Source organism: Dermacentor albipictus, chromosome 8 (genome assembly GCF_038994185.2).
Source record: "Dermacentor albipictus isolate Rhodes 1998 colony chromosome 8, USDA_Dalb.pri_finalv2, whole genome shotgun sequence".
NCBI classification, from domain to species: Eukaryota; Metazoa; Arthropoda; class Arachnida; order Ixodida; family Ixodidae; genus Dermacentor; species Dermacentor albipictus.
Window position 1 is genome coordinate 78,198,914 of NC_091828.1, and position 72,089 is coordinate 78,271,002.

Below are 72,089 nucleotides of genomic sequence, written 5' to 3' on the forward strand. Positions count from 1 at the left end.
GAAGGACCAAGCCGACTCTCTTAGTGAGCACTTTGAGTGAGCTTGCAGCTCTATGCACTATTCTTTGCCTTTCCTGAAATACAAAGAAGCGGAGGAATGGAAACCACTCAACCGTAAATGTAGCGCAAACGAACCTTTTAGCCAGCCTTTCTACATTGCTGAGCTGAAAGCTTTCTTAAACGCATATCAGAACTCTGCTCTGGTTGCCGAGAGAGTTTTGAACGAGACGATTAAACTCCTTCCCAAAGACACACAAATCACACTACTCGCACTCTGTAACACTCTCTGGGCAGCTAGGCATCTTCCATCCACATGGAAAGAAGCTACTGTCACCCCTGTGTTAAAACAGAGCAACGATCCCGCCCCAATAACGAGCTATCGTCCGCCAGTGCTAACAAGTTGCCTGCGCAACTTGTTTGAAAAAATGATTAGTCGCCGCCTTGTACATTAGCTTGAATCAAGCAAAATGCTGGATCGATACCAATGCGGATTTAGAGAAGGCCGGTCAACAACTGACCACCTCATGCATGTTGAGGCCAATATTCGTGATAAATTTGTCCATAAGCAGTTCTTATCTATGTTTCTTTACATCAAAAAGACCTACGACACCACGTGGCGCTATGGAATCCTCCGAGACCTGTCACGAGAGGAAATAAGGGTGAACATGCTAAACGTTATTGACAGTTATCTCATGAAAGCTAACTTCGACTTAATAATAGGCAACGAACTATCTCGTTCATTTAAACAGGAAACTGGAGTACCTCAGGGAGGCGTCCTCAGCTGCTCGCTTTCTTATGGTGAAGATGAACACCCTGCATTATTCACTACCTACAGTATTTTCTATTCTGTTTATGTGGATGACGTACAGACACGTTCTAAATCCGGTAGCCTTGCAGCCTGCGAGAGGCCAGTCCAGCTTGGGCTAATGAAAGTGTCCAAATGGGCAGGCGAAAATGGGTTAACGATCAACTTACATAAAAGCTCCGGCATAATTTTTTCAAGAAAAAAGATGGCTGCACCCTGACCCCCCTTTTAAACTGCAAGAACAGCACATTCCTTTGAACAAAGAACGTAAATTCTTGGTTGTCATACTCGATCCAAAACTATGTTTCATCCCCCACATCAGATACCTCAAGTCCAAGTGCTTGAAAACGATGAACATGCTGAAAATTCTCTCCTATACCAACTGGGGCAGTGGGAGAAGATGCTTATTGAATCTCTACAAGTGTCTTGCGCGATGGTGTCTAGACTACGGTGCTGTGGTGTAAAAATCTGCTATGTAGAGTCCAATGAGTGGTCAATCCATCGGCAAAGGTCGCTGTCCAGTTTCATGTATTTCCTGAAAGCACACTCTAAACCTGAGCATACTTGTACCAAAGCCGTAAACAGTACGACTTCTGCAACACTTTTCCACAATCGTCCAACATTGAGAAAGCCTTTCTCGATGCGTGTGAGGAGCCTCAGCGAAGCAATGACTGTCCCACTAATTGAAAACGCGGTAACGGCTCGGGCCAAGCCACAACTACCATTGCTGTGGCAGCTGATGGATGGCGACACGTCTTTTGCAGAGCTCACAAAGAATACCCTAGAAATGCACATAAAAACGCACTTTCTAAAACTTCAGTCAAAGTACTCGTGCCCAAAATTCTACACAGATGCTTCAAAGTCGCGTGCCGCCGTTTCCTATGCCGCAGTCGGCGCAACGTTCTCAGAATCAGGCTGTTTGCAACCGGAAAAGAGAATCTTTACGGCGGAGGCTCACGCACTCTTGTCCGCTGCACGGCACATCAAGGAAACAAAGCTAGAAAAAGGAATAATTTTGACAGATTCATTGAGCGTCGTCAAAGCCTTAATTTCTCCAAGAAAGAATAAAATCCCGTTTTTGCTAAACTTCATTAAATCCTCTGCCCTTTGTACACATCTCATCAACATATCCCATTATGCTGGGCACGTGGCCACAGAGGCATCGAAGGTAATATGCTTGCCAACCGCATAGCTACAACGGTGACTAGAAGGCCATGTAATTCTTCTTTAGCTGTACCTGATATAGATTTAAGGCCCTTCATACGTAAGAAACTGAGGGGCATCGGCAACGTACGTGGGACACTGAAATGCTTAATAAAGCTTCACGTACCAGCAACCACTTACAAAGTAACGACAGACTGAGGTAATTTTCTGTCGCCTTAGGATAAGTCATACTCATGAAATTCTCTTCTGCCGGTTAACCGCTGATGATCCTCCTGTCTGCGATAAATGCGGTTAGACGCTTACCGTCGTTTACGCCTTTTTACAGTGTCGATAAATAGAAGCTCCACGACAGAAGTAGTTTTCCTCAGCATACAGACAACACATTCCCCTCCACCTCGCAATGCTTTTCAGAATTGAACCACTATTTGATAAGAAGTTATCTTAGCGTTTTTGCGAGATGTTGGCACATTGAATGTTATCACACCAAGGTATATGTAGCACATGCTCTCACTAGAGGCTGCTGCTGCGGTAACAATTTTGTAAGAACATGCCTCCCAGTCATTGCGTTCAAGGGCTGACTAATGAGGTACGAGTGCTACTGTTATTCACTTGTTCAGTATATAATCCCTTGGTAATGGAACTTTTATGTTCATAGCATACACCATGGTCATTGTTATTATTTTATTACCTGTACATTTTACGCACGTTACAGTGACTAGTTTTAGGCTTCTCTACAGCCAAGTTACATGTACATCCTGATTCAAAACCCTGACTTTTTTCATGTTCTACCACTGGCACTTCATTTATTATCTTTGGCTTGACGCTCTTTAGCCATATCTGGTCCTTACGCCAATAAAATCCACCGCCACCACCATTACCACCATCATCATGGTTATCATCATAATCTGCTTTGAGGCATTCGTTTATATAACTAAAAGAGCAATACCACAAACTTCTATATTGGCGTACAGGCCAGCGCATCTCATATTGATGGCCTAGAAAGGACTTGTAAATCAAGCTGTGCTCACCCTGAACCACAGAAAAACTACAAGTAGCTCTGAACTGTAAGAAAGTCGCAGTTTTGCCTGAAAGGCGAAGAATCGATTGCGATAGCAAATTAGTGGACATCTAGCTATACGAAGTAAGGATAGTAGTTTCATCGGCGATATGCACTTGTACACATACGCATACTAACTAAATTAACAAGCACGGTGCCGCGCTAGCACAAGCAAACATGAGTACATCTCACTCGATGACCGCGGAAACTCGCCATAGAAACTCCGGAGTGAGGAGGCGCGGCAGCAGCAGCAGCGAGCGAATCGATGTTCGTGCTGCGTCTCGCATCAGCACGAAGTCGTGAAAACACCGCGCACGGCGGACTCTGTCCCCCTCGCAGACGGCTTTTAAGATGCAGTGGTCCGAGAAGGAGCGCGCAGCTGCCAGGTCACCCGGAGTAGAGCGCGCCGCCCCTGACTGCTTTCCCCCCGGAGCTTTGCGCGCAATGGAATACAGCGCGCTTACTTCCTGCTTTCTTCTTCTGCGTGCGCGAGTTTTAGCCGGCGATTGCAGCTCACCGTCGCACGCTTTGACTCGCACATACAGAATACGGCGCGCGGTGACGATTTGATCGCCCTTGGACTCTGTACGGTACCTCACGGCGATGGCGATAGCAGAAATGCGCCTGGAGTGTTTATATAATTGATATCGCAATAAAAACTGGCCACAATAGGCGAAATATCAAGAGGTGGTACCAGTCCAGTTGAAAATCTATTTAGGTCGTACATGACCTTCAAGTGACCAACCATTTGAGCATGCTAAAGTTTCGACAAAGCAATGGGTTCACCATGTCGGTCCAACATGCGTATCTCCATAAGCTATGTGATCGAATCAGTAAAAAAAATACATATCAAATGGCACGTCTTCGTGGTGTGTACTCAAGTGTCGGATGGCTTGCTGAGTCTTTCTTAAATGCCCTTTGAAGCACATCCCAAAACAATATTGCATCTTTGCAACTTCTCAAGCAAGCTCTATAGTTTTGGGCACCTCGTACATACGACAATTCACCAATGGCACAAAAATTACTTTTTCGAGCAACTAAGCTTTCGCTCGAGTAGCGTTTCACTTTGTAAATAAAAGAAAAATGTTTTTGTGCACAGGGATAAAGGCATCAGGGATTGCGCCGTGTAAGTTCAGGAAGTCCATGCAAAGAATGACGTCTCGTGAACACTATTGGAGGATAACGAAGGTGGCAGGGTAAGTCCTCCAGCAGTGCGAATTTGAGGGCCTTCCCAGGCAGTTTTTACTTTCTTTAACTGGGCGGCGATGTGTCCACTCATGGCAGAGTAATCAGCCCCTGTGTCGACTAAGGCGGTGACTGCGTGGCCGTCGAGAAGCATGTTGAGGTCGGTGGTTCTTTGTCTTGCATTGCAGTTCGGTCTTGGCGTGGTATCACGGCTGCGTCGCGTTGACCTGTGGCTGGTATGTGACGTCGTCAGGTCGTCTTTCATTGTCGTATTCTTTGGTTCCACACTTCGTCGGGACGGCGGCGTGTCGTTATGTCATCGAGGCAGTTTCTTCGGTGTCTTCGTCGGCGGTGGAGGGTCTTCGTCAGTTCAACGAACAGCAACCGCACCTCCACCGGTTGCTGCTTTTAGTTTTCCGGATATGAGCTCGCTGACCGGCCCCGGGCTGGGCCAGTGTATGGTCGGTGCTGCGGTGACAGGTAGCGGCCTGGTGATGGCGAACGAAACGGTCGTCGAGGGCTCCACTGAGTGGCGGCGAGATAGTCGGCGATATCGCGATGTCGTTCGCCAATCTGTTGTCGCGGCGCGTTAAAGGCGAACCCTCGCAGTCCCATCTCCCGGTATGGGCATCGGCGGTAGACGTGACCCAGCTTGTTCGCAGTGGTAGCAGAGTAGGTGGGAGTCAGGAGCGCGCCAAATGTCCGTCTTCCTCGCATAGCGGCGCTGGGCGACGGATGGGCGTGCTGGCGGTGGTGGACGACGGAATTGTGGCGTTAAAGGGCCCTGGCGCGGTCATGCAGGGGGTCCTTGACGGCGGGCGACGGCGGCGTAGGTCATCACTTCCGGCTGGGGCTGCGGTGATTCTGGTTGCACTTCAGGAACTCCAAGGGATCGCCCAAGCTTATCTTTGACGGTTTCGGCGATTGAGGCTACTGGAGGCTGCGACCTTGGGTACAACTTCTGCAGCTCTTCCCGTACGACCGCTCTGATAGTCTCGCGCAGATCGTCGGTGTCCAGTGATTGAATTTCTGTGTAGTTGGTAGAGTTCATGCGGTGGCTGAATTGCCGGTTCCAAATTTCGAGTGCCTTCTCGATGCTGGTTGCCTCGCGAAGGAACTCTTCTACGGTCTTCGGTGGGCTTCGTATCATTGCGCCGAAAAGTTCTTCCTTCACACCACGCATGAGAAGGCGGACTTTCTTCTCCTCGAGCATATCTGGGTCGGCGTGGCGGAACAGACGGTTCATTTCTTCCGTGAAGATGGCAAAGTTCTCCTTATGTAGCTGCACTCGGGCGTCCAGCATGGCTTCGGCCCTTTACTTGCGCACGACGCTCGTAAAGGTGCGCAGGAAGCCGCTACGGAAGAGGTCCCATGTTGTCAAGGTCGACTCCCGCTTCTCAAACCACGTTCTGGCGGCGTCTTCTAAGGCAAAGTATACATGCCACAGCTTGTCGTCGGAGTCCCAGTTAAATGTCACGATTCATTCGTAGGTCTCCAGTCAGGATTCCGGGTCTTCAGTCACTGCTCCATGTATGGTCGGTGGATCCCGAGGTTGTTGTAGGATTACGAGGGACGCTGAGGCGGCCATTGGGGTTGTCTTTACCACTATCTTCTTTGTCGAATCAGGTAGAAGTCCGTGCTCTGGGGGCCGTCCTTGCAGTCTGCGGCTAGCACGCTGGTCTTGGGCCATGTTGGTTTTGTCCTCGGGCGTCTGGCTTGGATCGCGGCTTTGCGGGGGCGTTCGGTACATGAACGCACTAGCACCTTCACCAGATGTCACGTTGTAGAGTGAGTGAGTGAGTGAATAAACTTTTATTTGGTCCAGCAAAGCGCGATAAAACGCGCACCTGGCTAATCCCACGATGGGACTGACAGATCTAGTCTGCCGGCCCGATCGCGGGCGCGCTGGACGGCCAGGATTTGATCCTCAAAGACGGGACTTCGCAGGAGGGCGTCCCACTCTTCCTTGGTGAACTTCGGGCCCAGCGACCCGCACTCCCAGAGCATATGAGGCAACGTAGCTACCTCACCACAGGCCACGCAAGAACAATTGGTTGTAGAGACAGTTAAAAAGGCAGGAAAACTGTGATGAACGAAACGAGCGTTTTATTGGGCAAACTTGTGCCCCCAAAAACAGGCTACACTCAAAGAAGAACGGTAGCGGCGAACACACTCGGCGATCGTCGAAAATCTCATCAACGGGTCAAGCGCGTCGGCTTTTATCATCAATCGTCGAATGTTCCAGACTAATCGCTGGGACCCACGCGCCTTTCACAAAGTTCTACATTATTCGCGTCGCGCACACATACAATCAGGTTACGCAAGGTTAGGTCACAGACAGAGGATGGAATCATCGATAGCATTCCAGAAACTTGCGACACATGCAATTGCGTCCTTCGCTGTGCGATGACATTTGTTAGGCGGTGAAACGCGTCGCCCGATGAAGACAAGTAGACGTGTCAATATATACATATATATATATATATATATATATATATATATATATATATATATATATATATATATATATATATATATATATATATATATATATATATATATATATATATATTGCCGCCAGCATTGCGAGAACACAAGACGACCGCCACACCACAACTGCGTTTAAAAGAGCCGCCACACCACAAGCGTCAAGAAAAGCACCGCAAGGCAACGCTGCGCCGGTGCTGACAGACCGGCGGCTCGTGCGCGAGAATCGGACTGGCACGCGACAGGAGGCGACAAAAAGAAGAGAACGACGTTCGAAGGAGCGTAGCTCGAGGAACGTTTGGTGGTTGCTGTTGAGTTTTCAGTCGGGTTCTTTTGACGGGCACAGGTTCGCCCAGAATAAATCAGTTTTCCTAGAAACGGCTGTTGTAACTGTTGGTTACATGTCTGGTGGAGGTGCGGGGTATGATTCCAAGCCCCACACACGCCAGGGAAGGTAGCCCGGATCCCCGAAGTTTGGAGCCAACGGAATTAACGCCTGTCCACCAACGCACGAGCCGCCGGTCTGTCAGCACCGGCGCAGCGTTGCCTTGCGGTGCTTTTCTTGACGCTTGTGGTGTGGCGGCTCTTTTAAACGCAGTTGTGGTGTGGCGGTCGTCTTGTGTTCTCGCAATGCTGGCGGCATTAGCAGTACCACTGCTAGCGGCACCACTGCAGTAGAACTGTTTCCGAAGCCGAGAGACAAAAAAGCTATTAGACGTTTCCTGGGACTGTGTGCCTACTACAGGCGTTTCGTAGAAAATTTTTCTAAAATTGCCGAACCACTCACGCGGCTGACAAAAGAAGATGTCCCTTTTGTGTGGGAGAAAGAACAAGAAGACGCCTTCTCTGAACTACGACGGCGTTTGCAGAGTCCTCCTATACTTGCCCATTTTGATGAAAATGCCGAAGCGGACATCCACACCGACGCGAGTAACGTTGGTCTCGGTGCCATACTTATTCAGTGGCAGAATGGAGAAGAAAAAGTCATTGCGTACGCAAGCCGTACCTTGTCGAAAGCCGAGACAAATTACTCAGCTACAGAAAAGGAATGCCTGGCGGTTATATGGGCCATCAGTAAGTTCTGGCCATACTTATATGGCAGACCGTTTCGAGCCATCAGCGACCATCACTCATTGTGCTGGCTGGCGAACCTCAAGGACCCTTCTGGAAGACTCGCTCGATGGAGTTTGCGTCTACAGGAGTATGACATCACGGTCATTTACAAGTCCGGTCGCAAGCACAATGATGCTGATTGCTTATCACGCGCACCAATCGAGGCTACGTCACCTGAATACGAGCAAGATTTCCCATTTCTTGGGGCTGTGAATACGACGGAAATGGCTCATCATCAGCGTACTGATCCGGAATTACTCCTGCTCATCGAGTACCTGGAGGGTCTACAAGTGAAAGTGCCTACAAGTGAAAGTGCCTCGAGTTTTCGTTCGCGGATTGGGTTCGTATGTCCTCCGGAACAACGTCCTCTACAAACGAAACTTCGAGCACAGTGGTGAGACGTTTCTACTTCTCGTACCATCATCGCTGCGAGCTGAGATCTTAGAAGCTTGCCATGATGATCCTGCAGCTGGCCACTTGGGCGTTAGTAGGACTCTGGCGAGAATCCGCCAGAAATATTACTGGCCGAAGTTGATGAATTCAGTGCAGCACTATGTCAAATCGTGCCGAGATTGTCAAAGACGAAAAACACCGCCACTCAAACCAGCAGGTTTTCTGCAGCCGATACAGCCACCAACAGCGCCATTTGAACAAATAGGAGTGGATTTACTTGGACCATTTCCCGTTTCAACCTCAGGGAAGCGGTGGATTGTGGTAGCAACCGATTATCTGACCCGGTATGCTGAGACCTCTTCTCTTACAAAAGGAACCGCCATTGAAGTGGCTCACTTTTTTGTCACACACATAGTGTTACGACATGGCGCACCTAAAGTACTCATAACAGACAAAGGAACAGCTTTTGTTGCCCGTTTGATGCAGTCTGTTATGAAACTAACACATACTGCTCATAGAAAAACCACAGCGTACCATCCGCAAACAAACGGCCTGACTGAACGGCTCAATAGAACGCTCGCTGACATGATCTCAATGTACGTGGACATCGAGCATCGGACATGGGACAGTATTCTACCATATGCTACCTTTGCGTATAATACTGCAGTACAAGAGACGACACATTTCACGCCATTTGAACTTGTTTACGGTCGGACAGTAACAACGACACTAGACGCGATGTTACCTGTAAACAACAGCAGTGAAGACGACCCTAACGCTAGTGAGTACGTAGAAAGGGCAGAAGAAGCACGGCAGTTGGCAAGGCACCGTATCATACAACAGCAAAACGTCGACGCAAACCGGTACAACCTAGGGCGAAGAGAGGTACAGTACAACCCTGGAGACAAAGTGTGGGTATGGACGCCAATACGTACGCCCGGTCTCTCGGAGAAGCTACTGCGCCGTTACTTTGGCCCCTACAGAGTACTTCGCCGGCTAAGTCCCGTAAATTACGAGGTAACTCCTGAAGGCCAAGTCTGCTCCACACGACGCAGGACTCGCTCAGAGGTCGTACACGTAGTACGAATGAAGCCTTACCATGAAAGGCATTGACAACCGGAATTTACACGTACTATCAAGCCTAGCACCAGCCATCCCCTGACCACTGCCCTTTTCAAGCAGTTGGCTTCTCTATAGGCCTTTTCTACGCAACGGGACGATGCTTCTTCGGAGGGGGCTAATGCCGCCAGCATTGCGAGAACACAAGACGACCGCCACACCACAACTGCGTTTAAAAGAGCCGCCACACCACAAGCGTCAAGAAAAGCACCGCAAGGCAACGCTGCGCCGGTGCTGACAGACCGGCGGCTCGTGCGCGAGAATCGGACTGGCACGCGACAGGAGGCGACAAAAAGAAGAGAACGACGTTCGAAGGAGCGTAGCTCGAGGAACGTTTGGTGGTTGCTGTTGAGTTTTCAGTCGGGTTCTTTTGACGGGCACAGGTTCGCCCAGAATAAATCAGTTTTCCTAGAAACGGCTGTTGTAACTGTTGGTTACAATATATATATATATATATATATATATATATATATATATATATATATATATATATATATATATATATATATATATATATATATATATACGAGGAAAAAGGGGGTTAACCGAGGGGCTCGATTTTTATTAGTCATATCATAAGAAGCCAACAAACACTGACACCAAGGACAACATAGGGGAAATTACTTGCGCTTAGTAAATGAAATAAAGAAACGATAAGTTACGGGTAATTAAAGTGGATGGAAAAACAACTTACCGCAGGTGGGAACCGAACCCACAACCTTCGCATTTCGCGTGCGATGCCCTACCAATTGAGCTACCACGGCGCCGTTTTCCCATCCACTTTCTTGGGTATTTATGTGTCCTAGTGGAACCCTAAGAGTGCTAGCCAGCGCCACCACTCACAGACCTTAGCGGTGGACATGGAACGTCTTTCTTGCCGCAGGCGTCACGAGAACGTGATCTTTTTGGGTGAAGGCAACTGGTCAATAAACCCGCATAAGCTACCTGAAAGCATCATTGTTGCCGGAGAGGTTGTGGGTTCGGTTCCCACCTGCGGCACGTTGCTTTTTTCATCCACTTTAATTACCCGTAACTTATCGTTTCTTTATTTCATTTATTAAGCACAAGTAATTTCCCCTATCTTGTCCATGGTGTGAGTGTTTGTTGGCTTCTTATGATATAACTATATATATATATATATATATATATATATATATATATATATATATATAAAGTGACGCAAGGTCACGTGGTCACGTGACCTTGCGTAGCTTTCGGAAGCCTACATGTGATTCACAAACACAGTAAGATGGATGCCAAAAGACAGGAAATAGCAAGAGCTATGCGATGGTACGTAGCGAACGTCAGATCACGTGGGAGACACTGCCCGTGACCTCACGTATATTTAGCTAGCCCATGCGTGACTGTTATGAGGTCTGCGATGGTACGTACATCACCTACTACAGACAACTTTTGCCAGAGCGTGGGTAAAGTACCAACAATACCGACATGAATATCAAGCGAATGGGAATAGCAAAAACTATGCGTTGGTACCCACGTAGCGAAAGTCAAATTTCAAGTGATCACACGTATCTTTCGCTAGCCCATGCACGAATCCAAACCATACTGACATGGATACCAAGCAATTGGGCTTCGAATAAGGTCTGCGTTTGTACGCACTTCGCGTTCTTCAGATCACGTGGAAAAGGGCCACGTGATATCACGTAATTATAGCCAGACCATGGGTATTTACCAACCATGCCGACATGGATATCAAACGAACGGAAAAATTAAAAGCTATGCGATAGGGTAAACGTAGTTAACGTCAACTCGCATGAGAAATGGTGTCACGTGACCTCACGCAGCTTTCGCTAGCGCATGCATGATTCCCAACAATACTGACATGGATATTAAACGGTCGGGCTTCAAACAAGGTCTGCTATGGTACGCACATCACCTACTTCAGATCAGGCGTAAAGAGTCACGTGACATCCCGTAACTTTATCTAGACCATGGGTAATTACCAACCATGCCCACATGGATATTAAACGAACGAGCAAATGAAAAGCTATGCGATGGCTTACACGTAGTTAACGTCAAATGACGTGAGAAAGGGTGTCACGGGAACTCACGTATCTTTCGCTAGCCCATGCAAGATTCCCAGAAGGAGTGACATGGATATCAAACGATCGGGCTTCGATGAACATCTGCGATGGTACGGACGTCGCGTACTTCAGACCACGTGGAAAAGAGCCATGTACCTTAAATGTCTCTTTAGACAGACCATGGGTGATTTACCACCACTTCGACATGGATATCAAACGATCTGGAATCGAAAAAGCTATGCGGAAGTCCCCAGGTAGCGAACCTGAGAGCAGGTGGTGTAGGGTATCACGTGACCTCACATAACTTTTGCAGGCCTATTGATGCTTCTCAATCGTATCGACATGGATAGCATACGAACTTGACCAAAAGGATCTGCGATAGTTCCCACGAAGGGAACGTCAAACTACGTGAGAAGCAGTGTTATGTGACCTCACGGGGCTTTCTCCAGTCATTGGGTTATTCACACACGTCCTGGTATGTATACTAAAGGAATGGGAATCGAACAGCCAGTGTGAATTTTGCCACGCAACACCACGAAAACGGCGGTGAAACGCGCGTCACGTGACTTCACGTAAATCTGCGCTGAACGTGAATAACTGCTGAATCGATTGCCGTGGGCATCACTGCAAGCGGAATTTACCGTGAAAGTGATATGGTCCGTATAAAAGACGTGAATAGGTGATGCTTGACATAATTTTTCTCTTTCCTCGCACACGCACAGAACGACTGAAATACTTGCAAATTATGGTTTTGGTAATTGCTGTTCACACATTACGATGCTATCGAATTGTTGTAATGGCCTCGTTCATCCGGAGGGTGTGCTACATCGTGCGTAATTACTCAGGATCTTCGGGAATGCACTGAGTGCTAATAAAATTTATTAATTTTTTCTTTCACTTTCATTCGAAAATGTCACCCTCACCTCAGAACTAGGTTTTCGTTGTTGGGAAATGAAGCTGTTCAGAAGCTCAGGCAGTCGTGGTAAGCGATAATAATTTGATATAGACATGTTAGGTAAACATGTTTCCCAAAGCTCGGTGGTACCTGCCAGGTTGATCGTTGCATAAATGGTACTCTATCTTTTTTCTTTTTCGCACGCCTTGGTTAGCTGAGAGAGTTGTCCCAAATGAGCCGCATGTGCTGTGGAGAAATGTCGAAAAAGTGTTCTTGAGAAAGCGCACCGATTAGGAAAGATATTAGGAAAATTAGGAAAGAGATATGGAAAATTAGGAAAGATATACCACACCGCAACGCGTGTTCAAGCATTAAGTTTTTTCAAGTAGAGATATCAAACCCAGATAATTCTCGCCGATTTTATTCTGTTCACATATTCCGTTTCGTCGAGTGGCGAATTCCTGTGAAAGCTGGAACTCAGCTTGTTCGAGCCAAAGTCAAATGGCGAATATTTAAAAATACATATAGAAATCATCGTTATTATCTATTACGCCTAGTCGGGCTTCTGCTCACCCAGGGTTCCGAAAGGCGCCTACCTCTTTTAACATAGTAAGGAATTTTGTGCAGTGATAACGCACAAAGCAGCCTAGCGTTCCCAGCAACGAACCCATAACAATAATTCGATGGCATCGTTAAAGTGTGTAGAGCAACTAGCGAAGAAAGAATTTGCAAGTATTTCAGTCTTCCTGTGGGTGTGCGAGAGAGAGAGAGCGAGAGAAAGAAACGTTTATTATATGGAACAGTGTCCCGAGCGAGGACGGGTATCACGCTAAGGTGGGAAAGCTCCTTAGTCCTGGAACCCTCTGGCTTCGACTGGCCTCTTGGCCCTGGTGACGAGTTGTAGTTGGTCTTCCAGGTGCGTGAGTTGCGAAAGGGTGCGTTCTAGTCTCGGTAGGCTTGCAGCTCCCGATCCGTCTTTGTGGATGTGGAGTCCAAGTATTCGCATGGTGTCGACTTTCGGGATTGTTGTCCCGTTGAGTGTGATGGTGGGGTCGGGCTCTTCGTAGTTGGGTAGTTGGCCTCTCATTCTTGCTTTCAGGACGAGGTGTTCAGACTTCTCTGGGGCGCAGCGGAGACCGCAATTTCGGAGGTAGCTTTCGATGGTATCGACGGCTTCTTGTAAACTACTTTCTTGCCTTCCAACGTTCGTAGCTCTGGTCCAGAGCATGACGTCATCAGCATACATCGCGTGACGCAGATCTGGTATGGTCTCGAGGAGTGGGGGTAGCTTGATCATAACTACGTTAAATAGTAGCGGTGAAATGACCGACCCCTGAGGAGTGCGTCTGTTTGGAAGTAGGAAGCTTTCACTGCGGATGTTGCAGATTCCAACTGTTGCCGTGCGGTCCATCAGAAAGTTTCTGACGTATGCGTAGGTCCTAGTGCTGCAGCCGGTGCCTTCGAGATTGTTGAGGATCGTGCCATGGCTAACGTTATCAAAGGCTTTCTTGACGTCTACTGCCACTATGGAGTATTTGCTTCGATTGTTTAGGTGATCTAGAAGGCCTTCTTTTAGTTGTAAAAGCACGTCCTGCGTTGAGAGGTGCTGCCTGAAGCCGAACATGGTGTCTGGTTGGTGGCCGTTGTCTTCCAGGTACTCGGTAATTCGATCGTGTACCATATGTTCGAAAAGCTTTCCCGCGCACGAGGTGAGGGAAATTGGGCGTAGGTTCTCCAAGCTGAGAGGTTTGTTGGGCTTGGGGATCATGGTGATGTCCTGGTGTTTCCACACAGCAGGAAGTTCTCCTTTCTCCCAGCACTCATTGTAGTAATGGAGGAGAGCCTCGGTGGCCTGCGGCGGTTGTTTGCGCAGATGTTTGTTAACGATCCGGTCTTTACCAGGGCTAGTATTTCTAGTCAGCTTGGATAGGGTTACGTGGATTTCGGCCTGCGTGAAGGGTTGGTCGAGTTCTGGATTCGGTTTTCCAGAGTATTCTTTGCTGCGAGTTGACGCGGTGGAGGGTGCGTCTCCGCATAGTTTCTTTTGTAGTTCTCGCAGGAGGTATTCTTCTGATCCGGCGTGGTTGTGGATAAGACTGTGAACGTGTTGCTGCTGTTTCGTATTGGTGGGGTCAGTGGCTAGGAGTGCGCGTAGGAGGTGTCAGGTCCTCTTCGTGCTCAGAGTCCCCTGTAGCTTGTTACAGAAAGCGTGCCAGTTCTGCCTGGCGAGGTATTGAGGTATTGAAGTATTGAGGTTATTGAGGTATTTAATCAACCCGACCAGCAGCAAAACGGAATCCCACCACAATATGGCCCGAGTAATTCACCAATTTCCTGGAAATGAGGCGGACCTCCTTTTGGCTCTCAAAGCCCAGTACTTCCTCACACAGCCATCGGAGCCTCTGCCACCCTACACCGGCACCCCTAACGAGCTCCTAGATGAGGACATGAGGATGAGATCTACATGAGGTAACAGCGGCGATAATGGGCTTGAGACGCCACACAGCCCCGGGAATGGACCAAATTACCAATAAGGCACTCGTAAATCTTGACAGCCCCTCGCTACTAGAGCTTACCGCTCATCTTAATGAAGTATGGAGGAAAGGAAACCTTCCCGAGGACTGGAAAATAGCCGAGGTTCGTCTGATACCGAAGCCCGGCAAGCCACCAGCCATTGAGAACCTACGTCCGATCTCCCTCACTTCGTGTGTAGCAAAGCTCCTAGAGCACATCGTTCTCAATCGGTTACAACCATTCCTGGAGGACTCGGGGAAACTTCCAACAACGATGATAGGATTCCGTCCACACCTCTCAACTCAAGACATCCTACTTCAGCTGAAAGAGGAGGTGATTGTACCAGCGACACGCAACTCCCCCACGGCTATCCTCGCCTTAGATCTTAAAGGGGCGTTCGATAACGTCAAGCACACAGCAATCTTACAGAGGCTAAACGCGCTGGGCTGTGGGGCCAGGACGTACTCCTATATCAGAAATTTCCTCTCAGATAGAAAAGCCATCCTAAAGGTCGGGGACAAAGCCACAAACCCCTTCCTACTGGGCGGGCGCGGCACACCACAGGGCGCAGTGTTATCCCCTCTCCTTTTCAATATCGCCCTAATAGGCCTACCGCCGCTCCTCGATAACATCCCAGGGATCCGGCATGGCCTATATGCTGACGACATTACCATCTGGTTGTCCACAGGGTCCATCGGGGAAATGGAGAACCGCTTGCAGGAAGCTGCAGACGTGGTGAGCGACTATGCTAAGTCATGCGGGCTCAGCTGCGCCCCCCAAAAGTCGGAGCTACTCCTGGTCTCACCGCGAAAGAAGCACAGATGCGACTCGCCCACTATCAACATACAGCTGGAGGGACACACCATCGTTCCATCTCGGAGTGTAAAGATATTGGGAATGGTTTTCCAGTCGGATCGCCCCAATACAATATTAATTCAAAAGCTTAAGACTATAACAGCCCAAGTTACGCACATGATCCGGCGAATAACAACCAAGACAAGAGGCATGGGGGAGGCGGACACGCTTCGGCTTGTCCAAGCCTTCGTCGTGTCTCGAATAACCTACGCTATTCCGTACGCACTACTCAACGAGACGGAACTCAAGAAAATCAACACAATGATCAGAAAGGCATATAAGCAGGCGATGGGTCTGCCAATCAGTACGTCCACAGAACGCCTACTACGACTAGGTGTGCACAACACGGCCGAGGAGCTGATCGAGGCACATTTATCCAGTCATCGAACAAGGCTGGCGATTACGGAAGCAGGGAGGTCCATTCTCTTACGCCTGGGGCTCTCTGCCCCTATGAGCCATCCGACGCCTCAGACTGTGAGCTTACCCCATGCCATCCGGAGAAAAATCACCGTACGTCCTCTGCCTCGCAACATGCACCCAGTGCACCACGCAGAGCGAAGGGAGGCCCGCGCCCTGGCCATACACAAGCGATACGGAACTTTACCCTCTACAGCCTACACTGACGCGGCTTCTTACTCCAGACGCGCAGCCACAACAGCCACCGTAGTCGTCAACACAGAACATCGGAGCAGCATTTCGCTCACACGAAACAATCCCCTCCAAGCCGAGGAAGCGGCCATAGCCCTCGCTCTCTCCCAAACAGAGGTTGAAGTCATAGTGACCGACTCCCAACAGGCGTGCCGCAACTTTGCTAGCGGCAGAATTCATGCCACTACACTCCGGATCATCAATCAAAAGCCGCCAACGAGATCAGTCATGATCATCTGGGCGCCAGCTCATCAAGGCATTCCTGGCAACGAGGTCGCCAACCACGTGGCTCGAGATCTGACCCACCGAGCCGACGCCGAGGAATCTGAACCCGAGCGCATGCACCCTCTAGTCTCTTACCAAGACATCACACAACACTACAAGCTAACCCGCAGAACATATGCTCCCCCACACAAGTCACTACCTAGAGAGCAGGAGCGATTCCTCCGGGTCAATACATTCCCCCACCCAACCAGGAATCACCTCATAGACCCTACAAAATTCTCTCCGCAATGCCGCTTCTGCGCAGAGCCCGGGTCCCTCAGGCACATAGTAGGAGGTTGCAGAGCGGCACCATTAAATCATCCGAACCCTTACCCCACTAACGAGCTTTGGGAGAGAGCCTTGGCCAGCTCCGACCTCGAGGATCAGCAACGGCTGATTGCGAGGGCCCAGGACGCGGCCCGAGCTCAAGGCATTCTGGACTGAGGACGCCTCTCCCTAGCTGCTTCACCTAATAAAAATGTTTATTCTCTCTCTCTCTGCCTGGCGAGGTGGTCTGCATAGTCTTGAGCCTGCTTGGTAAGGAGAGCGATACATGTCTTTAGCTTTCTGTTAAGCTTTTGTTGCTTCCATCTCATCAGGAAGCCACGTCTTGCCTCCCAGAGATGGAGGAGGTGCGCGTCGACCGCAGGTGTATCGGCATCGAGTTCTATGATCTTGGTGTAACGTTCTGCTGTGTCTAATACATTTTTGAGCCACTCGTCAATGTCAGTTATGCTTGCTCCGGAATCTAGCTTGTCCCTAAATGATTTCCATTTGGTTAGCCGTGCTATTCCGGCCATGGTCTGTTTACGGGTGTGTGCTACATCTAATTGGAGGATATGGTGATCGCAACCTAAGGTTTCCTGGAGTCGACTCCACTCTGCCCAGGGGACGTCCGCAGTGAAGGTTAGATCGGGGTTTGTGTCCCTGGAGACGCTGTTTCCAATTCTCGTAGTCTGGAGAGGATCATTCCAGAGGGTGAGTCTGTGTTGCTGGGCAGCATCATGCACTCTAGCACCCTTCTTTGTGGTAGTATGATAGCTCCATGCCGTGTGCGAGGCGTTGAAGTCTCCCACTATGAAGAGTTGGTGTCCATTCGTGTATTTCCTGATTTTTCGCACAAAGTGATCGAAGTCCGGTAGCTGGTCTCGAGGCTGGCTGTGCACGCTGGCCACGAATAGACTTTTTTGCGTCTTTTGTTCCGGTAAAACCTCGATTAAGGTGTGTTCGGTCTGGGTGTTCTCTACGTCATGTTTTTGGGCTGTGAGAGTTTTCTTCACCAGTATGGCAGTTCGTCGGGTTTGTGCATATGTGGCGTATCCTCGCAGTCGGACGTTCTGAGTGTTCGTTTCCTATAGTGCTATGACGTCAGGTTAATTCAGCTTGACGAATTCTTGTAGATTGGCGTGTCGAGGGCGGTATGATCGGCAGTTCCATTGCCATATGCGTATAGTTGACTGCTGGTTCTTTGCCTTGTGGTTAGGGATCGCCATCGTCGTAGGATTCGAATTCGCGTCGGCGATCGCGAGTGGGCGAGACCGAGTGAGAGTCGCTGTGGCTGTTCGCCCGTGCCTTCTTCCGAGTCGTGGGGCGCGAATTGTCGAGCTGTGCTTTAGTGATGTAGTTGTTCTTTACATGCGCGATAAAATTACTGAGCTGTGGTGCGATCCCATCAATTTTGGCGTTTAACCTGGCGATCTTGTTTTCGAAGGTAGCGGCTGTTTTGCGACTGCTGATTGGACAACTTTTTCCATTGTGGCGTGAATGTTCTTCATAAAGGCTTCTTGAAATAACAGGCACCTTGCATCTACTATGGCTTCAACGTCGGCCTTGATCAACGTCGTCCCCGACTGTTTGTTTATGTTTTCGAGCTCCTGGCATTTTTGATGCAGCTTGTCTGTGAGTTCTGGTTGTTCTTTGCATTTTTGAAGCAGTTTGTCGGTGAGCTCTTGCTGTTTCTGTTGAATGCGGAGTAGCTTGTCTATGAGGTTTTGCTGGCTTTGCAATTGGCTGTGCTGATTCTGCAGTGTGCTGTGCTGGTTCTGCTGCTTGTTTTCTAGGACCCGTATGACTGCCGCTTCGGCCGATGCATCCAAGCTGCTCGTACCACCCGAGTCGCTCGAGCCGTTTACCGCATCGGCGTATAGCTCGCGCGTGTGACTAAGCGGAAGCGAGAGCGGGAACGTGAGCGCGAAGCACTTCGTAGTATTGGCTTGGAGCTGCTGCGCCTGGGGAAGCTGCCCGCACTGACACTGCTCGAGCTGGTGGCCGAGGTGCCCAGCTCTGGGAACTCTTCACTGCTGGAGCTCCAGCGGTTGTCTCTTTCTTGAAGTCTGTTTAGGGGCTGTTGCCGTATATTGTAGGGTGGAGGGCTTGGCTTCAGTCTCATCTTGCACTCTGTACTTGCAGTTTCGTGCGCTTCTCCGCAGCGCTTGCAGGTAGGTTTGCAGTCATGGTCTTGTGGTTGTCCAGTTTTGCCGCACTTGTAGCAAAAATCTGGGATGGGTTTCGGACAGACGTCTTGACGGTGTCCCGTGTTGCCACAGCTGCGGCAGTACTGCACTGACTTGCGATATGGTCTGCAGCGGAAGTCTACGCTCTGGAAGATGATGTAGTAATGAACGTGCGGTCCTTCGAAGGATACGACTGCCACAGTCGACTGACCCATCATTCGGCAGTGAAGGACGGTGTATCGTGCCGGTGCTCGGATTCCTGCCATAAGTTCTGCGGTGCTTGTTCCTGGTATGAGGCCATTGATGACGCCTCAGGAGACGTCGTCAGGGGTTCGTATGTTGCCTTTGACGTTGTGGTAAGTGCCTCCTAGCTGTATTCTGTTGATGCTGACCAGCATCTTGGCATCTTCCTTGTCGGCCGTGCTTGCGATGATTAAATTTTCGATTCTCTGTACTTGTACGCGTACTTTATCATTGAAATCCTGCTGCGATAGTCCACTCGCTCTACCGATGGCGTGCATGACTGCGACGGTATTCCATTTGGCGAGGTCGAGAACTGCTTGCGGGCGGTAGACAATCTTAAAGTCGTCAAGTGGCAGTGGCGGCATCCTGGGTCTGCGTTGTTGCTGTGAAGGTGCTGCGTTGGGCGTTTGCTCATCGGTTGGTTTTTTTGCCGGCGTCATTGAATTTGAGGTGTCCTTCTTGGCTTTCTTGTTGCTTGTGATCCAGTCACTTCCGCTTCGATTGTTCGGCCGCTTTCTGAATCATAGTTCCAGGTACCTTCCCCGGTGTTTTCTTCCGTCCGGTCTGTTTGCATTGCATTTGCTTCATCTTCTTTCTGGTTCTTTGACATTTCGCTTGCAGCAGCTGCCTCTCGGCTCATCGTAGGGGCTCTTCGCCGCGGCGTGGGCGAGCGCTCGTGTGCTCGTGCTCGCGCGGCGCGAGGGTGTTCCGGCCGATGAGATTGCGGGAGCTGGTTCTGTCGTTTGGCTTAACCGGACGCGCGGGTGGTCGTCGGGAATAACGCTTGATATCTTGAGATAAGGTGCACCCACCCGAAAGTGGCTAGTGTCCGCCGGTTACTCTCGTCATGCCGGTCGCACCGGTGCAAAACTTGGGTTCGTCACTGGCCTTGTTCCGGGATGAGAAGCACGAGAAGCGGGAGCCCATATGAGACACTACTGAACTCCGCGGCCCCCTGGCGGGTTTTTTTCTGGGTGTGCGAGAAAATAAAAAAATATGCCAAGCTTTACAAATTAGTTTCATCTATCAGTACCACATGACTTTCAAGGTAAATTACTATCGCCGTAAAATTGACGTCAATTGGTTCAGCAGTCAGTTCAACGCAGAGTTACGTGAAGTCACGCGACGCGTTTTTCACCTCTGTTTCCGTAGTGTTGGGCGGCAAAAGACGGACTGGCTGTTTAAGTTCCGTGCGTTTAGTACGCGTGCTGTTACGGTTCACTGTGTGCGGCTATGATTGGAACGGATGTCAAGCGCCTGAGACGACGTACCTGATCGTCAAGCTCCTCATCATGAAAACATTTGTCCATTGGGTGTGAGCGATGGGATTATGCAGCAGAGCAAATTCCACTCTCCTTTGTCCTACGTTCTCTCCCTCTACGCCAGGCAGTGGCAATGCTTGGAATTCCTCTGTGCGGGTTGCCAGTGAGTGATTTATCTCCGTATTCCTCTGTGTTCTCCATGTCCCTGTCACTCTTTATTTCCTATTTTATTTCCTATTTCTCCATCACTTTCTATCTCCTCCTCTTCTCTTTTCATTCCCTCCTCCCGAAAGAGTAGGCAGGCGTTGTGCCCCTCTCGGTCGCAATTGTCAGCTTGCTCCTTCTCTGTTTCTTTTGTGTGTTTGTATCTTTCGATACCTAATAAAACTAATAATAATAATAATGTGTCTGCTGACCAGTGTGCTGACAAGGCCCTCTACCAGGGAGCAAGAGAGAGTGAAGTTGCCGGGATGGTGTAGCGTACAAGACTGTAAGCGAAACGCTACGAAACATCTCTGTCCATGCCCGCATGAGCACTCACGCAGAACGATCGCTCACCCGTAAGGATGCATTAAACTTCTGATATTTACTTTTACATCATATCGTCTTCCCTGCCGGACCTTCTCCGATGCTCAGTCTGGTTCGAACTGCAAGCAGACGCTGTTGAAGGTCGCCGAAACCCTGTCCACGTGACGTATTGATGTCTGTGAATCACCGGACTCGTGAGGGCACGTGACACTGTTTATAACGTTGTCTGACGTGCTCTTCCTGGGTACCATTGCAGAGCGTCTTCGAAGCCATTTCGTATAATATCCATGTGCAAGGAAGTTAAAATAAATGAAAAATATTATTGGGAAGCACCCATGGGCCCGTGAAATTTATGTGGGGTCACACGATACCCTTCGCCTGCAGGTCTGAGGTTCGTTACGTGGGTACCACCGCATAGCTTTTGATTTTCGCGTTCGTTTGATATCCATGTGAGCATGGTTGTAAATTAACCATGACCTTGCGAAAGTTAGGTGATGTTATGTGACTATTTTTCACGTGGTCTGAAGTATACGGCGTGCGTATACCGTCGAACAGCTTCTTCGACGCCCCATCGTTTCGGATCCATCCCAGTATGGTGGGAATCATGCATGGGCTGGCGAAAGATACGTCAATTTACGTGACACCTTTTCCTACGTCATTTGACCTCAACTACGAGTACACCATCGCATAGCTTTTGATTTTCCCGCTCGTTTGATATCCATGTCAGCATGGTTGGTAATTACCCATGGTCTGGCTAAAGTTATATGATGTCACATGATTCTTCTCCGCGCGGTCTGAAGTACGCGAAGTGCGTACTGTCGCAGAACTTGTTCGAAGCACTATCGTTTGATATCCATGTCAGTATGGTTGGGGATCGTGCAGGGGCTAGCGAAAGATACGTGAGGTCACGTGATACACTTTCCCACGTTATTTGACGTTAACTAAGGGTACAGCATCGCATAGCTTTTGGTTTTCCCCTTCGTTTTATATTCATGTCGGCGTGGTTGGTAATTACGCATGGTCTGGCTAAAGTTACGTGATGTCACGATACTCTTTCTCACGTATTCTGAAGTACGCGAAGTGCGTGCCATCGCATACCTTGTTCGTAACCCCATCTTTTGATATCCATGTCAGTATGGTAGGGGATTGTGCGTGGGCTAGCGAAATATACGTGTGATCAGGTGACACCGTTTGCCACGTGATTTGACGTTAACTACGTATACGTGTGCACCATCCCATAGCTTTTGATTTTTCCGTTCGTTTGATATACATGTCGACATGGTTGGTATTTACCCATGGCCTGGTTAAAGTTACGTCATGTAATGTGACTCTTTTCCACGTGACCTGAAGTACGCGAAGTGCGTACCATCGCAGACCTTGTTCGAAGCGCGATCATTTCATATCCATGTCAGTATATAATGGGAATCATGCATGGGCTAGCGCATGATACGTAAAGTCACGTGACACCTTTTACCGCGTGGTTTGACGTTACCTACGTGTACACAACCGCGTGACTTGATTTTCCCGTTCATTTGATATCCATGTCGGCATGGTGTACGTACGGAGTGCGGCAGTTCTTCAACGAACCTCTTTCGCGTCGACATGGGTCATTGTAGATGCGGGGCTCGGTAGGCAACGCGGTTCGAAGAACGTCTTCGACATCGACTTGGTGCACTGGGCATGCGCAACTCAATCTTTGCTGGTCGCCAATGGTCTTGATGGACTTTGGTGCCAACTTTACCGTAGGATGGTAAGAACTCGAATTAGCCTAGACTTGAGGAGAGAACAAAAGAAACTGGTACATAAGAAGCCGATCAATGAGTTAGCGGTAAGAGGGAAAATAGGGAATTCCGGATAAAGCTACAGAAGAGATATTCGGCTGGAACTCAGGAAGAAGCCCTTAGTGTTGAAGCAGTGAACGACAATCTTATGGGCATCATTAAGGAATGTGCAATAAAAGTTGATGTTAACTTCGTTAGACAGGATACCAGTAAGCTACCGCAGGAGACGAAATATCTTATTAAGAAACGCCAATGTATGAAAGCCTCTAACCCTACAGCTAGAATAGAACTGGCAGAACTTTCGAAGTTAATCAACAAGCGTAAGACAGCTGACATTAGGAAGTATAATATGGATAGAATTGAACATGCTCTTAGGAATGGAGGAAGCCTAAAAGGAGTGAAGAAGAAACTAGAATTAGGCAAGAATCAGGTGTATGCGTTAAGAGACAAAGCCATCCAATATCATTACTAATATAGATGAGACAGTTCAAGTGGCTGAGGAGTTCTATAGAGATTTATACAGTACCAGTAACATCACGACGATAATGGAAAAGAGAATAGTCTAGAGGAATTTGACACCCCACAAGTAAAGCCGGAAGAAGTAAAGAAAGCCTCTAGAGCTATGCAAAGTGGGAAGGCAGCTGGGGAGGATTAGGTAACAGCAGATTTGCTGAAGGATGGTGGGCAGATTGTTCTAGAAAAATGGCCGCCCTGTATACGCAATGCCTCATGACCTGGCGCATACCGTAATCTGGGAACAACGCCAACATAATCCTAATCCATAAGAAAGAGGACGTCAAAGGCTTGAAAAATTATAGACCGATCAGCTTACTGTCCGTTGCCTACAAAGCATTTACTAAAGCAATCGCAAATATAATCACGAACACCTTAGACTTCTTTCAACCAAAGGACCAGGCAGGATTTCGTAAAGCCTACTCAACAATAGACCACATTCACACTATCAATCAGGTGATAGAGAAATGTACGGAATATAACCAACCCTTACATATGTAGCGTTCCTAACTAGAACGGCAACAGAAATGACATCATCTAAGTGAGACGGGTGTCGTCCGCCATTTTATTCCAACTTCTTCCTTCTCACTTCTCCCCTAGCATCTTCCTTCATCTTCTTTCATGCGTCCAGCGCAGACCGCTTCACTCTTCCGGATTTCTTTTAATTACACCTCCTGGGGTAATACTTGAATACGTTTCCAATAGCGGCGCACTCCGTTTGGCCCGAGGCTCCGGCGTACCAGACATTCTTCAATATTCCATGCTGGCATGCAGTCTTAATAACTTGAAATGGTCCGCAATATTTTGAATTTGAGGGCACAGCTCCTTTCCTTACAAGGACATAGTCTCCAGGCTGTATGTCCGGTATCTCGCTACTGTGCCTTTTATCAAAGTTTCGCTTCATGCGGCGCTTGTAGATCTCCTGTTCTTTGACAGTTTTCCTTACTTCCGCAAGTTCGAGGTTCTCTAGGAGACCTAGCTCACGATCTGCAGGAAGTATGGGCGCTGTACCTGAAGTTACAAAATGAGGGCTGCAGCCTAAACTCGTGGTGTATGATCTGTTGTGATGCTTCACAGCGGCCTCGAGACAGCACTTCCAGCCACCGGCAAAGTCTGGATACATCTTCAGATACTGTTTGATGTCTCGTATGGCACGTTCCGCTAGGCCGTTTGCTGCCGGGTGGTATGGAGAAGAATACTTTATCATGATGCCGTGCTCCTGGGCCCACTTTGATAATTTGGCACTCCGAAAAGCCGGCCCGTTGTCGCAGACGAGCGTCTTTGTGTGTTTAAAACACTCAGCTTTGAGGAGGTCTATTACGCTGTTTGCGTCTTCTTTGCCAGCTTTAGCCGCAATCGTCCGTGTGCACTCATATATGGAGAGCAAGAAAGCTTGCGTTCGCTTGACTCCTTCCCCCTTCTTTTTGAGCTCCGCGAAGTCCAAATGAATTACTTCGAACGGGATGCTTGAATATTCAGGGTTTGTCATAACGTCTGTCGATTGCTTGAATTTAACTTTGTTCACCTGGCAGAGGTGGCATGTGCGGATGTAATGGCTGATGTCGTTTTTCATGCCCGGCCATGTGAATCTCATGAGCAATTTCTTATAAGTGCGCCAGAAGCCATCATGTCCACCCGATTCAGGGGTGTCGTGGTATAGATGAAGAATCCTTGGAATCATAGTTGGTGGTACGTGATACTTTCCATTGATAAACTGGAGCTCTTCTGTACCTTCCCATAGCTTAATATGATTGATTGTATCTGGATTATTGCTTGATTCCTGTACAAGTAATCTTCATAGTGCGTCAGCGTCAGTGAGGAGTGGGCCAGGACGGTGCGAAATTACGAAATCAAATTGTTGCAGATAGTTCACCCATCTAGCAATGCGGCCTCTTGGCTGGGCCATGCTAAGAAGTTGAGTCAATGCTTGATGGTCCGTGAAAAGTATGAATTTGGCACCTTCCAGGTAAGTACGAAAGTACTGCACAGCTTTTAAGACGGCCAGAGCTTCCTTTTCTGTGGTACAGTAATTGATTTCGGCGGGTTTCAGGGTATAGCTGTAGTACCCCACGACGTAGTGTTTGGTTTGATCAGCTTGTTTGGATGGCTTCTGGTATAGAACTGCACCGGTAGCATAATGTGATGCGTCCGTGTTCAGCACGAAAGGCAAAGAAAAATCCGGTATTCGCAAGATGGGGTCCGACGATATTAGTTTTACAAGCTCACGATAGACAGCTTCGCACTTCTCGTCCCAATGAAAAGGCACGTCTTTCTGAGTTAAACGTGTGAGGCACCTTGTTCTCAGTGCGTAGTCTTTGATAAACGCCCGGAAGTGTCCTGCAAGGCCAAGAAAAACGCGCAGGGAGTGCACATCATAAGGCTTTACCAGCTTGGAGATTCTCTCTACCGATTCTTGCTTGGTGCTTTTAGTCTGTCCATCAAACACCCTGCCAAGAAATACTACGGTATCTTGAAAGAACGCACTTTTCTTGAAGTTGACTTTGAGTTGGGCAAGACTGAGGGCATGAAGAACTTTTGAAAGATGACTACGGTGTTCGTCCTTTGTCTTTGAGTAGATGATGATGTCGTCGATGTACACATTGCAAAATGTGCCCAGGTAAGGTTTCAGAATGTCCGTCATAATCTTCTGAAACCACGCAGGGGAGTTTTTCCAACCAAATGGTAGGCAATTGTACTCAAACAAGTCAAATGGGGTTATGAACGCGGTGTACTTCTTCGTTTCTTCACTTAGTGGAATCTGCCAAAAGCCCTTGCAGAGATCTATTCGTGAAAAGCAATGGCAACCACCGGTTTCGTCAATGATGTCGTCGATTCTCGGCATTGGATAAGGTATCAATTCAGTTTGACGATTGAGAGCCCGGTAGTCTGTGCAGAGGCGGAATGTCCCGTCTTCTTTAGGTGCAATAGTGATAGGAGAAGCAAATGGGGATACAGAAGGCCGGATGATACCTGCGTCTAACATTTCTTGCAACTCCTTTTTCAGCCACACCTTTTTATCTCTGGACATATTATAGGGGGTTCTACGAACCAGCGCTTGGACGAAAGTTCTCATTATTTCGATCTGTTGTATAATGTTCCTTTGCAGTTCCATAACACTCAAGTCTAGGCTCACCTTCCCGGCAGGCGTTTCCTCTTTGAGGGTGCCACGTCGTATGGGTTCCAGAACGAGTTCGCTCAGTGTCTGCAGTTGTAGATTCACTGTCACCGATCCTGTTTGCACGAGGGCTTGGCGGCTGATTGCCGCTTGTTGCAGTACCACGTTGATCAGCGCGGTAGAACTAACTTCAAGAGGAAGGTCCGTCGCTGGCTCACCGTGCACTTGGTATCGGGTGAACACAACAGACTCTGATGACGCCTGGTCGACGAAAAATGTCACCCGCATCGCTGGTCTTCGAAAACTGTCGGCTGCGCCAAAATGTAGCGTTCCTAACTAGAACGGCAACAGAAATGACATCATCTAAGTGAGACGGGTGTCGTCCGCCATTTTATTCCAACTTCTTCCTTCTCACTTCTCCCCTAGCACCTTCCTTCGTCTTCTTTCATGCGTCCAGCGCAGACCGCTTCAACATATAGCTTTCATTGATTACGAGAAAGCGTTTGATTCAGTCGAAACCTCACCAGTCATGGATGCATTACGGAATCAGGGTGTAGACGAGCCGTATATAAAAATACTGAAAGATATCTATAGCGGCTCCACAGCCACCGTAGTCCTCGATAAAGATAAAGAAAGCAACGCAATCCCAATAAGAAAAAGCCTCAGGCAGGGAAATACGATCCCCGCTATCCCATTCGCAACGTGTTTACAGGAGGTATTCAGAGACCTGGATTGGGAAGAATTGCGCATAAGAGTTAAGGAAGAATACCTTAGTAACTTGCGATTCGTGATGATATTGCCTTGCTTAGTAACTCAAGGCATGCTCATTAGTAAATCATTGCAATGCATGCTCCCTGACCTGGAGAGGCAAAGCAGAAGGGTGGGTCAAAAAATTATTCTGCAAAAAACTGAAGTAATGTTTAACAGTCACGGAAGATAACAGCAGTTTACGATAGGTAGCGATGCACTGGAAGTGGTAAGGGAATACATCTACTTAGGGGAGGTAGTGACCGCGGATCCGGATCATGAGACTGAAATAATCAGAAGAATGGGATTGGGCTAGGGGTGCGTTTGGCAGGCATTCTCAGATCATGAACAGCAGGTTGCCATTATCCCCCAGGATTACCAGTACTCACGTACGGGGCAGAAACCTGGATGCTTACGAAAAGGGTTCAACTTAAACTGAGGACGCCGCAACGAGTTATGGAAAGAAGAATGATGGGTGTAACGTTAAGGAATAAGAAGAGAGCAGATTGGGTGAGGGAACAAACGCGTGTTAATGACATCTTAGTTGGAATCAAGAAAAAGAAATGGGCAAGGGCACGACATGTAATAAGGAGGAAAGATAACCGATGGTCATTAAGGATTACGAACTGGATTCCAAGGGAAGGGAAGCCTTGCAGGGGGCTGCAGAAAGTTAGGTGGGTGGATGAGATTAAGAAGTTTGCAGGGAAAACATGGCCAAAATAGCACATGACCGGGCTACATGGAGAAGTACGGAAGAGGCATTCGCTCTGCAGTGGTCGTATCCAGGCTGTTGATGACGATGATGTTTCATTGGGCATATGCTTCTAGGTGAAGGTGTGCCACTCTTCACTGAACGTCTCTGATGCCAACTTGTGTAACTAAGTATCCGTCACTGGAAATGTGCGTCTTTAGAATGACGAAAAAGAGCCCTAAAATTTATCCGATGCTGAGCTGAATCGAAGCCACGTCACGAGGGTGCCTCCAGGACAGCGACCCCACACATTCACTGGCTGCGCCACAAATCTTATCAGGACCTCCTTTTATCTATAAATGTGCGTTTTCTAAAGGAACGATGAGAACTACAATAAAATCATATATAAGGAAACATGGAAGAAAGTAAGAACTGGAGAAAGCAAAACAAGATAAGGAGTTACAATAAATCAAAAGAAGGAAATTATACAATTGCAAGAATCAAATGCAGCAAGACTAAATGAACTAAACTAAATTGACAGTAACGTACAAAAAATTTTAACCCAAATATGCTATACGAACAACCAGAACAAAAAAAACGAATGCACCTGGCATGTGTCTCCCTTCAACGAATCTCTCAACTTGAGTCACTGAGCGTGTGCCAGTGAATGTACGGCAAGTGAGGGAACAATTCTCAGCATATGCAGGCACTTCTGCGCCCCGCTTTTTGTCTCGGAGGCCACGCACGGATTTCTCGCCAGTGCCACTAGATGGCGCAGCATGTCCAACAACAACACAAAATACGGGAGAGGAGCCCCGTTGCCACGTGACGCATTTGTCAGCGTTTGCACGCACTGGCGGGCCATGAATCTCGCAGGCCATGCTCAGGCTTTGAGGCAGCGGAGCTAGATGGCACGGAGTGTTTTTTAGGAAAAAACGCAAGAGGAATCACGCTGCAGTACACGCCTCGTTTATAACTAATTTCGACGGTGGCAATGCCTTTAGCCGCTGGATTGGTGCAATGCTAAAACACTGCCGTCGACAGACATGGGAAGATGGGTTCTGCCCCAATTTTTTTTATTGATTTCGTTTGCACGCATACAAGGAGTCACAGAGAAGAAGTAAAGATCTAAGTGGTAACTGCCACCAGGAGGGGCACAATGTGTGCTGGCTCTAGAAGAGAAAGGGGATGCACAGACAAAAGAAATAGAGAGTGAAGAACGGGTGAGAGTGTAGCAGGGAAAGAGAATAACGAAACATTGATAATACATGCATGCTGGTCAAACACTCATAGGGCGGCACATGGCAACTAGTCCAACAAATTGTCCACATTTAAGGGCAAAAATTATAGCAAAATGAGTGGCTATAATCGGGAGATTAGGTTTCTCACCTATTAAAAAATGGTAGAAGGACACTGTCTGTTTGAGCGCGTTTGCAATGCATGAACAATGAGGAAATATAACACAAACTATCTTTTCTTTCAAATGATCGTAAAGTGGCAACAGCGTTTTTAACAGACAAACAAGAAAGCTTCGTCAAAACTGATTCCTACAGTGCGGGGATCTTGCAGTTCTTTTTTTTTTATGAAATATGAGCTATTGCGTAGGACGAGAGGAGAATCTAGCAGAGCTCCAAATCGCAGGGGAAGGTCCCGGAGGATTTGCAAAGAAAGCTTTCCTTTAAAAGATGTAGTAAAATGTGTTAGCCATTCGACTACTGCCCTTCCAAACTAGAGATGACCTTAAGGAAACATGCGCAAATTGCACCCGGTCGAATAGGACAAACAATCAGCTGCATGTCTCACTTAGCAACACGTGTATTAACAGCTGATCGGGGACTCATGCGTAGAACATCAGCCACGGCCTAGAGCACCGCGAACAATGCACCAGCTTACGTATGTAGCTGTCGGTGCACTGTCATGGTACGCCGAACGTGAAGGCCGTGATGGAGCGCACACTTCGTTGCTCGGGACCACGGTGCCATAGCTGGTCGCCACATTCACTTGGCTTTTGTATATATATATATACAGGAGTGTGTTTAACCTTTTTTGTGCTTAGAACACAATTTCATTATAATTTTCTGCACGACGAAGTACTGGTGAGTACAGCCAATCCAACCGGAAATTAGTAAAAATGAGTTCATTACCAAAAATTAATCAACTCCAATATTGCAGAAGATGAAATCCATATCATAAACAATTGACTTGAGCATAACTGCGAATCGGCCTAGTTGGATCAGACTCGTTTTTAAAAAACTTTTTGGGCGCAAACAAAAAGTCGCGATGAAAAAAAGAGCTCGTCCTTGTGTTGCTCCTTTTCTTCGTCCCTGTTTGTTTGCGCACAAAAATGTTTTTAAGAAAAATCAATTGACTTTAGTAGTAAACATTCTATTTTCAACAGTAACTGTTCAAAGAATGTACTCTACGCACGAATCACCTTAAGCACTGCCAAAAAATAATGTATGCCTGCTTTGTTTCTTCACCAACCCACACACCAAAAGCTCGATGACTTCTACGGAGGAGACTACATCGCGTCTAGGCAGCAGCTACATTACCTTAACGCGCGACGTGTGGATACCATACTTTTGACAGAAAACGCTCGATTACGTCTTCGGAGAGCAGCCAGCGTGAGCAGAGGCATGCCAATCCAAAACTGCGCGCTTCAAGTTGTCACGTTTGCGTGGTCCCCATGGCGTCTCGGTATGGCTCTCTTCCAGCCAAAGCGGAGGTCGATCACTCGTGGATGCGGAGCACCCCGAAGGCGGTGTTGGCTCTGTGCTCGCCATGGAAAGAACATCTCGGCGCAAAGCACCAAGAAAGAGAGGCTGCAGCCGACGACGTAGACAGCGACGTAGTCGGTGAACGGGATGTCGAACGTAGCGGGGCTACTGTTACTGCGACGTTGAAAGTAATTTCTTAAAGCCTTCTCCATGAGTCCCGACTCTCTCAGCGCCAACATTAGCCGTCGTTGTTGGTACCTGCAATAAGTAAACAAATGTGCGTGCAGGGGAATATTGGATCCACTGCAGTAGACGCCTCATGCATACACCTCGTTTTCACCGTGGAAATGCGTCGTGTCGCTATACTGACTCAATGCTAACGCTTTACCGGCGACAGTCATCGTGAGAGGAATTGTGCTGCAAGTTTCTTTCTGTTTGAGCAATAGCGTGACAGGTAATGTTATCCAAACTCGCCATGTTCAGTGTTTTGATAATCCTAAATAGAGCGCAGTATATTTTGGACGATAAAACATTCGTCAGAAGCAGACACCCATCGATATGTTGCAGGTGAGACGACAAGATGTCACCGCCACCCGCATTTCGTTTTTGTCTCTTTTCAGGCTTGTCAAGCCTCATCTTCATGCGCGAGCAGGTTTCTTGGTATTGCAGAAAGGATAGTTGCCTACTACTACATCACTTACATTTATTTCTAGTGCCATTTTAAAACACTCGCGTAAGCGATGCATTACAATTCTTCACGGCAAATAATGTTCTTTCTCAGGTATTCCATAAATACCAGCACCCCACAGGACTCGCACTTTACGCTGCCATGTTGTGCAAGTCCCAAATAATTTAGTCAGTGTTTACGCCACAGTGGCTTTGGGTAAACTTATGTAGCAACTTCACAAAGCTCAGCCGAGGCTCGATAGGTGGATACCGCACACTATTAAAACTAATGTTGACGTGAGACAATGTTGTAAAGAGAAGCTTAAGACGACCGGAGCCCGGATAGTGTTTACTAAATCTCGTAAGGTTCGTACATGTGCCACAATGTGCCGAGGGCCTACTTATACGTGGAATAGCGAGAACATGTGCATCACGATCGCTCATGTGCAATCATCATTTTATTTCCCATAATCCATTCAGCAATGACTAGGCATTCCATTGTCAACAGCAGTGAAAAGACATTGCAAGGATAATGCGCCACCGGAAGGGTGGCTCGGTAAAGCAGTTGCTAAAGGAGAATAGTTTTGTTGTTTAGATCAGTGCTATCCTGCCAATTTCGGTGTCACTGACAGGAGTGGCAACATTGACAAAAAGTTATAACGAGCAGTTTTGAATGAAAGCGTGGCTGGATTTGCATCGCTGGAAGCGGGGAGCGGTTACAGCGGGACGCAGACCTCAGAACGAACGTATGAGGTTATACAGCCTGTTTTTGCAGCTCGTAACCATGAATTTCAATTCGTGGTTACTGTGAAATGGCATTTACACAAGCAGAGCTAACAAGACCTCCCTCAGGTTGGGATTAGCATTGTACATCTTCTGAAAAGTGTATAGTAAAGCTCTCTTCTATTTTCAGGAGTTGTTCGGAAGGCGGAGTTGAAATTTATTGCAATGGATAGGCAAATGAAATCAGCAGTCATACTTATAATAGTAATTTACGCTTTTTAGGTTAGCGTGAAATACTTTTCAGCAGTAACGAGGAGGAGGGGTGGGGTGAGGGGACTTTGGCGACCTAGGTGGGGACATTTCCCACAAATCTGGAGACCTCACTTGTACAACCGCGTGCACTTGCAACTTATTTCGCGAGAAATTACGACCATGACTTAAGTATTTATCATGGCGACACGCAACAAGACTGAACATACATACACTGAAACGTTCGCCATCGACTTACTTCAGAGGAAATCTTCTGTGGATCGGCAAATAGTACAGGGATGTCATCAGGTCGTCTTCGCCAATAATGAGTCCCCAGGACCAACCGTTATCGTGGAGAAATGGATGGCAATACTTTATAAAAGCGTGGGTTCCCCTCTGGGCTTTGGGTAAGCAGTCAGTCCAGTTGTGAGAGGGTAGGCATTCGCTACCGCATTTCTTGTTCGCGTCATGTATCGATTTCATGTAAGACAGTGTACGACTGGATCGCTCAACAACCTTCGCCAATGCACTGCGCATGCAAGGCCGCATGGTGCCAGCATCAAGCCGAGCGCTGAGCTCCGCTGTCTGCCTTACTGCAGGCGAGTACGCTGGAACGCTCCGAGACGCGGTAATTTCTGTTTGGGTGAACTGGATCAAGAAAAACGTGCCAAACAGCCAAGCAGCAAGCGTTATCCTTAGAACCGGTGATGTCGACTTGAAAGGCTGGGGGGGACACCGACCAACGTATGTCGCCACGAAGAAAACTGTCCAGGCTAAAACACTCGACATTTGTTTTTCGCGCTGACGAGCTCGGATGTGAAGCACCAGAACGAACGCTGTTGCCATGGGCACTAGCACCAGGGATGTTACAAAGAAAGACAGCCAGGTTGAAGCGAACGAAGGGATAATGGGCCTATCTCGACTTGTGAGGAAGCAGATCGATGTTATTGCATTTATAGCATAAGAATAATACGAACCGGGTGTTGCCACATTTGAGGGCACCATGAGAAAATTAGCGCGTCTCTCCAGCAGCAATGAATCAGTCTCGCCATGGTTGCACCTTTCGATCAGAGTGTTGTTGAGATCTCTGTAAGTTTGCTTGATGAAGTCGGAGACCGGAACACCACTTCGAAAGCAATACTCATCATTGTCGTCCTCAGCGGCAAAAGTAATGCGCTCGTGTTTGGGGTACGTTTTTGAGGCCAGTACATGTTGCGCGAGGTGTGGGTCGCCAGCAGACGGGCTTACTCGGCGTTCCTGGCAGGAACTGTAGCCATCGAGAGGTGCGTTTATTTCGGTCTCGGTGATGGTCACCACCGGGCACAGGTGTCCGGAGAAGCTTTCAAGGACGTGTGCGTGTTTTCGTGTCGGAAATATCCATTGAACGTTGGGGTGGTACTTCTCGAACCACGCGATGTCTGTTCTGGTTATTCGCGACGAGCGAGGCTTCAGGATGGGCACAATAACGAACCCAGGCCTTGGAAAACCATCGCCGTTTTGCGCAACGAAGGCCGTAAGATTAGCGAGGCAGATGCTCTTCTCCAAGCAGTTCCATAAAGTCAAAGCAACGGTAGTATTTCTCATGAAAATGCCCAGCTGTTCGGTGTCCTCGCGAAATCCAAGCATGGCAACCGGAGTTGAGTGATCTGAGACAGCCTTTAAGAAGTCAAAAGCGAGGGGATTGATCTGCGGTGGGACATTTTCACGGCAGAGGACATGCAGCGTAACAAAATTGAAATAAGCGGTAATCACGAATATATACATTTTGCACATTGCGTAAGCGTCACAAGGTATTGCTAATTACTCAGAATCTCATAATCGTCGATAAAAACATGCCGACTTCTATGAATATATACGGACAACAACATTGTGAATATCGTGGACGTTTTCCTTTGGCATCACCATCATAAAAGTAATCCGTCAACAGGAATTCCTTTTCCGCGCTTTGCGTGCAAACAGAATGACTGAATACTCAGTAATAAATGTAGTGAAGCTACTTTCCTCGTTTCTCACTAAAGTATTACGTTCCTCTTTAAAAAAACGCTGCTTGAGTTCTCGAAGATGCCTGGATGAAAGCAGTTTTGCAAGTTTTGACGGCACAAATGTCTACTGCACTCACGCCACAACTGCCACTTGTCTTAACGCGCAGCAGCTCTTTGGAAAGCCAAGATCGGTGAGAGTGTCAATATTTTTAGCGTTCTTGGAGCATAATGAATCTTCCTTTCTTGAAAGTCGCGTCCTGCTGATGCACTATATCAGCAGTATACCTAAATAACAATTGGTAAAAACGTAGCTTTGTTTTCATCGATGCTTGCGGCAAATATCCAAGCATAAATAAAGGACAATTGTGATTTTTTGTCACTGGCAGGGCTCCTGTGCCGAGGCTTCTAGTGGGAAGCTGCCGCTAAACACGACAACAAAGTACGACCAGACGAGTTTAGATACGGCACTAGAGTAGGCTGTGGAGAAACACCTTACAGATTTAGTCAAGCAACAGTGCCTGTTGTCACGTCCCAGATTATATTCCTATGTGAAAAACCGAACAAAGACGCACTGCTATTGTGCTCTAGCCTGATAAGGATGCAGGTAAACAATACAGCGAATCTCTTCCACAATCCTGGTTAGCTTACATATTACTTAAAGGTGAAAGGACGAAGGAAGAACTGCCAAGCACGAAGCTCTAGCTCGCCGTGAAGAACACCACGTTCCTGAGCATACAAGGGTCCACGTTTCGTCGTCTAGAAATGCACTTGAATATCAGCCGAGCGCTATGAGTCTGAAGAATGAGCCTTTGAGCTGTGCCATAGTTGCTTCTGCTTTCTCGTGAGCGGTGTACAGGTGAGTTAGATTCACTGGTGCTTTGAAGGCTAACTATTACGTATAAACGCAATCCACACTAATTAACGGTTCCCCCCCCCCCCCGAAAAGTGAGCCTGCTTTCTCAAATAATTATATAGAATTAACACTATATCAGACAGAAGATGTACGAATTCCTTTTTTTAATTTCCCCACGGCAATAATTTAGGTCGGGGGCTATTAAGGATACGATTTCTTAGAAATGTGGCGTCCGAATTACATGACATTACCTGCCTGATTTTTTTGTGTCGTGTCCAACTTACCTAACACGTTCATAGCGCACGAATCGACTGGGTTCGCACACTGCAGATAACCACACTCGAGGGACGGCGCTGGGATAAGCGATGTAGCCACCGCAGCGCTTTGCACTGATTTTAGTGCGGATCCTTTAATTACATATGTAGGGAAAGTCTGCACGGGCCAGAACTTTCCATAGAAACTTATCGTATGGCCGCAAAATTATAGGCTCTACGGCCACTCGTTGCTGGATGTTTTAAGACAGTAATATAGGCAGCTGCCCTTGATGCGGATAGCTGAAAGCCGTGTTTAATATTTTTTTTCTGTAGGAGAGGGAGAGTTTCCTTAGCAACTACTCAGTCCGGCACACCTTACTTTATCGACTGCGTATTAGAGGACGAGACTGGTCCCGTGGTGTCTCTGTATTATGGAAGGCACCTGTATTTGTATCCCCAATGGCAATGCGAGAAGAAAAATTCCTCTACTGTAGCAGCGTCATTAGGCCGACGGCCGCAGTAGCAAAGCACGCAGAACATCGATTAGTGGCGGCAAAAACAACGGCGGAATTGACAAAGGCAACTCACGAATAAAGCTTGCCTTTAGAAAAATCTTACGAAAGAAAGCGCACTCACAACGATCAGCCAGCTTATCGTGCCTGCCGATGCAAAAACGAGCGCTGTATATAGTTTATAGCAGGCGGTTATTAAGAAGCAGAAACTGTGCGAACTTGCGCACTTACGCAAGATGTAAGCGTTAGTCGATCCACAATGCTTAAACGGCCGTTGCAGCGGCCGACGTTAGAAGGAAACGTTAGAATAGTTTGCAACACTTTTAGCACCTCTGCAGGCGATTTAGCGCCTCTCGGCTTTTACTTGAGGTTGGCAGACCCTTTTTCGCTGTCGACATGATCTGACAGGCTATCTGAATGCGTGGAGTGTAGTTTTAACACATCACTTACTTAGACACGCTTCCTTGCTGGGAAGATTATTGGTTTCTGCTGCTGCTGGTACTTGCTAGTACTGGATACATGGCTATTCCATAGACATTTATCGTAGTGTATTGCATCTTGAGGTGTCACGTACGTTTCATATGTAGAACCTATTGTATACTTCTGCAGAAAAGGGCATTGCGATTTATGACTTTGGTGGAACGCGCTTCTCGGCAGAGCAAGGTGAGGGAGCATCACGCATACCGAACAACAACTGAACATTTATTAGCTGCGATTCTCTCGAAGATAACTAGGATTATTCCATGCGCAAGTACATTTGGCACCACCCCCGAAGCACCGTTATGCGTCGCCACAGAACTCGCTCCCTAGTGAGTGCGCACGAACAATGGGCGCACTCGTAGGACACGCTGTGGGTCATAAGCTCTTGCGAAACGGAGGTCTTGTGCACCGTCTACTCCGCGTGAACCGTGTGACGGCCTGTTGGGCCTTTCTTATCGGGTCTGCTGGGGGTCCTTGTAGTGTTGGAGCTCGAGGTGCTGCAGGCACTTCACTGTCACAGTTCACGTGTGCCGCTTTTACGCGGTCGAGCGAAACCACGTCGGGACAGCCACCTCTTTCGATCGTAATCTGCTTGTCTCCACGTTTCACCACCTTGAACCGGCCATCATACGGAGGTCGGAGTGGACGCTGTATGGCTTCGTGCCTCACAAACACGTGAAAGCAACAAATCGGGCTGTTGGCGGACGCGGAGGGACAGCGCGTAGCTTGCTCATGATGTCCCGAAGTTGCAGGGCGTAGTCGGTGTTTGCCTGGGCATTGGCGCATTTAGTGTGAGCGAAAACCTCCCGTGGAAGACGAAGTGTTGTTCCGTATACCAGTTCCGCTGAGCAGCACCCAACAGAATTCCCAAGAATTCCCAATTCCCAACGGAACAAAAGGCAGTGCCTGCACCCAACTGTGAATCGCAGTTGCCGTCAGGCTAGTCTTCAGCTGCCGGTGGAACCTTCACACCATACCGTGCTGATGGTGTGGTAGGCAGTTATGATGTGGGAGGTTCTCAGGAGCCGTGTGATTATCGCGAATAAGACGGATTCGAAATGTGTTCCGTGCTCCGTAGTCACCGCTGATGGTATTCCGAACCGGGCTACCCAGTGGTAGATAAAAGCGCGGGCAACAGTAGCAGTAGTCATGTCTGGAACGGGGACGGCCTCTAGCCACCGCGTGAAGCGATCGATGCAAGTTAGCAAATATCTTTGCCCCTGGTAAGCGGGCAATCGTCCCACAATGTCGACATGCACATGGGAAAATCGAGCGTCCGGCACAGGGAAGGATCCCAAGGGGGCCACAGCATGTCGCTGCACTTTGGAGCGCTGGCATGCGAGGGACTCTCGTGTCCCGCTTCGCACATCCCGGTTTATTCCCGGCCACACGAACCTCGCTGTGCGCAGCCGTTGAGTGGCTCGAATCCCTGTATGCGACAGGCTTTGTAGCAAGTCATAAACGCTTCGGCGAACATTCGTGGGCACGAACGGTCTGGCCCTGCCTGTGGACATGTCGCAGCATACTGATCTTGTGAGTTCAGTCAACTATTGCAGCTTCAAGGTGGTGCTTGTAGACTTCAGTAGGTGACTCAACTCGCTGTCACTGCATTGAGCCGTCGTTGGTGTGGTGAAGTCAACGCCGCTCGGCAGACTGACGGAATTCACTGGGTGGCGTGAAAGGGCGTCTGCAACAGCACTGTCCGCCCCACTGACATGGCGTACATCCGTCGTGAATTCTGCGATGTACGACATCTAACGGAACTTCCGTGCCACGTGCGCACCTTTATCTGGGTTTATCGCAAGCAGCGCATAGATCAGCAGCTTGAGGTCCATGAGTACAAAGAATTCTCACCTTTCTATATAGTGGCGGAAATGTCGTATAGCAGCGTATATGGCCAGGAGCTCCCTACCAAAGGTGCTTTACCGACTTTCGGATAGGCTCCATTTTCTGGAGAAGAAGGAAATCGGTCGCCACATGGCGCTCAACTTCTGCCGCAATACGGCTTCAATAGCTTCATCGGGGGTGTCCACCATTACGCACTGAGGAACGCACTGAGGCTCTGGGTATGCGAGCAGACCGGTATTAGCAAGAACCTCTGCTGGAATGCTTGTATGGCTTGGTAGCTCCACTGAATGGCACTTGCATTAGTTCCTGATACCGCGAGTAGACTGTGAAGAGAGTGAAGGATGTTGGCGCATTTCGGGACAAACCTACGGTAGAAGTTTACGAGTCCCAGGAACTCTCGAAGCTGGCGGATGCTTTTCGGGTGTGGAAACCGTCGTACTGCTTCGACCTTGTCCTGCTGTGGCTGTACTCCCGCCACAGAAATGCTGTAGCTTAATAATGATAGTGACGGTAACCCAAGCACGTACTTAGGCGTGTTATGTTACGAGCGGATGATTTAAAAAAAGGTGTAGTGAACGCAGCGCTGATGCCTCAACAGGCCCCTTGAATGCAAGGGCTTGGAGACACGTGCTATGCTAAATGTAACGAACGGAACAGCAGCATCTGATAAGAAGCTGTACTACGTAACATTTGGTCGGATAACGTGCAATGTAAGAAATGTCATTTAAATATTTTAAAACTAATTTGGTGTCGAATAACGGGTTCGAGCCGAGAAACTGTGCTGGATGTAATGGGATATCGTGTTGATACGCCAAGGGAAAGTGATTTTTCTTTCGCATTCTGTTTCCCTGCATTCCACAAGGACGTGGATGACCGTCAGTTTTTTACCACATCTACCACGTGTAGGAAGTTCATCACCAGTCACCAAGAAGTTTTGTGTAGTGTATGTGGGCTCTATTCTTAGTCGACAAAATGCGACATCGCTTTCTCGTAATTTTATTATAGATGGTGAGGTGCTTAAATGTGGCCTGATTAAGTGACGTTTATTCGAGGTTTGGGGGCCCCACAAGCATTGCCAGCAATCTCTTAATATTTTCCGAATAAAAGGCCTCAAATCTATGGCGGGGACAGCTATGAAAGAGTTGAAATCTTTTCATGCGGTGGATGTGGCGATTTCGTCAGCGAGAAGATTACCCTCGATGCCACTGTGCCCTGGCACCCAGCATATAATGACACGTTGTTTACATGCATAAACAGCGCACAAGCGTGTATAAAGATTATTAATTACAGGATTTTTGTGCTTTTTCAGCGATACTAACGTCTTAACAACGCTTGGAGAGTTGGCAGATATAATTGGCTTTCCTAGATTTAATTGTTTTATGTGTTTCACAGCCCCTAATAATGCATAGGCCTCAGCCATAAAGATACTTGTCTGCGCATGCAAAATGCCAGAGTCCGAAAAGGACGGACCAACTGCAGCATAAGAGACGCCGGCTTGTGACTTCGATGCATCGCTGTAAAACTCTGGGCAGCAGTACTTCGACCTAAGTTCAAGAAAGTGCATTCGAATGTGCATCTCAGGAGCACGCTTACTAACTTCATTAAATAACATGTCACATTCCGGGAGCTGCCACGGCCATGGCGATGACAGCTTCGCTGGAAGCATTAGATGGTGTTCCACAAGTGGGAGACACATTGCTTGACTAATATTCCTTACACGGAGCAAGAAGGGCTGCCTGGCTGTAGGCCGATTATTAAAAAGCATGGCACAGGACACATCATTTGATCAAGAATGTTCAGGTTTCTAGATTACTTTCAGATAATATGTAAAGCCGGAATATGACCTCTGTAGACGGAGTGACCACTCGTTTGATTCTACGTAGAGACTTTCTGCAGGGCTTGTCCTGAAAGCACCGGTCACTAGACGGATACCCAGGTGGTGCACAGGGTCTACGATTTTTAGCACGCTCGGCATTTCAGAATGATAGATTATAGCACCATAGTCACGACGGAGAACGGACAAGGCTTCTGTAGAAGTTCAGGAGAAATTTATGATCACTGCCCCGTGTTGTGCGGGACAGAAATTTTAAAATATCAATCGTCTTCAAACATTTTGCCTTCAGATATTTAAGTAGGGGGATGAGACTAGCTTAGAGCCTTGAATTATTCCCAGGAATTTGTGTTCACTGCTCACGGATAGTTCCTCTCGATTGATGGTGAGTTTCGGAATAGTGTTATCACTCTTTTGTTTGAAAAGAGTATACACGTACTTTTGTGGCAATTATTATTAAAGCCATTTACATCCGCCCATTTAGATAACTTGTTTAATGTAAGCTGTATCTGTCGTTGGCAGATCGCAATGTTACACATCTAAAACCTATCTGTACGTCATAGACATACACAGAATAAAACATTGTGCGTGGTATGACTGTATACAGGGAGTTGATTTTTACAATAAACAGTGTGCAAGTAAGCACACCCCCTTGCGGCACCCCAGCCTCCTGGGTGAATGTTCTAGATAAAGCATTGCCCACTCTCACACAAAACGTACGGTGGGATAAGCAGCTTTCCACTGTGCTAACATATTTCCTCGGACTCTCATCGTGGAAAAATCTCGCAAAATCGCGAAGCGCCATGGCATATCGTATGCTTCCTCTAAATCTAGAAATACTGAAAGTAAAAATTGCTTATGTATAAATGCATCTCTGATGCTTGCCTGGATGCGAACGAGGTGGTCTATTGTCGATCTACCTACTCGGAACCCACACTGGAAGGGGTATAGTGTTTTGCTATTTTCGAGGTAAGACATTAAACGCCAGTTCATCATTTTTTCATACACCTTGCACAGACAGACAGTTAGTGCTATTGGCCAGTAGCTGCTGGCTAAGGACGGTTCTTCGCCTTGTTTAAGTATCGGGATGACTATGGCTTCTTTCAACGAGGAAGGAATATATCCAGCCGCCCACATGGCATTGAAAAGAGATAGCGTTTTCAGTGCTTCAGGTTGTAGGTATCTAATCATTTCAGACATAATGCGATCGCTGCCTGGCGCCGAGCTTTTGCAACAAGCGAGAGACGCCTTAAGTTCAGCTATGCTAAATGGACGATTGTAAACCTCATTCGATAAATATTTGTGATTAAGGGGCTGTCTCCACGTTCTTTTAACCTCAGGAAAGATTCTGTATAGTGCGATGCACTTGAAACATGTTCAAAGTATTCACCTAGACAATCCGCCTGATCTTCCAGGCTATCACCTTGGGTATTACTAAGGGTAGAGGATGCGTCTGCCGGCCTACTAATTTATTCACCCTATTTCAGACTTTCGTCTCGTCTGTGTATGAAGTTGCACCAGAGATGTACATCTCCCAGCTCTCCCTTTTAGCACGTCGACGCCTTCTTCTACCCTGAGCCTTTATTTGTTTAAAACTAATCAGGTTTTCGCCGGTTGGAAAGTCGCAAAGTCGTCCCCAAGCTTTGTTTTCGTTTCTCCGTGCTTTCCATCTTGTTTTAAATCCATCTTGCTTTGTTGAGTTTAATATAACTGGGAAGTGGTCGCTCCCAAAGGCGTTCTTCATAACGGACCGCTTAACGTACGGCATTAGTGTACTCGACAATATGCTTAAATCTATCGAGGAGTATGTATTATGTGCCCTGCTGTGGTACGTCGGCTCTTTTTTATCAAGTATACATGCTCCTGAGGAAAAAATAAAGTTTTCAATTAGGCGACCTCTCGTATCGCGACGATAGTGTCCCCACAAAGTGTTATGTGCGTTTAAATCTCCGACAACTATTTATGGCGCGGGAAGTCCATCTATGTAGTTTTGAAGTTCGGTTTTAGTAAGTTGATAATTTGGAGAGATGTATACAGAGCTGATAATGACCAGCTTGTCAAACAACACCCCTCGGATAGCAACTACCTCTAGGAGCGTACGAAGTTTTAATTCCCGGAAAGCAACATGTACTTCTGTCTACAATGATTGCCGCACCACCGAATGACATGAGAGTGTCATCGCGGAATTTATGAAAATAGCATATTGTCGAAGGAAATCCATTTGCGGTGTGCTTCTTGAACGCACAGCACCTTTGGAGTAGATCTGTGTAGGAGTTATTTGATGTCATCAAGATTCTGCAGGAGACCTCTCACATTCCAGTGCATTAGTTGTGTATGCATGTTGAATGTGATTTATGTGCTGTGTGTTTAAGAAAAAAGAGTTAGCTCACAGAGCCCTTTGGGGGCACTGTGATGCGGTCTTTTTTTTTTTGGAGCCATTGCGAAGCCATTTCAATCTTAGGATTTCAATCCTAAGATTGAAATTCCTTTATAATATATATAAAAGTAAAACTGGTATCGACAAAACACTGTTCATCAAGGAGCCGCATTACGTTTCATCTAGGAGAAACCACGCTAACAAATTAGAGCTTATCAGTGCCGTACCAATGTGTTTAAGTATTCATTTTTTCCTAACGCGATTAGCGATTGGAATGAGCTCCCTAATGAAGTGATGGCAGCTTCTAGTTTTGAAAATGCTATTGAGAGCCATATTCTTTGATTGTTCTGTTATTCATCTCTGCACATACGCTACTTTTTTTTCTGTTTTGTTAGTTAGTTACTTTGTCACTCACTTTGTTTTGTACTTTGTTAGTTTCTATTCCTCTTTTGGGAATTTCAGTGCTTAAACTATGTTGTATTTACTGATGTATTCTTTTGATGTTGCTGAATATGTTTCCATTGTGACCACCTGTATTTTAACCGCCCTACGATAATGCCGTACAGGCGATGTAGGTATACCGAATAAATAAATAAATAATAATAAATCTCGCCACTCCTTACGTGCTAGTAGCGCCGTCTGGCTGGTTGTGTCCATCGCCTCTTCCGAGGCGCTGGACAGGCGCTCTTGCGAGTGCTGCATTTGAGATGAAGGCCTTGTCCCTGTAGACGAAACCTTGAAGACCACCATCGCAGAGGTAGATGGCCTCGTCTGCTGGGGCGGCGGAGCAACGCTTGCTGCAGCCGGCGGGGGTGGGGTGACTGCCGCCTCACTGGGTGTGGGTCGGACAGCCGCCGGAGGCCGTTGTGGCACTGCCCCCTGTCGCGCCACATCGGCAAAGCTGCGCTTGGGCAGGTAGGAAACCCGTCTGAGTGCATCTTTGAATGAAATATTCTCTTTGACTTTCATCGTCACTATTTTTTATTTTTTCCATGACAAGCACGACCGTGAGTAAACGGCTTGCTCGCCATCACAGTTAACACAGTGTGGAGTGCTTTCACAATTTTCGGAGGCATGATCTCCGTCACTACATTTAGCACATGTCTGTCCTCCTCGGCAGTTCTGGGAACTGTGGCGGAAACGCTGGCATTTAAAGCATCGAAGAGGGTTTGGGACATAGGGTCTGACACGTAGCTTTACATAGCCTGCCTCGATTGTCTCAGGAAGAATGCTTGAGCCCAAAGTAAGTATTAGAAGATTTGTCTTGATTTCCTTACCGTCACGCCTTATCATAATTCGCTTGACATTGATAACCTTCTGCTCGATCCAGCCTTCCATCAGTTCAGCTTCTGTCAGCTCGATTATGTAATCGTCAGAGACAACATCACGGCTGGTGTTCATAGTTCAGTGCGGAGATATAGTGACTGGAATTTCTCTAAATTTAACTACGTTAGGAAGCCTTTCATGTTGTTTCTCATAGCGGAATTCCAGAAGGAGATCGCCACTAGACATCTTTGATGCCATGTAACCTGCGCCAAGTGCTTCGGTAAGACATTCTGACACTAGGAAAGGTGAAATCATTCTCGTAGTCCTTTCAGGTTTGCCAGAATGGATGACGTGGAATCGGGGAAAGCTTTGCAATGTTGCCAAAAAATTTAAAAACATCTTCGGCGCACCCTCGTTTCTGAGGGCGATCATGGAGTGGAGGGAAAGGGCTAGCCATTCATAACACATGTTTCGGCAGCGGTGCCAGCCGCCCACCACGGAGCCCAACAAGGGGACGTGAGAGGATTTGTGTTTAAACAACGCCTGCCAACGGCAGCTGTACACAGACACTATAACCAAATATGACATAACCTAGGCTGGTTACTCACGCAAGGTTAACCCTTGCTGCCTGGAAGATCTGAAGAAATAAGAAATAAGTAGGAGACAGGAAAGATGGAAAGTGAGAGAAAGACGAAGGTTCGAGGGAGAGAGAGGCAGGAAAGGGCAACTACTGATTTTCCCCGCGTGGGTCAGTCCGGGGGCGCCGTCTACGTGAAGCCGAGGCCAAACGGGTGTGTTGCCTCCGCCGAGGGGCCTTAAAGGTCCTGACACTCAGCATCAGCTCAACCCCCAGGATCCTCTTTTCCCCGGACACGGCTAAGCCACGCACGGTTAAACGCGGGAGGGTCCAACCCTTGGGCTCGGGTACGTGAGGTCGCAACACACCAAACGCCTGCTCACGCACACGCCCCTGCGGGGTATGGTGAACTTGACACCAGCGGCTATGAACACCCACTTAAATGTTTTGCTGAAACCAAAGTTCAGTGTGAGCGAATGATATCCATATGTTGGTATCACAGTATTATTGACGGCTTGCAGTTGTGATGCCTTACCCCCGTATTCACAAACGCACCTCGACTTGACCCTCCACTCGAAGTGCTCCTTGAGCGCGGTTTTTCATTTCACAAACCACCCTCCCCTTGAAACGTGCCTTGAGTGAAGGAAAGCTCGAGCACTTTACTCAAGAATCTCAGGGTAGTCCGGCAGCTACCTTGGATCGCTCCTCGAGTGAAGTTAGTGCGAAAACATGGCTGCCTTGTGAAGGTTCGCTCCGCTCGTCAGCTTTTTCCGATGGATGCCAGTGGCCTCCGTCGCTTTTCTTTGCTTAACCATGCTGCGCATTTTCAAGGGCTTCGCTTTAGGGGCCGGTGCAGTCCTCTGGAGCGCTTCGGCACCGGAATTATTGCACTGCGGAGCCGAGACAGATCGGTCGTCCTGTCAAGGACACTGCGAGCAAGTGCAGTGGCTGACCTGCCGACGAGTATTCTTCGTGCCAGCGCTCCAAAACTACTATCAGCGTCAGTGCTTTCACGTGTTTCTTGCGGCTGATCGTACAAAGCCGCATCAGTTCAAGCACGGCGTGACACATAACTGCGGTGGACTTCGCACTTATGAAAAGAAAACAACTATGAATATTCCTGTCATTAGTGCGTGCATTGCCTGTGTGCGTGTGCTGCTTGCGCGAGCGCCGGTAGTCACCCCGTCGGTGCTGTTTGTACTCGGGTAGATCGTCTCTGCCTACGCTAATGCAAGGACGGCAATGCACACAGCAGCAAAGCGAGCATCTCTATAAACGAGCAGGTGTGCCCACTTTTTTTGCAATTTTCTTTAATTTGAGGCAACTAGTGGCCCTAAGGAAAATAAGAAATGTACTGTAATTTTGCGCGAACCGTGTGCAGTTGGCGAAATTACAAGCCATAAGCAATTATTACGTGATCCTTGCTTCAAAACATTTAGTTTAATTAGCTTATCATACTTATGAAGATCCGAGATCAATGAAGAAGTCACCAACCATGATATGGCATTCAGAATTATACCTGCATGTATACACAGGTGAATGTAATGTTTTGTTTCAATAAAAGATACAGAATAACAATACAACAAAGTAGAGTTTTTGTACATCACATAATTATTGATTACGATAAAAAAGATGTAGCAGTGCAGTGACAGCTCCTAATACAGACATTGCCAACAAGCGGTAGGAGATATATCTCGCAAATCTTTAATGCTAACGTTCGAGCTCTCTATAGGGTTCATTACGCAAGTGTTAGATCGCTGTATGCCGGCCTGGCTGAAAAATGCTGAAATATGCTGCTTTGCGAATAAAAACCAATAAAAACAGTCTGAGTTCATTAATGTAAAAAAATCACACTCTAGAACACAAGAGTCTTAAACGAATGTGTATTAGTACGCAATGTAAACTAAAGAGAATGAATACAGTACCTGAGCTAGTTTTCATGGACCTTTTTTTAACATAATTGTATGTTTATTACCAGCCCCTTCTCTTATGCAGGAACCAGGTTACCAACGCACGCACGAAGAGTAACTGTCTTTCCAACTGTGCTGTGTGTGTTGCGCTTGCAGTGGCATGCAAGTGGAGGAGAGCTGCAGTTTATGCCCTGCTGCACTATAATAGCTGTCGGCCTATTCTGCTTACAACTTCGCCTTTCTTACATCATACCAGCTCAAACATCACCACTAAAAGCAGGTTGACTGCATGGATTGGCCTTCATAGACATGTTGTAGCTGAATTCACTGTATTTTTCATCCAGATATTTTTTCTTCAGTCATATTAATTAAGACAGTATGTACCTCGTAAGAATTTCTGGTCAATCGAAGTGCCAGTTTTTTCTAAAACAATAAATAACCATTATTCTCGTGTTTTGCACTTGGATAGTATGCAAATACTGCGTGAACTCTTATCCTGCAAACGAAAGCAGTAATGAACGAGAGGAAAGGGGGTTAACCAAGAGGTGCGATTTTTAATACTCATATCATGAGAAGCCAACAAGCAATGTCACCAAAGGAAACACAGGATAAATTACCTGTACCTACTAATTAAATTAAAGAAATTGGAAGGTAATGACAATGAAAGTGGATGAAAAAATAACTTGCCGAAGGTGGGGAACGATCTAGTTTCAGTAATAGTAGCGGTTAGTTCTAGTAGTAAAATATTGTTACACAATACACAAGAAAATACACAAGAAAGTGGATGGGAAAACGGCGCCATGGTAGCTCAGTTGGTTGGAGCATCGCACGCGTAATGCGAAGACGTATAATCGTTCCCCACCTATGGCAAGTTGTTTTTTCGTCTACTTTCATTGCCTCGCGAGAGGCAATGAAAGGGGACGTGAAAGTGAAAGTGGCAAGTTGAAAGTGAAAGTGGCAAGTTGTTTTTTCGTCCACTTTCAGTGGCACTTGCGAGAAAACCACCCGTGGCCTCCGAGACAAGAACCGTGGCGCACTGATGCCTTCTACGCTGAGCATTGTTTGTTCACTTGCGGTACACTCCCTGCCACACGCTCAGTGACCCAAGTTGAGAGATTCATCGAAGGGAGACACATAACCGGTGCATTCATGACGCAGCTCACTATAGCGTTGCCAGGAAAGGCACTCCTTGAGAATTGACACGTATCTAGTGGATTTGTGGCGCAGGCTGCTATTGTGTCGCGTCGCTGTCCTTGAGGCACCGTCGCGACGTGGCTTTGATTCCACCCAACATACACAGATACTTAGTTGCACAAGTTGGCGTCAGAGACGTTCATTAAATAGTGGGACACCTTCACCTACAAGCATATGCCCAACGACCCAAGTTGACATCAAAGACTATTAAAGACCATCAAGGCAATTGACGACCAGCAAAGACTGAGTGGCGCATGCCCGGTGCTCTAAGTCGATGTCGTAGAGCTTCTTCGAACCGTGTTACGTACCGAGCCCCGCATCTACAGTGACCCATGTCGGCACGAAAGAGGTTCGTTGAAGAACTGCATGTACGTACACATTACCGCATAGTCAGCAACAAAATTTCGTCCCAATGTTGGTTTCGAACCTTGTTATTTCAGCGATGCCCGTCCCATTCGACTAACGACCACCCCGTAACCCAGGCAGGTGGTAAGACGGCTTGATACTAGCACACATAGAGGGTCTTGAATATGTGGCTGCGCGTGCTCAAAAAACGATTTTGCGCTCGCCGCTGCACCGTTCATGCTCAAATTTTGCAAAACGATCACATTTTGGCGTCGACTTCATTTAGTTCAACTCTGGGCACGACTAGTCACGTGTTTTTAAAGACAAAAATTAGAAACTCTTTTTTGTTTATGGGAAGAGAGCGTCTAAAAAGCCGGCCCTGGCACAGACTTGTGTCGCCACCTGCCGTCATTTGTAGAAAGCAGTGTTTCAGGGAGGGCTTCCACGCGTGGCCCGCTCCTGGAACAGGTGACCGCCCTACCTGAAGCGCTGCTTTCCACAAATGACGACGGGTGGCGACATAAGTTTATATTTGCGCCGTCGCGGCGGCATCTTGCATCCCCATAAGCGTAGGCAAATTTTCACTTTTTCTTAGAAACCAGGCAATTACTGTGCCAATTGTTATACTAAACAAAGCCGACGCCGAAATGTGACCGTTCTGCAAAATTTGAGCAAGAACAGTGCAGCGGTGAACGCAAAATCTTTTTTTGAACACGCGCAGCCAAATATTCAGGACCCTGTACGTACATAAAAACATACCCCCACAAAGTGCGTGAAGTACTCTAAGAATCCTAACGCAATTAAACGCCTGTGTACCGTAGATTATGTGTACGGTAAAGAATCCCAGGTGGTGAAAATTAATCGGGAGTCCTCCACCACGGCGTGCCTCATACTCATGTCCTGATCTTGCCATATAAAACCTGAGAATATATCAATGCGTCAGCATTCTGAAGGTATTTGACGCATTTTGCCGGGGCTATGCATCTATGCATGTATCTTTGTATAAAACGCAGTGCGGATATTTAAAAGGAAAGGGGTGCCCTAAACACTGGAAAGTACGGTATGTGCATGGCGCCTTTAAATAATCAGTTCGAAGTGCGTCCTCTACGTACGGATTGTGCATCTTTTGCGCCTAGAGTAACCGCAAGCTGTGTACCAATTTAGTGCTGGAACTCCCGAACTGTATGTTAAGCGACAAACTTTTCTTGTTTTGTCATTTATTTTTGGCTCACGCACTTCGTTTCTGCCAAATCTATTTGTACTACTTACTTAAAGCATAAGGAGCTTGAAAGCTAAATTTCTGTCATCGTCTTTCATTCTTTACTCGCACGAAATTGCATATTTTGAAGCAGAATATTGAAATTCCAAATCATTGCTGATCCTGGCTTTAACTTTGTCTTGGTTCTAGAATAAAGTTCCTGGAGAAAGGAAACGACGTCCTTTCGAAAGGTGTTGTCAAGAAGTAGACGCTTCGATACGAAAGCATTATGTTCACAACCCTAATTGCTCGAAACGTCCTTGTGTAGTCCAAATAGCCATTTCTTGTTCATTTTGCCTGCTCTTCATAGCTTCCTGTCGTTAGCCTTCACAAAATATATAAAGCTTGGGTATACAAGGCTTCTAACATACTTATTTACCTCATTTTAGTTATCTCATCGTCCGGAAGTTGGGCATGCCTCGTCATGGAGTTTTGACTTCGTACGAAGCTTTCATCGCATAAAAACATGTTTCTGACACAAGCATTAGCGTTGGATTCCCGACTTTTTTTCCTTCGACGTAGTGCACCTTATAGTTATTAGGAATGCATTTACAGCTCTTGTTCGCTCCTCTTTTCTTTGGCGTTACACCTTCATTCGATGTAGTAATGAACAGGATACAGAGGCTCCTTCTATAAAAACGATGAAGTTAGAATGGCCTTGCAAGACATGACCCCGTGAAAAGCGGCCCGTGAAAATAGAATAACAGTCGATTTAATTAAAGATGGAGGAAATATGTTGCTTGAAAAGGTTGCGGCCTTCTATACGCAATGCCTGACGACTTCAAGGTTTCCAGGGAACTGGAAAAATATCAACATTATACTAATCAACAAAAAGGCAGACCTTAAGGAATTGAAAAATTATAGGCCCATTAGCTGGTTTTCAGGGGCCCTATAACGTAAAACTATTCCAATATGTTTCTATTCCAATCTTCTGACGTCAAATTTGCGTAACCACCAACGCAAGCACCGGGCGGTCACCCGCAGGGTTGTCTGAACAGACCAATCAAACGCTCTCCTCGTTAATAGGAGGTCACTTTCGTTTGCTTGAAAAACGAATAACATTGCCTGCACTGAACGGCTTGTCGTATCTAATTGGCTGACAAGAGGCGAGGAGAACGCTCAAGCGGAGAGGAATTCGATGGGGCCGAGCCACTGCACTGAACGTCGATAACCGGATGAAGAGGGTGGTACCGGCGTCTACGATTGGTCGGCTTTCCCTTACTTAGCTTGCGGTGGCTGGTCGAAAATCGCTCCGGCATGCAACGGAAGCTCAAGAATGACGCTAAACCGGACCCTCAGCAAAGAAGAGTTGGCAGAATGAGGGGCTAACCGTGCCGAAAGTGCTCGAAAATGTTACACGGCCACGCAAGAAGTTTTATTATACGCAAATACACCCATGCTCTCCGGCAGGTGCGAGTAGCCAGCATCTGAGTGATCGGCGGTAGCCATCTTCTATTCCTTTCGGAACGGGGCAGCCTGCGGCTATTCCGAAGAAAATTCAGTTTTGTTCGGCATATTAATGCATCTTTATCGCGTACACGTCACTTTGACGCGGTGAGTTCTTGCGGTTTTGTGACGTCGCGTGACAGGCAGGTGAAATGGGCGAAGCCCGAAAGCTTTTTACCAATAGCCGAGGGCTAATGGCGAAAAGGGGTCGAATCAGAAATAACTGTATTTCTTTTTTCTTTGAAATCATGCATAATCAGTGTGTACACATTATATCAGATGGGGAGGTATCGCGGTTTTCGTGACGTCGCGTGACAGACAGGTGAAGTGGGGGTGGTCGAAAAAAGTTTTTGACCAATCGTGGAGGGTTGATAGCAGAATTGGAATAGAAAAGTTTGGAATAGTTTTACGTTATAGCGCCCCAGTATTGTTTAAAATATTCACCAAGATAATTTCCAATAGAGTGTGGGCACACTTGACGTCAGTCAACCAAGAGAACAGGCTGGCTTCACGAAGGAATATTCTACGATGGATAACATACATGTCATCAATCAGGTAATCGTGAAACTTGCAGAGTACAATCAAACCCTCTGTATCGCTTTCATGTATTATGAAAAGGCATTTGTTTCAGTGTAGATACCAGCCGTCCTAGAGGCATTGCGTAATTAAAGAATACAGGAGGCATACGTGAATATTTTGGAAAATATCTGCAAAGATTCCACAGCTACCTCAGTTCTCCACCAGAAAAATAGAAAGTTACCTATCAAGAAAGGGGTCAGGCAAGGAGACACAACCTGTCCAATGCCCAAAGCATTGGAAAGATTGATTGCTTGCTTGCTTGCTTGCTTGCTTGCTTGCTTGCTTGCTTGCTTGCTTGCTTGCTTGCTTGCTTGCTTGCTTGCTTGCTTGCTTGCTTGCTTGCTTGCTTGCTCGCTTGCTTGCTTGCTTGCTTGCTTGCTTGCTTGCTCGCTTGCTTGCTTGCTTCCTCACTCGCTCGCTCGCTCGCTTGCTTGCTTGGAACCAGTATTCAAGCTTTTGACCTGGGAAGGTTTAGGAGTGAGGATCAACGGCGTATATCTCAGCAACGTCCCGTTTACTGATAATATTCTCCTGTTCATCACTGAGGACGAATTACAACAAATGATTGAGGACCTTAATAGAGGGGACCCTGATCACGAGAAAAAAATTTACAGAACAATAAGAATGGGTTGCAGTGCATACGGCAGGCACTGCCACATCCTGACTGGCAGCTTACCACTATCATTGAAAATAAAGGTGTACAATCACTGCATTCTATCGCTGCTAACATATGGGGCAGAAACATGGAGGTTGACAAAGGATTTCGAGAACAAGTTAAGGACGTCCCTGCAGGGGCGTCTGTGTCCGCAGGCGTTTGGTGTGTTGCGACACTCCGTACCCGAGCACACGAGGGATGGACCGTCCCGCGTGCAGCCGCGCTCACCGTAGCCGTGTCCGGAGAAAGGGGTATCCTGGGGGTTGAACTGGACTCCGGGTGCTCGAACCTCTAAGGCAGCACAGCACGGTGGAGACAGCACACCTCTTTGGACTCTGCTTCACGTAGACGGCACCTCCGGGCTGAATCATTGCACCTGAAGGAAATCGGCAGTCGCCTTTTCCTCTCCTCCTCTTTAATCTTCGTCTTTCGCTGTCGCCTTTTCATCTTTCTTGTCGTTTTTTCACTTCTTATCGCTTCCAAATATCCGGGCGGCAAAGGTTAACCGTGTCGAATATATCCAGCCTTGAGTGTGTATATATACATATATATATATACATATATATATATACATATATATATATATATATATATATATATATATATATATATATATACATATATATATATATATATATATATATATATATATATATATATATATACATGTATGTATGTATATAATTCAATGATAAGTTCTGTAGGTCCGGTGCATAGGTAGATTTAGAAACGAAGGTGCACACTTACGAAAATTGCATCTTTAATGTTTGTAACGTTTCGGCCGTGGCACGGCCTTCGTCAGACTAAAACGGCAGAATATATATCTATATATATATATACCGCACCTCCATCACTTTGTCACGTGCCTACAAAGAGGACTCGCGACGTTTTATACAGACAGCTGTCTCCCGAAAAACACGGCAGTGGGGCCTGGCTATTGAGCGGGCGGAGGTAGCACGTGCGCTTCTTCCTTCTTGTTCTTGTCTCTTCTCTTGCACTGTGCCCACTACTGCACGTGGCAATATCTATATATATATATATATATATATATATATATATATATATATATATATATATATATATATATATATATATATATATATATATATATATATGCGCTAGGTTAGAGGTGACAAATGGCTGACGTCTGCAGGTCCCAACTTAGTAGCGTCCCCTTGTTGGGTTCGGTGGTGGGTGGCTGCCATCGCCGTCGAATTTTTTAGGGTTCACATGGCAACCGCTTCCCCCCCCCCCCCCTTCGAAGATCGCCCATGAGAACGAGGGCGCACCGAAGTAACAATCCAGTTCTTTTTGAAACCGAACGAAGACACTTTTGCAAAGTACCATGTCCTTCACATTGAAGGCAACACAACCATAAGAAAATCTTCGCTCGTATCAAAATGCCTAGCAAGCACGATTGGACTAGGCTACAAAGCCGGAAGGATGCGAAGTGGAGGCCTCCTCTTTAAACTGCCAAAGAAAGGTCAAGCTGAAAAGATCGCTGAACTCAGAAGTATCGGTTACACTAACGTCACAATGTGTCCACATCGCTCGCTCAACAAAAGCAGGGGAGTAACATCGGAAGAAGATTTCCTAAACCTCAGTGACGAAGAGCTTCTTCACAGATTACAGGAGTAAAATGTGATAAAGTTCAGAGAATAAACCTTTGACGAACTGAACAACACATCCCCACAAAACACGTAATACTCACATTTAATACCAGTACTGTGTCCAGTTCACTCGACGTAGGATACTTGAAGATCCATGTCCGACCATACATACCGAAACCGAGGTGGTGCTTCAGATGCCAGAAGTTCGGGCATGCACCACAATCATGCAGATGAAAAGTAGCGTGTGCGAAATGTAATGCTAACGGCCATCCACCTGACAACTGCAATGCTCCTGCACAATGTGTCAATTGCAAGGACGATAATCCAACTTACTCACTGAGCGGCCCTTGCTGGAAGAGAGAAAGAGAAATAATCGCAACCACCTTAAAAGAAAAGATCTCATTTTATGAAGCGAAGAAAAGGCTAGGACACTTCTAGTGCGGTGCGGCAGGGTTCAGCGCCACACCGGTTTCCGGAGTCTACAGCGTCCACGCACGGTGGCCCTGTGGAACCTCCATCCGACTTCTTGGTAGCAGCAGCCAGTGCGGCTCTGTCAACATCGCAGTGTACCGCAGTGTACAGGGTCCCAAGTTGAACACAACACCACAGACCGAGACGCTCGTCTCGGTGTCTGGTTCTCGATCGTCCAGTGCCTCGGAGAAGGCCATTGAGGTAGACTTGAAAAACCTGGTGTCATCGACGCCGAAAGATTCGCGCTCGGATAAACTCACACCCATAAGTTAACTGTTTTAATTACTTTACAGTGGCTTTCATCATCCATTGCAGTTGCAGAGGCCTGATTAATAATCTAGGTGATATCAAAGACATAATAAATAAATTCTAGCCAACAGCCTTATGTGTCCAAGCGACAAACCTAGGTCCTCAACACAAAATCATTTTGAGGAAGTACACAGTCATTCGGTATGTTCTATAGTATGTTCTATATATCTTGAACCGCACGTAACAGTTACACTAATGACTTAAAATAACTCTTAAAACAACTACCAGAACCATACTACCTTGTTGGGGACTTTAATACCCAATACAATCTTCGGGTAAGTGAGGAAACGGACACTGGAGGCCGTATTTTAGATTTTATCCTATGCAATAATGTATGCCTACTCAACAAGCGAAAAAAAAGCACATACTGCTCTCCGAGCTTAGGAAAAATGAGCTGTTTAGATTTATTTCTTTAGTTTGCCGTCAGTTTTCACAGATTTTAATTGGAGTGTTCTTGATAACCCCTATAAAAAATCACTTTCCTCTCACGATAAGCTTGTCAACCCTACCACAAACCATTCCGTATAAAACCCACCGCTGTAAGCTCCGCCTAGCCGACTAGTTACTGTTTCAAGGAAAGGCCAGCCTCCATAACATATTTTCCGACATTCTTAGCGTCGATGAACTAAATGAAACAATCACATTACAACCTGTATCATAGATGCCGCAGGGATAGCAATCCTTCAATCCTCTGGAATAGTACGACAAAGCTTCAAAGTTTGGTACACATGAGAACGCAAGTAAGCAAGGAACCCTTGGGTATTTTTCGTAGATATCCAACATACGATAATCTTGTAACTTAAAGAGGTGACAGCTAACGCACGCCGCATCCGTGGCGATGCTGCGAAAACTTATAGGAAAGACCGTATTTAATCTATCAGCAGTTCAATCACATCCAAAATAATGTGGAAACAAGTTCATAAACAAAATGGCAGCTTCTCCCCCATTCACAATTCCTTTTTTTACGGTTCCTGGCACACAAACAAGTATAGACGAACAGGTAGACCCCCATACTAGGGGAATATTTCTTGAGTTTCGACAGTACACAGACTCGTTCTAGAAGTACAAACATACAACAGAAAAACAATTGAGTGGCAGTACAAATGAGCCTTGCACATATTACACTAATTACACTTAGGAAATACAAATAAGTACTGTCAGCCGGTAAACAGGCAGCACCAGACCCGATGAAATGCATTATGAAATGCTGAGGCTCACCTCTCAAAAGCTGCCGTAGATACACTTTTGAAATTCTTTAACGAAAAATGGGTATCAGAAAAGATACCGGAGGCTTGAAAAAAAGCCGTGAGTGTGCCGATTCGGAAGCCTAGAAAACCAGCAATCACCCCTTGCAGCTAAAGGCCCATAGCGTTCACAACTTGTCTAGAAAAATCATTTCAAAGTGTCGTGAACATTAGGCTGATGTTTTAGTTTCAGTTTCAGTGTATTATTCGTTCGTAACAATTTGTTACGAATATGGTATACAGACAAGGGTCCCAAAGTAGAGACTGCACCGGGACCCTTAAATTAGAAGTTATATAAAAAATAAAACGGAATACAGAGCAGAGAAACAATTTATGAAATAAGCAAAATATAACCAAGAAACTGAGTGACGACACACATAAAAGACAAAAGGAAGAGGAAAGATGCACAATCAATGGTAATTACACAGCTTCTAAATAACAAAATTAATCAGAGAGCAAATAATTCTTGAGTTCATATTTGAGAAAGTACAAAACAGACGACAACTTATAGAAATATGGAAGGCTGTTCTAGAGTTTAAGCGCGCAAAAAGAGGAAGCCATCTTTCCGTAATTAGTATGACATAAAGGCAACACGAAATTTCCTTGTGCTGCAAACCTTGTGTTATTGGGATTAAGAAGGATAGCAGAACTAACGAAGTTGTAAGAAACTTGATGAGTTAGTAATTTGAAAAATAACATCGCTAAATGATACTCAAACAAATCAGTAACTTGAAGAATGCGGTTCGTACGTACTTGTGAAGAGGCGCTAGAGAAAAAATGGCTTCGCGTTATAATGCGGATAGCCTGATTTTGAATGTGCTGAACGGAGGAAAGATGACAATGATAAGTATTACCCCGAGAAGCGATACCTTAAATGATATGACTATGAATGAAAGCGAAGTATAACGATAAAAATGCTTCTTTGGGAAATATTGCACGTGATTTGAGTAGAGCTCTAATGTCAAATGGAGTTTTTTGTTTGATGTGCACAATGTGGTGAGTAAGCTTAAGGTGGGGATCTAATTTGATGCCAAGGAACGAAACACAAGTGGAGGCAGGAATGTCATGCCCATTCAGAGTTATGGTTGGAGAGCAAGGTAAATGTCTCTGTGATGACTTGAATAACATGAATTGCGTTTTCGTCGGGTTTATAACTAGGAAATTGGCGTTACACCATTAAGTAATTTTTGACAGATCACTGTTTAGTTTCAAAGTTAGCGAAAGTAATGATTTATCCGAGAGGGCAACAGTCGTATCGTCTGCGTATAATATAGGTAGGGTAAATTAAAGCAGTCAGGTAAATCATTTATATAAATGGAAAATAATAGTGGACCTAAAACCGAGCCCTGAGGCACTCCTTGGTTAACAATTTTGCTTTCAGAGAAAGACCCGCCTGCGTACACTGCTAATTCATGATTAAGTAGATAACATTTTCATATATTAAGAGCTGAACCTGAAATGCCAACAGACTCCAGTTTATTAAACAAAACTCTGTGGGTTATTGTATCAAAAGCTTTAGTAAAGTCTAAAAAGACCGAGCCAACAAAGTATCCGAGATAAAGTGTATGTCGAATATAATCAGTTAATGCTAGCAATGCCAAGTTAGTCGAGCTTCCTGAACGAAAACCAAACTGACAAGGTTTCAGCAAGCTAAATTTGTTAAGGTAAATGTTAATACGAGGAAGTATTATTTTTATACAGCTTTACTAATTGAAGGTAAAATGCATATAGGACGATAGTTCGGAACTTGAGTTCTGTCACCCTTTTTATGAACAGGAATGACTTTAGCTTTTTTATGGCTTCTATGGAATATACCGGCTTTGAACATAACGTTAATTAGGTTACTGAGAGCATCAGAAATAGTCGGAGCAACAAGCTTTAAATGAAATGTGCAAAATTCCATCAAAACCAGACTTGTGTCCCTTAAGTTGTAAATCTGAGTAAGGACTTCTTCAGATTTTACAGGAAAGAAAAAGAAAGATTGGTCGCGTAAGCTCGTATGATAAACAGAAGGAACATGGGTAGTATTATAAATTTCATAAAAGTGATTACTGAACGCCCGAGCAATGCTAGGCGGGTCAGTGATAGTCACATTATTGTAAATTACTTCATTCAATGGAACTGCCAGAACGCGGTACGTTCAAAAACTCGTTAATAAGTTGGCACTGTTTTTTTTATGAAACTTATTTTTAATGAATTCATTGTCGTAATATTGCCTTCTTGATTTCTTCAATAAGTTACTCAACATGTTGCAATATTTATTATAGCATGATGCTAAATTAACATTGAAAGGCTCTTTTTTAGTATTCCTATACAGAGAGACAGACAGACAATGAACTTTTACTGAGGTCCTGAGGGACTAGCCGGTGGAGACCCGTTGGGGCCCCCGGCTCGCCGCTGGCTGCTCCCATGTCGAAATCGAGAGGCCAAGCCTCTCCGCTCTTTCGCGGGCCCTCTGGACGGCCATGGACTGGAGCTTGAGTTGCGTACTAGATGTGGCCTCGTTCCAGTCCCGTTCGCTGGTGAGGGACGTATCCCGTAACGCAGGACACTGCCAGAGCACGTGAGGTAGAGTGCTAACCTCCCCACAATCCGGGCACTGTGGACGAAGATTAAAGAGGAGGACACGAAAAGGCAACTGCCAATTTCCTCCAGTTGTCCAGGTTCAGTCCGGAGGTGCCGTTTACGTGAAGCAGAGTCCAAAGAGGTGTGCTGCCTCTTTAGAGGTTCGAGCACCCGGCGTCCAGTTCAACCCCCAGGATACCCCTTTCTCCGGACACGGCTATCGTGCGCGCGGATGCACGCGGGACGGTCCATCCCTCATGTGCTCGGGTACGGAGTGTCGCAACACACCAAACGCCTGCGGACACAGACGCACCTGCAGGGGCGCCCTTAACATGTTCTCGAAATCCTTTGTCAACCTCCAAGTTTCTGCCCGATATGTTAGGAGTGATAGAATGCAGTGATTGTACACCTTCATTTTCAATGATAGTGGTAAGCTCCCAGTAAGGATCTGGCAATGCCTGCCGTATCCACTCCAACCCATTCTTATTCGTCTGTAATTTTTTTTCTCCTGATCAGGGTCCCCTCTCAGTAATTTACTTAGAAAAACGTACTCCTTAATAGACTCTGGAGGTCGATTGAAGATCCTGAACTCCTGTTCCCTTGCCTGGCTATTGAGCATTAGCTTTGTCTTCTGCATATAATCTTTAACCTCACCCTTACACTTTCTCTATTGAGGTCCTCAATCATTTGTTGTAATTCATCCTCAGTAATGTTGAACAGGAGAATATTATCAGTAAACGGGAGGTTGCTGAGATATTCGCCGTTGATCCTCACTCCTAAACCTGCCCAGTTCAACTGCTTGAATACTGCTTCCAAGCAAGCAAGAAAGCAAGCAAGCAAGCAATCAATCTGTCCAACGCTTTGCGCATTGGAGAGATTGTGTCTCCTTGCCTGACCCCTTTCTTGATAGGTTACTTTCTACTTTTCTAGTGGAGAACTGAGGTAGCTTTGGAATCTTTGTAGATATTTTCCAAAATATTCACGTATGCCTCTTGTATTCTTTGATTACGCAATGCCTCTACGACTGCTGGTATCTTCACTGAAACAAATGCCTTTTCATAATGTATGAAAGCGATACAGAGGGTTTGATTGTACTCTGCAGGTTTCACGATTACCTGATTGATGACATGTATGTTATCCATCGTAGAATATTCCTTCGTGAAGCCAGCCTGTTCTCTTGGTTGACTGAAGTCAAGTGTGCCCTCATTCTATTGAACATTATCTTGGTGAATATTTTAAACAATACTGAAAGCAAGCTAATCGGCCTATAATTTTTCAATTCCTTAATGTCTGCCTTTTTGTCGATTAGTATGATGTTGATATTTTTCCAGTTCCCTTGAACCCTTGAAGTCGTCAGGCGTTGCGTATAAAAGGCCGCCACCTTTTCAAGCAACATATATCTTCCATCTTTAATTAAATCGACTGTTATTCTATTTTCACCGGCCGCTTTTCCCGGGGTCATGTCTTGCAAGGCCCTTCTACCTTCGTCGTTAGTTATACAAGGAGCCTCTGTATCCTGATCATTAGTACTTCTAATGAAAGTGTAACGCCAAAGAAAAAAGGAGCGCACAAGAGCTGTAAATACATTCCTGATAACTATAAGGTGCACTACTTAGAAGGAAAAAAGTCGGGAAGCCAACGCTAAAGCTTGTGTCAGAAACATGTTGTTTTTATGCGACGAAAGCTTCGTATGAAGTCAGAACTGCACGACGAGGCATGCCCTATTTCCGGTCGATGCGACAATTAAAATGACCTAAATAAGTATGTTAGAAGCCGTGTATACCCAAGTTTTACATATTTTTTGAACGCTAACGACATCACGCTATCAACAGCAGGCAAAATTAACAAGAAATCGATATTTGGACTACCCAAAGACGTTTCGAGCAATTAGGGTGGTGAACATAATCCTATCGTATCGAAGTGTCTACTTCTTGCCAACACATTTCGAAAGGACGTCGTTTCCTTTCTCAAGGAACTTAATTCTAGAACCAAGACAAAGTTAAAGCCAGGATCAGCAATGAATTGCAATCTCAATATAATGCTTCTAAGTATGCAATTTCGTGCGAGTAAAGAATAAAAGACGATGGCAGAAATTTAGCTTTCAAGCTCCTTCTGGTTTAAGTTAGTAGTACAAATAGATTTTGCAGAAACGAAGTGCGTCTGCCAAAAATAAAATAAAAAAGAAGCAAAGTTTGCCGCTTAACACACACTTCGAGAGTTCCAGCTCTCAATTGGTACATAGCTTGCGGTTACTCTGGGTGCAAAAAATGCACAAGCCGTACGTAGAGGACGCACTTCGAACTCATTATTTAAAGGCGCAATGCACATACCGTACTTTCCAGTGTACAAGGCACCTCTTTTTCTTTTAAATATTGGCACTGCGTTTTATGCAAAGATACATGCATAGATGCATAGCCCCAGCAAAATACCTTCAGAATGCTGACGCATTAATACATTCTCAGTTTTTATATGGCAATATCAGGACGTGAGTATGAGGCAAGCCGTGGTGGAGGACTCCCGATTGATTTTCACCACCTGGGATTCTTTAACGTACACATAATCTACGGTATACACAGGCGTTTAATACCGTTAGGATTCTTAGGGTGCTTCATGCACTTTCCGGGGGTATGTTTTTATGTACGTGCAGGTTCCTGAATATTTAGCAGCGCGTTTTCAAAAAAAAGATTTTGCCATCACCGCTGCACCGTTCTTGCTCAAGATTTGCAGAACGGTCGCATTTTGGCGTCGACTTTGTTTAGTATAACAATTGGCACAGTTAATTGCCTGGTTTCTAAAAAAAAGTGAAAATTTGCTGCGCTTATGGGGATGTGAGCTGCCGCCGTGACGGCGCAAGCATAAACTTGTGTCGCCACCCGTGGTCATTCGTAGAAAGCAGCTCTTCAGAGAGTCAGTGCCTCAGCTAGGTCGCCTGGCACCCGGGGCCCATAGGTCTTCTGTCACCCCCTCCTCCCCGGGTGTAGCCGGCGGAAAGAGGGGTCTTCAGACGTGTATGACACCCCCCCCCCCCCCCGTTGGCCCCTTGCACCCGGGGCCCACGGCCCCGTGGCCCCCCCTGTTGCTACGCCACTGCAGAGAGGGCAGTCATCTGTTCCAGGCAGTTCCAGAAACGGGCCACACGCGGCAGCCCTCCCTGAAACACTGCTGTCTACAAATGACGGCAGGTGGCGACACAAGTCTGTGCTAGGGCCGGCTTTTTAGACGCATTCTTCCGACAGACAAAATAATTTTCTCATTTTTGTCTTTAAAGACACGTGACTAATTGTGCGTAGTGTTGTACTCAACAAAGTGCACGGCAAAATGAGATCGTCTTGCAAAATTTGACCAAGAACGGTGCAGCGGCGAGCGCAAAATCGATTTTTGAGCACGCGCAACCAAATATTCAAGACCCTCTATGTATGCTAGTATCAAGCCGTTTTACAACCTGCCTGGGTTACTGGGTGGTCGGCAGACGAATGGGTCGCGCATTGGGCTGCTGTGCTGAAATAACAGGGTTCGAAACCAACAGTCGGACGAAATTTTGTTGCTGAGTATGCGGTAATGTGTACGTACGTGCAGTTCTTCCACGAACCTCTTTCGTGCTGACATGGGTCACTGTAGATGCGGGGCTCTGTGCGTAACACGGTTTGAAGCTCTTCAACATCGACTTAGAGCACCAGGCAAGCGCCACTCAGTCTTTGCTGGTGGTCAATGGTCTTGATGGTCTTTAATGGTCTTTGATGTCAACTTGGGTCGTTGGGCATATGCTTGTAGTTGAAGGTGTCCCGCTATTTAATGAACCTCTCTGACGCCAACTTGTGTAACTAAGTAACTGTTACTGGAAATGTGCCTCTTTTTAATGAAGAAAAAGATCCCTAAAATTTATCAGATGCTGAGCTGAATCGAAGCCATGTCACGAAGGTGCCTCAAGGACAGGGACCCGGCACAATAGCAGGCTGTGCCACAAATCTACTATTCTCAATAAGCGCCTTTCCCGGCAATGCTATAGGGAGCTGCGTCACGAATGCACCGGATATGTGCCTCGCTTCAATCAATCTCTCAACTTGGGTCACTGAGCGTGTGCCTGTAATTGCATGGCAGGTGAGGAAACAAATCTCAGCGTATGAAGGCACCCGTGCGCCACGCTTCTTGTCTCGGAGGCCAAGCGCGGATTTCTCGCCAGTGCCGCTAGGTGACGCAGCACGGCCAACAACAAAAAAATAATCACGAGACAGGAGCCTGGTTGCCGCATGACGCATTTGTCTGCGTTCGCACGCACCCACGATCCATGAATCTCGGGGGCCATGCACAGGGTTTGTGGCAGTGGAGCTAGATGGCACGGAGTGTTTTTTAGGAAAGCACGGACGTGGAATCACGCTGCAGTATACGGCTGATACATAACGCATTTCGACAGTGGCAATGCATTTAGTCACCACATTGGTACAATGCGTGCAGTGCTAAAGCGTTGCTGTCGACAGACATGAGAAGACGGGTTCTGCCACAATTTATTTTATTTATTTCGTTTGCACGCATACAAGGAGTCACAGAAAAGAGGTAAACAGCTAGGTGGTAACTGCCACCAGGAGAGACACAATGTGTAATGGCTTTAGAAAAGAAACAGCACAGAGAAAAAAACTAGTGAGTGAAGAACGGACGAGAGCGTAGTAGAGAGAGAGAATGACTAAACATGGATAATACATGCATGCTAGTCACGCACTCATAGGGTGCCACATGACAAATAGTCCGACAAATGGTCTACCATTAAGCGGAAAGATTATAGCAACATGAGAGGCTATAACCGGGAGTCTAGTTTTACCACCTATCAAAAAAAGGTAGAAGGGTACTGTTTGTTTGATCGCGTTTGAAATATATGACCGGCGGGGAAACACGCGAATCATCTCTGCTTCAAATGATCGCAAAATGGCAACAGCGTTTTTAACAGGCAAGAACAAGAGCTTCGCCTAAACTGATTCCCACAGCGCTTGGGACTCGCAGTATTTTTCGGTAAGACTGCAGGAGCATCTAACAGAGCTCGAAACCGCGCGGAAAGTCCCGGAGTATTTGCGAAGAAATCTTTGCTTTAAAAGAGGCAGCAAAATGTGTTATCAACCGTTCGCCAACAACTACCCTTCCAACACAAGAGAGGACCTTAAGGAAACATGCACAAATTGCACCTGTTCGAATAGAACAAACAATCAGCTGCATGTCTCACTTAGCAACACATATTTTAGCAGCTTATCGTGGACTCATGCGTAGAACGACATCAGCCACGGCCAGGACCTCCGCGAACAATGCACCAGCTTCGGTATGTCAACTGTCCGTGCACTGTCGTGGTACGCCGAACGTAGGCCGTGAAGGAGCGCACACTTTGTTGCTCTGGACTGGGGTGACATAGCTGGTCGCCACAATCACTTGGCCTTTGTATATATATATATATATATATATATATATATATATATATATACATACAAAGGCCAAGTATATATATATATATATAGTATATATATAGTATATAGATATATACAGAGAGACAGGGATGTGTGTAACCTATTTTTTCTGCTTAGAACACAATTTCATGACGGTTTTCTGCACGTGGAAGTGCTAGTGAGTACAGCCAATCCAAACCGAAATTTATAAAACCGAGTTCATTACAAATAAGGTAATCAACCGCAATATTGCAGCTGATAAAATCCACATCATAAACAATTGACATTATTCGTGAACGTTCTATTTTTAATCGTTACTGCTCAAAGAATGCACTCTAGGCACGAAAAACCTTTAGCACTGGCAAAAGAAGTATGCCTGCTTTCCTACTTAACGAGCACACATGTCAAGAGCACGATGACTTCTACGGAAGAGGGTACATAGCGTCTAGCTAACAGCCGCATTACCTTAAAGCGTGCCGCGCAGATCCCATGTTTTCGTCAGAAAACGCTCGACTACGTCTTTGGAGAGCAGCCAACTTGAGCAGAGACATGCCACTCCACAACTGCTTGCTTCAAGTTGTCACGTTTCATGGTCACCATGGCGTCTCGGAATGGCTCTCTTCCAGCCAAAGCGGAGGTCGATCACTCGTGGATGCGGAGCACCCCGAAGGTGGTGTTGGCTCTGTGCCCTCCGCGCAAAGAACATCTCGGCGCAAAGCACCAAGAAAGAGAGGCAGCAGCCGATGACGTAGACAGCGGCGTAGTCGGAGAACGGGATCTCGAAAGTAGCGAAGGTACTGTTACTGTGACGTAGAAAGGAATTTCTTAAAGCCTTGTCCATGAGTCGCGACTCTTCCAGCGCCAACATTAGCCGTCGGTGTTGGTACCTGCAATAAGTAAACGAACGTGTGTGCACGGGAAATTTGGATCCACTGCAATACACGCCTCATACATATACCTAGTTTTCACCGTGGAAATGCATCGTGTCGCTATACTGATTCAATTCTAACGCTTTAGCGGCGACAGTCATCGTGAAGTGAACTGTGCGGCAATATTTTTTGTATTAGAACAATTGTTTGACGTGTCAAAACGCGCAATATTCAGGGTTTTGATAATCCTAAATAGAGCGCAGTCTATTTTGGACTATAAGAAATTCGTCAGAAGCAGAAACCCATTCAGATGACGCAGATTAGGCCTCAAGGTGTCACCGCCACCCGCATTTCGTTTTTGCCTCTTTTCAGGCTTATCAAGCCTCATCTTCATGGACGAGCAGCTTTCTGGTACTGTAGCAAGAATACTTGCCTACTGCTACATAACTTACATTTATTTCTTGTGACAATCTAAAACACAGGCGTAAACGATGCTTTAAAAGTGTTCCAGGCAAATAATGTTCTTTCTCAGCTATTCCATAAACACCAGCACCACACAGGACTCGCACTTTACGCTGCAATATTGCGCAAGTCATAAACGATTTAGCCAGTGTTTACGCCACAGCGGCTTTAGGTAAACTTATGTAGCAACTTCACAAAGCTCAGCCGAGGCACGATAGGTGGATACCTCACACTATAAAAGGTAATGTTGATGTCAGACGATGTTGCAAAGAGAAGCTTAAGACGGCCGGAGCCCGGATAGTGTTTCCTATTTCTCGTACAAGTGTTTAAATGTGCCACAATTTGCCGAGGGCCTATTTATACGTGGAATAGTGAGAACATGTGCATCACGACCGCTCCTGTACAATCATCATTTTATTTCCCCTCATCCCTTTAGCAATGACGAGGCATTGCAGGGTGAACAGCCGAGAAACGACATTCCAGGGCTGATGCGCCGAAAGTGTGGCTTGGTAAAGCAGTTGCCAAGGAGAATAATTCGTTGTTTGCGTCAGTGCTACGGTGCCAATTTTGGTGTCACTAATACGGGTGGCAATATTGACAAAGAGTTATAACTAGCAGTCTTGTATGAAAGCGTGGGTGGCTTACCAGCACAAGAAGCGGGGAGGTGGTTACAGCAGAGCGGAGACCCCAGAACGAATGTATGAATCTATATGACCTGTTTCTCAAGCTTAGGAGCTTAGTTATGCTGACATAGGGACATTTTACACTCACCGGGGATCTCACTTCTTGCACAACCACGTGCACTTGCAGCTTATTTCGCGAGAAATGCCTACGATGGCTTAAGTGTTTATCATGGCGACATGCAAAAAGCGTTTTGTGTACGGAGATTATACTGATTATACATGACTATGTAAAATGCAAAAGCCCTAAAACATACATTGAAACATTCGCGATCAACTTACTTGAGAGCAAATCTTCTGTGGATCGGAAAATAGTACAGGGATGTCATCAGCTCGTCTTCGCCAATTACAAGTCCCCAGGACAAACCGTTATCGTAGAGAAATGGCCTGCAGTAGTGTATAAAAACGTGGGTTCCCTTCTGGGCTTTGGGTAAGCAATCAGTCCAGTGTTGAGAGGGTAGGCATTCGCTGCCGCATTTTTTGTTCGCGTCATGTACCGATTTCATGTAAGACAGTGTACGACTGGATTGCTCAGTGATATTCGCCACTGCAGCGCGTATACAAGGCCGCATGGTGCCAGCATCGAGTCGAGCGCTGAGCTCCGCAGCCTGCCTTATTTCAGGCGAGTATGGTGGAACGCTCCGAGACGCGGTAATTTCTGTTTGGGTGAACTGTATCAAGAAAAGCATGCCAAACAGCCAAGCAGCAATCGTTATCCTTACAGCCGCTGATGTTGACTTCAAAGTCTGGGGGGGGACACCGACCAACGTATGTCGCCACGAAGAAAACTGTCCAGGCTAAAACACTCGGCATTTCTCTTTGGCGCTGACGAGCTCGAATGTGAAGCACCAGAAGGAACGCTGTTGCCATGGGCACTAACATCAGGGATATTGCAAAGAAAGACAGCCAGGTCGAAGCGAACGAAGGGATAACGGGCCTGCCTCGACTTGTGAGGAAGCAGATTGATGCTACTGGAACCGTAGCGTAAGCATAATACGAACCGGGTGTTGCCACATTTGAGGGCACCATAAGAAAATTAGCGCGTCTCTCCATCAGCAGCGAATCAGTCTCGCCATGGTTGCACCTTTCGATAAGAGTGTTGTTGAGGTCTCTGTAAGTTTGCTTGATGAAGTCGAAGAGCACACCGGCACTTCGAAAGCAATGCTGATCACTGTAGTCAGTACTTGCGAAAGTAATACGCTGGTGCTTAGGGTACGTTTTTGAGGCTACTATATGGTCCGTGAGGAGTGGATCGCCAGCAGACGGGCTCACTCGGCGTTCCTGGCAGGAACTGTACCCGTCGAGAGGTGAGTTTATTTCGGTCTCGGTCACGGTCACCACCTGACAAAGGTGTCCGGAGAAGCTTTCAAGTACGTGTGCATGTTTTCTTGTCGGAAATATCCATTGAACGTTGGAGTGGTACTTCTCGAACCACGCGATGTCTGTTCTGGTTAATCGCGACGAGCGAGGCTTCAGGATGGGCACAATAACGAACCCAGGCCTTGGAAACCCGTCGCCGTTTTGCGCGACGAAGGCCGTAAGATTAGCGATGCAGCTGCTCTTCTCCAAGCAGTTCCATAAACTCAAAGCAACGGTAGTATTTCTCATGAAAACGCCCAGCTGGTCAGTGTCCTCGCGAAATCCAAGCATGGCAACCAGAGTTGAGCGATCTGAGACAGCCTTTAAGAAGTCAAAAGCGAGGGGATTGACTTGTGGTGGGACATTTTCACGGCCGAAGACATGCACCGTAACAAAACTGGAATAAACGATAATCACACATATATACATTTTGCACTTCCATTAAACGTCTCAAGGAATTACTAATTACTCAGAATCTCATAATCGTCAATAAGAACATGCCGACTTCTATGAATATATACGCACTACAACGTTGTGAAGCTCACAGCCGTTTTCCTTTGGCATCACCATCAGAGAAATGCACGGTCTACTGGAATTCCTTTTCCGTGCTTTGTGTGCAATCAGAGTCACTGTATACTCAGTATTACACATTACGTTTCTCTTAAAAAGAAAAAAAAAACGGTGCCTGAGTTCTCGAAGATGCTTGGATGAATGCACCGTTTTGCAAGTGTTCACGGTACAAATGTTTACTACGCTCACGTCACAAACACTCCTTGGCTAAACACGCAGCAGCTCTGTCAAAAGCCAAGATCGGTGGGAGTGTCGATGTTTTAGCTTTCTTAGAGCATAATAAATCTTCCTTTCTTGAAAGCCGCGAGCTGCTGATGGCTATTTCAACACTATACCTAAATAACAATTGGGAAAAGCGTAGCTTTGCTTTCGTCGACGCTTGGGACAAATATTCAAGCATAAATCAATGACGATCGTATTCTTTTGTCACTAGCAGGGCTCCTGTGCCGAGGTTCCTAGTGGGAAGCTGCCGCTAAACGCGACAACGAAGTACGAACTGACGGGCTCAGACACGGCAGAGTAGTCCCTGGAGAAAAATCTTGTGGGTTTAGTCAAGCAACAGTGGCTGTTGTCACGTCATAGATTATATTTCTATGTGAAACACCGAACAAAGACGCACTCCCATTGTGCTCACGCACGATAAGGATGTAGGTGAACATTACGCGAACCTCTTCCACAATTCTGGTTAGCTTACATATTCCTTAAATGTGAAACGAAGAAGGAAGAACTGCCAAGCACGAAGCTTTAGCTCGCCGTGAAGAACACCGCTTTCCTGAGCCCAGAAGGGTCCACGCTTCGTCGTGCAGAAGTGCACTTGAATATCAGCCGAGCCCCATGAGTCTGAAGAACGAGCCTCTGAGCTGTACCATGGTTGCTTCTGCTTTCTTCTAACCCGTGTACAGGTGAGTTAAATTCACTGGCGCTTTAAAGGCTAACTATTACGTATCAACGCAACCCCCACTAATTAACAGTGTTCCCCCGAACAGTCAGCCTGCTTTCTCACGACATTATACAGCGTGAAGACTATGTCAGGCACAAGATGTACGAATTCTTTCTTTTTTAACTTCTACACTACAATATACTAGGTTGGGGGCTATAAGGAATATGATTTTTTAGAAATGTGGCGTCCGAATTACATAAGATGTCGTGCATGATTGTTTTGTGTCGTGTCCAACTTACCTAACACGTCCATAGCGCACGAATCGACTGGACTCGTACACTGCAGATAACCACACTCGACGGACGGCGCTGGGATAAGCGATGTAGCCACCTCAGCACTTTGCACTGATTATAGTGCGGATCATTTACTTAGGTAGGGAAAGTCTGCACGGGCCAGAACTTTCCGTAGAAACTCATCGTATGGCCGCAAAATTATAGGCTCTACGGCCACTCGTTGCTGGGTGTTTTAAGAAAGTTATAAAGGCAACTGCCCTTGATGCGGACAGCTGAAAGCCGTGCTTAATTTTTTTTGTAGGAGAGGGAGAGTTTCCTTAGCAACTACTCAGTTCGGAACACCTTACTTTATCGACTGCGTATTAGAGCAAGAGACTGGTCTCGTGGTGTCTCTGTATTATGGTAGGTGCCTGCATGTGTATCCCGAACGACAGTGCCAGAAGAAAAAATCATCTGCTGTATCAACGTTATTAGGCCGACGGCCGCTGTAGCAAAGCACATAGAACATCGATCGGTGGAGGCAAAAACTGTGACGGAAATGACAAAGAGAACTCACGAATAAAGCTTGCCTTTAGATAAATCTTACGAAAGAAAGCGCACTCACAAAGATGAGCCAGCTTACCGTACTACGTGCCGATGCAAAAACGAGCGCTGTATAAGGTCGACAACAGGCGGGTATTTAGAGGCAGAAAATGTGCGAACTTGCACACTTACGCAAGATGTAAGCATTGGTCGATCCACAAAACTTAAACGGCAGTTGCAGCTACCGACGTAAGCAGGAAATGTTAGAATAGTTTGGAAGCAGTTTTAGCGCCTCTGTAGACGATTGGTAGGGAGGCCCCGACTTTTACTTGAGGTTGGCCGGCCCTTTTCCGTTGTCGACATGCTGCGTGCAGCATGTGCAATGTGCAGTGTAATTTTAGCGCATCACTGACTTAGACACGCTTCCTTGCTGGGAAGATTACCAGTTTCTGCTGCTGGTGGTGCTTGCTCGTACTGGATAGATCGCTATCTATCCTATTGCATGTTGAGGTGGCACGTACGTTTGATATGTTGAACATATTGTGCTTCTGCGGAAAAGGGCATTGCGATTTATGACTTTGTTGGAACGCACTTCTTGACAGAGCAAGGCGAGTGAACATCACGCATCCCAAACAACAACTGAACTTTTATTAGCTCTAATTCTTTCGAACTAGAATCGTTCCATGCGCATGCCCTTTTGGCGCTAGCCCCAAAGCGCCGTTATGCATCGCCACAGCGCTTCCACCCCCTCCCCCTAGTGAGTGCACGAACACTGGGCGCACTCGTACGACACGCTGGGGGTCACAAGCTCATGCGCAACGTAGGTCTTGTACACCGTCCACTCCGCGTGAACCATTTGACGGCCTGTTGGGCCTTTTCTATCTGGTCTGCTGGGGGTGGACCAGATAGGAAACATAGACTCCAGAAACATGTGGCGTTGCCCCCTGCGGCGCCGCGCTGACATAGCTTACTTGAGGTAAGTGCCATAGCCTTTTCCTCGCTTCATAAGATGAGATCTTTTCTTTTACTGTGATTGCGATTATTTCTCTTTCCCTTTTCCATCAAGGGCAGCTCCGTGAGTAAGTTGGGTGATCGCCCTTGCAAATGACACATTGTGCAGGAGCATTGCAGTTGTCAGATGGATGGCCGTTGGCATTACACTTAGCACACGTTTCTTTTCCTCCGCATGATTGTGGTGCATGCCCGAACCTTTGGCACTAGACGCACCGCCTCGGGTTCGGTATGTATGGTCGGACGTTGATTTTCAGGTAGCCTGGGTCGAGTGAACTGGGCACAGTTCTAGAACCAAATGTGAGCATTACGTGTTTTGTGGGGATCTGTTGTTCATTTCGCCGGAGTGATATTCTCTGCACTCTCAAGGGGCTCTTCGTCACTGAGGTTCAAGAACTCCCCTTCCGATGTTATTCCCCTGCTTGTGTTGTGCTAGCGATGTGGACAGATTGTGACTTTAGTGTCACCGATACTTATGAGTTCAGCGATCTTTTCAACTTAACCTTTCTTTGTCAGTTCGAAGAGCAGGTCTCCGCTTGCCATGTTTCAGGCTTTGTAGCCTGGTCCAATAGTGCTTGAAGAAACTGCCAACTTTAGCCTCATTCTTTTCGTCAACAGGCAACCCTGTACTCCTCCGAAGTCGCTCTGCAACGGGCATCACCATCGAAATAAAGTTTAGTTGTTTTGGTCACCTGAAACGAAGCAGTCGGTTCTTTTTTGACCTGCCATAATTTCCTCAGTGCTTGCTAGGCATTTTGATACGAGCCAAGGTTCTCTCATGGTTGTGTTGCCATCACGGTGGAGGACATGGTACTTTAGGAACATGTCTTCGTTCGGTTTCAAAAAGAATTGCAATGTTGCTTCGGTGCGCCCTCGTTTTCGAGGGAGATCTTGGAGGGGGGGCGGGAAGCGGTTGCCATGTAAATCCTCGAAAACTCGGCGGCGATGATAGCCACTGGTGTAGCAATATCAAACCGGTCTTGCGGGAAAACCGGTTATCTGGTTATTCTATTTATCGGTTATTCGAATTTGGAAACCGGATAACCGGATTGATCGGTTATTCGGTTGGTTATTTGGTTACAAGTAGCCGGATATTCGGATACCCTGGTATTTGTTCATCTGTACTTGTGGCCAAATTACCTCTATCTGTTCTATTAGACTTGTAGTTATTTTTGCAACCGCTCGTGCGAGCCGGATATCCTATCTCCTTAACCTCCCTACCTTTCGTTTTTGAAATTTATCTTTCCGAATCGCTGTGCTCTCAAAAATAGTACTACAGGTGTTCCTCCTGAAATTATTCCGAACGCCAGCTATTTTAGTCGAAGCACTAGTCAATTTAATCCCAGCGGCAAATAATTTATTCTACACGTCGCGTATTTTAATCCTAACGCCAGTGAATTTAATCCAAAGTAAAGATGCATTTGCGGAGATGTCAAAACAATGACGAAATGTTATAATTTCGAGGCGGCCAAAAACAACTGAAGAGCTTTCTTGAAGAGCATTGTCATGGGACTACAGAAATGCCTTTCCCGCGCGATATATCTTCTAAATATTGCACTTATATGAACATTGTAATACTGCCGTGAACAGGTCATACAAAACGTAGGTATTTGATGGCTTTCTGACATGCATTGAAACAAAGGGCCATCCAGCAATAAACTGTTTATTCGTAATCTTAATAAAAACAGGCTGAAAAGAGCATCGCGTGATTCCTCATCATGTTGTTTTCAACAGGGCCCATTGGCATGGATATCAAATGAACGAGCTTCGAACAATCTCTGCAATTATCACAACGTAACGCATCTGAGATCACATGGAAGGAGGTGCTACGAGATGTCAGGTAACATTCGCCAGCATACTCGCGATTCTTATTCGTATTGACATGGATATCATAAGATCGCGCTTCGAAGGAGTTCTGTGATAGTACCCACGAAGTGGGTACTATCACAGACTTCACGTGGTGAAGGATGTCACGTGACCTTGCGTAACTTTCGGAAACTCACATGTGATTCACAAACACAGTGAGATGGCTGTCAAAGGAACGGGAATCGCAAGAGTTATGCGATGGTACGCACGTAGCGAACGTCAAATCACGTGGAAGACCCTGTCCCGTGACCTCAGGTATCTTTCGCTGGTCCATGCGTTATCCCCAACCATACTGACGTGGATGGATGTGAAACGATCGGGGTTCGAACAAAGTCTGCGATGGTACGCACTTCACCT